The following is a 60,948-nucleotide window of genomic DNA, read 5'->3' on the forward strand; positions in this document are numbered from 1 at the left end:
GACAGAGGAGCCTGGTGGGCTACAGTCCATGGGGTCGCAGAGTCGGTCACGACTGAGTGACTAACACTTTCACTTTCTAGGCTGACAGAAATGAGACCTCCTGGAACAGTTCAAATGGGAGAAATTACTTGGTTTAATAAAATAAAAGAAACTTTTGAGTCAGGGGACAGTGTGTGAGAAGCTGAATCAGGGAGAGAAAGCAGGCCACGGAGGAACTGCACTGGCGTCAGAATCCCCATCAGCCCACGAGGAAGCCCCGAGACAGGAGCGGCTGGTCTGCTCTGGGAAGCGATGCTGACGCCCAACGGCAGGGGCGTCTCTCTGGGCCTGCTCGCCCGCCTGGTCCTGTGCCGGCTGCAGGCAGAGCCGGTCAGAGATGCAGCCGAGGCCTCTGCGCTACCTCGTCCCAGCGCCCCTTAGACAGGCAGGCAGGGCCGCCACTGAGGCCGCCCTCAATCTGCGGAAGGGCTGGGGGGCTGGCTGTGAGCAGACAGGCAGCAGAGCGCCCCGACCCTCCTGTGGCCCCGGCCCCAGCTCAGACCTGGGCCTCGTCGTGAAGGACGGTGGGTCACCCGGCCCTCAGCCGTGGCGGGAAGGGCAGAGTAGAAGCAGGCAGAATGAACTCTCCCCACGACCCTGAAGCCGGTAGCGCGCTGAGAGCCTCCGGGGGTCACGCAGCCCACAGCCTGTGGCCTGCGGAGCAGAGGGGTCGCTGCAGGGAAGTGCGGATGGGGGCTCACGTAATCAGACGCGACCCCGACCGCGACGCCGCCGCGGGACAGATCGCCACAGCCCCGGCCTCCGGTCAGCACCCGCGGGCGGGCACCCCACCCCACGCCCGTGGCCGAGCCCACAGCAGCATTCTGGTTCCATCTCCACAGCCTCGTGAGGGCTCTGCCAAGTCTCCAGGGGTCAGCAGAGCCTGGAACCCGCGGCCCCATTGATGGCGTGACACGGGCAGCAAACACGGCGGCCGAGACGGCCTGACGGAGTGTGGACGGCCACAGGCTGCAGCGTAAACCCAGCACCAAGCAGGACGGGATGCACTTCAGGGGACGGACAGGCAGGCACCTCACCTGCCACCAAGGCAGCAGAGACGCCCAGGGGCCTCTGAGTCCTGGGAGCAACGTCTACAGGACTGGCGCCTGCTGAGTGGCCGCTAACAGGTTCCCCAGCCAAATGGCTGCTTTCACAGCAGACCCAGAGTAAGACCTGCAGGTGGACGTGAAGGCAGCTCTCACCCTGTAGTCTGGGCCACCAGGCCTGGTGGACACGCATCCAGGTTGACACGGAAGCCACACACAGGCCCACAGCACAGACCGAGGCTCCCGGACAAAGCCTGGCAGTTCCTCTCCTTGTGAGAGCCAGCTCCCTGCTGCTCTTGGACCCCGCAGAGACCAGGACCCCCAGGACCTGGGGACCCCACACAGACCAGGAGCCCCCCACCCCAGGACCTGGGGACCCTGCACAGACCAGGACCCCCCAGGACCTGGGGACCCCACACAGACCAGGAGCCCCCCACCCCAGGACCTGGGGACCCTGCACAGACCAGGACCCCCCAGGACCTGGGGACCCCACACAGACCAGGAGCCCCCCACCCCAGGACCTGGGGACCCTGCACAGACCAGGACCCTGCCTCTGCCCAGGGCTCCAAGTTTCCTCCTGATGGAACCAGTTGCAGACGCGTCTGAGCCTTTGAGCATCAGGCAGCCCCCCTCGAGTACCCCCCTCTCCACCTGCTGACACCCCCACCGTGCAGCAGCCGGCTCCGCTCGCTCCACGGTGGGGGTAACAGTCACAAGCTCACTCCTCCTCGCGTGTACCTACCTGTGTACCTACCGTGATGGCTGCCCAAAGCGTGAAGAGTTCTGTGATTTCTGCAGTCTGTGGATATCACCTGCAGGGCAAAGCGGCAGTGCCCAGCCACACGGCAGCCCCGGAACCGCTGCGGGTCCAGTCCCAGGAGGGACCACGCAGTGAGGGACACCCACGGGAGGAGCGCGCCGGGTCAGGGAGGTCAGCGGTCAGGGGCCCAGGGGAACGAGCCTAGGGGTCAACATGAGGGGGTCAGAGGGGTGCAGGGGTGTGAGGAGGAAGGGCCCGCCCCTGGCATCTGGTGACGCAGGGAACCCCCCACCCCGTCACATCAGCTACCGGTGCTCAGCAAGGAGGGCAGCAGTCACACCCACCTCAGCCCCGAGCAGCCCCCGGAGGATGCAGCGGGGAGGGCAGTGCCCTCGGCTGTGTCCCTGCTGAGAGTCCACGGTCACGGCGGCAGAGGCGGGGAGCGGCCCCGGCCCCACTGGAACCATGGCTGGGGGCGGTGCACTGGGAGCCGGCTGGCCTGGACACTTCTGTTCTCAAGAAAACGCTGCCACAGACAGGCTCAGGGCAGCCTTGCCAGGGACGCAAAGGACAAAGGGCTGTGACTTGGGGGCCTGCTCCCCACGCCCCTGGGGACAGCTGCGGCCCAGGCGGGGGCCCTGGGAAAGCTCCCAGCATCCCCACCTCCAGGGGTAAAAGGCAATGGACAACGACAGTTACCAGATTTCTAGCGGGAAAGCTCTTTGAGGAGTGACGTTTGGGTCAACCTGCCAGGTGAGGACCGGCGACCAGAGGTGAGCAGCGGAGGAAGGAGGCGGCGATGAGAGAGGAAGGGCTCCTCAGCCCAGGGGCCCGGCCCTCGGGTCCCGTGGTCACCGCACAGCTCGGCCACTTCTTCCCTCCCCGCCAGTCCCGTTCCAGCACCAACACCAGCGGGGTTACGAGCGGTTATCCTCTAAATTATAATTTTGAGTCCAGCCTGGAGGCTGTGACCGACCACAGGACCTCCTCTGAGGGGGGCAATGGCGTGGGGGGTCTTGCGTCACAGTAGACAGAAGCAGGAGGCGTCCCCGTCTTCACCCACGTCTTTACCCCGTCTTTATCCTGTAAGTTCAGTCACAAGGGGGGGCCACTGCTGAACTGGAGAAGCGACAGCTGGACCAGGAAAGTCTGTGGTCACGTGGCCCCTCCCGCCCCACGGCAGCCTCCCCGCCGACCTCTGATGGCAGAGAAGCCAGAGCACGTGGCAGGCTGCCCTTCCTAGGAGGCTGACTCGCCAGCGAGGCCAGGAGGAGGCTGTGCGGCCAGCGGGGGAGGGGCACAGCCGAGGGGACACAGACTCGGGCTTCAGGGCAGCCCTGCAGGGGTTCCTGGAGGCCCTCCCGCCTTGCTGCTGTGGACGAGGAGCTTCCTGGAGTGCTGCCCGGGGCCTCCCGTGAGCCTGACCTGGGGGTCTGCAGCCCGTCTCACTCTGTCCTCCCAGGGGCTGCGCTAAACCTGCCAGACCTGGACCCCCGGGGACATGCTGACCAGCAGGCTTGCTGCCCAGGGCCTTCCAGGAGCTGTTCCTCCCCACCTTTCTCCAGTGAGTTCTGCATCCCATCCACCTCACCCTCTGCTCCAAGGATGGGGTGACTGGCCCAAGGCCTCCTGCCGTGCTCCAATGGCTGGTCCAAGGGTGGATGTCCACCCAGCCTGACCCGTGAGCGCAGGGCAGGGTCCTGGTCACAGCCGTCGTTTCAAGATTAGCACTATGGCCAGTAAGATGTAGCCACCCACACCTGGGTGACGGCTGAGTGAGAAGGCTCTCCTCTGTGTAGGACGCAGTTTGGGAGACGAGGCCCCAAACTGCTGTGGCCACTGCTTCCCAGGGATCCACCTGAGGCTCACACCAGAAGCCGGAAAGCGACTGGAGAACCGCAGGGCAGGAAGCCCGGGGCCCTGCTGGAGTAGCCCCGAAACCACCTGCCCTGGGATGCCATGCCCTGGGAAACACACCCTGCCCTTGGGTCTTCAATTCACAGGCTATGAAGTTCACGCAGTCAGTCGGGTTTCTGATAGAGCCTGAGGCATCCTGACTTATCAGACGACTTTACTGGTGGATTTCTTGGCTAAATGCATTAACATCTGTTTCTTCTCAATAAAAGTCCAAATCTTCAACAAAGCTGTGCGTGTGAGACGGACAGCGTCGTCCCACTTGTTCCTGTCTTGCCTGGTGCAAGCTGCAAGGTTCTCTGTGTACTGCAAGACGCACTTTAAGAACCTGTTTCAAACAAAGAAAGTAATTTATCTATCCCACTGTAAATGCAACAAGGATTCAGTGCATCCCCTTCATTCTGGAATCACAACTGAAGTACTCTAGCTAATTTTCACCTGAAGATTCCAGAAAAGGAAATACATACAACATGGAAATGAGAGAAGGCTAACTGGATGAAGGCGAGAACGCCAGCGCCAGTGTACAGGCTGGACGTCCACGCGCCACGCAGCGCACCCGCTCCCAGGCCCACGCAGGACGCTCTGCTGATGGGGCCTTAGGGGCCGCCTGGACCACACTCACATAACAGACCCTCAAGACACTGGACCCTCGGGGGCTGTGCCTCCTGTTTCCACCCCACTAGCCTCACCCCCCGCTGGAGGGGCCACCCCCTGCCACAGTAGACACATGCTGCTGGGAGCAGCCATGCTGCTGAAAGGCTTCTGCTGGAAGATGACTCACCAGGAAGCCCACAGGGAACTCCCTCTGACTGGCGAGAAGAAGGGCCACATCCACATTTCCCAAGTTCTCCTTAAAGTTTCCCAAGTAGCCCAAAATTGTCCCCAACTATGAATTTTTGAAATTTTTACACTTAGAAGTTAAAAGAATACAATGAACATCCACAGCCCCCTATCTAGCCTGCGGCTTTCAGTTGAGGTGACTGTGCCCCCAAAGGGCACTGGGGGCGTCTGAGCCCTTTGTGGCTGTCACGACTGGGGGCTGCTGGCATCCAGTGGGCGGGGGGCACTGCCCTACAGTGCCTACATGGCCCTGCAGCAGACGGTCTGCAGATTAGAGCCAGACCAGCTGGACCAGCCAGACCAGCTCCCGGTGTCCGCGCAGCTGAGGGTGGTGCAGCCTCCCCACAGCCTCCTCCCAGTATCGCTGTTTGGACAGAGTTCCCATGGCCCTGAGGGAGGGATTCCAAAATCATTCACATGCAGATCACTCAGCTTTCTGAACTGTCAGCTCTAAAGGCTCACTGACTTGCACTGAAACCCACAGAGAAGAGCAGTTCAGGGTCAGATAGGAGGGAGCACAACTCAAAATACTGACACACAGCTTCACCTGCAGTGTGCACACGGACCCAGATGCCGCTGGTGTACTGAAATGTGCACGTGATCTCAGATACTGCTGGTTCTGAAGTGTGCACACGGACCCAGATACCGCTGGTCTGAAGTGTGCACGCTGACCCAGATACCGCTGGTGTTCTAAAGTGTGCACACTGACCTCAGGTACTGCTGGTATTCTGAAGCATTCTTCCCAAGAACCATGTGAATGTTGATCAATTCCAGCGCAATCAGCAATAAAATCAGGTAAAGCATCGGAGACAGAAGCTTCATACTAAAAACATAAGATCAGTTAAAATTTAGTAAGTGTTAAATATTTATCACCTTTATAAGGTGCCCTCGTGAGGATGCAGCACATTCTACACACACAATGCCGGCACCGCCGGGTAAATCTGCGGTTACCTTTAAAATCCAAAAATTCGCTAGGTCTGTAGAACCCATATTCTAAACTTACAGGTGGTATTTACAGTGACACTTATTGCAATTTTTCTCGAAAATAAGCCTTCTCTGAAGTGGGAGCAGAAGCCCATCAGCTGAGAGCCGCCCAGGAGAGCTCCGCCCACGATAGCTCCACTCAGCAGACCCCGCACCTGCGCACCAGGGCTCCGCGCACCAGGGCTGCGCCCACCAGCTCACGCAGCACGCACCTGCGCACCAGACGCAGGTAGTTCCGCCTCTGCCGCGAGCGCAGGCTTCGGTCCTCCCATTGCCGGCGCCTCAGCTCCACGCACACGGCTACCTGGCCACAGACGCGGCGGCAGTGGGCGCTGACCCTCCGGAGCACAGCCAGCACCTCCAGGACAGCTCGGGGGCAGAAGAGGGTCCGCACGGGGATGCTGCAGAGCACGTGGAGCAGCCGGGGCCACCTGCGGGGTGGAGAGCCGGTCCTGAGGGCCTGTCTGTCCCTGGCCGGCGGCCTGCACACCTGCCGCGGCCATGTCACAGGCGTCAGACTCGGCAGATCCCGCGTGAGAATGTCTGTCGCCACACGCACCGTCAGGGCTTATCTAACAGCTCCTCCGCTTAGTCTGCAACCCAACACACCTCCCCCTGGCCCAAGCACCCATGGCGCCCTGGACTCACTCCTCAGGAGGAAGGGGCCCTGGGAGGTCGGCAGCGCGGTGTGTCTCAGGCACATGGCAACACAGCTCAGCCACGATTTCTGTGATTAAAGAGCTGCAGGCATCTGTTTCAGAATCACCTTCTGATCTGAAGACAGGAAACATTTAAAGACATGTGACAAGGAGCAGTTGCCCAATTAGGGCCAGTGCAAACTGATGTTTGTTTCAGTGGTTCCCTGGGCAAAGCACTTCATCTGCAACTTGCTTTCCCCAAAATGAAATGAAAAAGCCACGTAGGAGGCCAAGGTAAAGGTAAATGACAGAGGCACCACCAACTGACTATTCTGCCGGATGCCACCCACCTGCCCAGGAGGCCTGCCTTCATGCTTGAGCCCTAGGTCTCTGCAAACGCTTCCCCCACGACTGGGCCCTGAGACCCCCAGTCTCGGCCCTCCAGCACCTAGCCCTAGTAATTCCTCCTTGGGACCTGTCTCCTGACAGTCTTGCCAGAGAAGACACTGTTTGGAGCTGAGGTTCACAGAGCTTTGTGAGGCTTCTGTGAGGACTCACCGCACAGGCTCCCTTTCAGCTTCTTCGGGCAAAGGCAGCAGAGGCCAAGCTCCAATGCTCCCCTCACAGCTCAGCACCTAACATGCCGTATTTGTAAAATTGTTACAGAGGCTACATATGAAAACTTGGTGGGCATCTGTTATTTGGTCAACGTAGGTAAAGGAAGGCAGGTGAAAACATGAGATCCTTAGGAAGTGTCGACAGCCCCTCCCACCTGACGCTCCTGGGGACCGTCCACTCCGGGCTCGGCTTCTCTCCGACACCTCGGCAAATCTCCCCAACCCATCCTGCACTGATCCTACAGCTTCCTTTCAGAATTCCTACTAGCAGCTATTGTGACGATTATATTCTTGGACATGACCCCACCTTCCTGCCTGGTACCTCCTGCCATATGTAAAATAAAGTTTCTGAGCCACTCTCCAATCACAATATCCGGGTAGAGATGCTCACAAGCTTATTGCTTGTTTAATCTACAGGTTAACAAAAGCTGGTCAGACGAAGCTGACGTCCCTCACCACTGCCAAGCACCACCTGTGACAGGTCCTGGGTTAACGGCACGCAGTCACCCACAGAGTACTAAAAACACCGAGGACGCAAACCCACCATCACCTCACCTGCTAGACCCCAGAAAGATGCAGTGGCCAGGCCAAGGCCACACATCTGGGAGGCACACAAGCCACAGAGCCAGGTCTGGGGACCCGAAGCCGGGCTGGAGGAGGCAGCCTGCACCCGTCAAATCTCTACAACTGTGGACCTGCACACCCCTCCCCACATACCTGTTTTTTAAGCTGAGAAGCTGGGTGGCAGCGAGAAACGTAGGTTCCTGCAAGGTGAATCAGTGACCTCACCACTGCTTTTTCCTGGTTTAGAGAAAACAGACCATTGTTACTACAACTTTGGTCAGGCTTCTGCTTCTCTGCTATTGCATCTGAGGTCACATAAGAGTCCTGACTTCCTGTTAACTCCCTACACATAATTCTCTCAGCTAAAAGAAGGAAAACTCTTCATTAAAATGGATTTGATAAAGTAGTCAAGCCATAACCCAACAAAATTATCTTAAATAAGGCTGATTAATAGTGATCAATTACAAATGCCACTCTGTCCACAATGCAGCAAAACCAGAAATAAATGAGAAAAAGAGTCCAAACAATTGGACTCTCTAAGAGATTCTCCTGAAAAACTAGGACACAACAAGAATTTAAACATTAAAAATGAATATAACTAGAAGAGGATTACATACTATAAACACTCAACTGCCAGACATAAGTATTTTTAAAAGAGTACAAAAATTACATTATTTACAGCTGACACACCTGTATAACTGGCAAACCCGAGTCTGTGGACTATTATACAATGTGGTCCACTGATGAAGGGAGTGGCAAACGACTCCAGTGTTCTTGCCGTGAGAGCCCCACGAACAGGATGAAACGGCAAAAGATACGACACCGGAAGATGAACCCAAAGGTCAGTAGGTGTCCAGTTTGCTACTGAGGAAGAGCAGATAAACAGCTCCAGAAATAATGAAGAGACTGATCCAAAGCAGAAAAGATACCCAACTGTGGATGTGTCTGGTGGTGAAAGTAAAGTCCAGTGCTGTAAAGAACAACACTGCATACGAACCTGGAATGTTAGGTCCATGAATCAAGGTAAATTGGAAGTGGTCAAACTGGAGATGGCCAGAGTGAACATCAGCATTTTAGCAACTGGTGAACTAAAATGGACAGGGATGGGTGAATTTAATTCCGATGACCATTATACCTACTACTGTGGGCTAGATCCCTTGGCAGAAACGGGTAGTCCTCAGAGTCAACAAAGGAGTCTGAAATGCAGTGCTTGGGTACAATCTCAAAAACGACAGAATGATCTCAATTTGATTCCAAAGCAAACCACTCAGCATCACAGCGATCCAAATCTAGGCCTCAACCACTAGTGCCGAGGAAGCTGAAGCGGAACGGTTCTATGAAGGGCTGGAAAACCTTCTAGAAACAACACCGAAAAAAGATGTCCTTTCATCCTAGGGGACTAGAATGCAAAAGTAAGAAGTCAAGAGATACCTGGAGTAACAGGCAAGTTTGGTCTTGGAGTACATAATGAAGCAGGGCAAAGGCTAACAGAGTTGTGCCAAGAGAACACACTGGTCATAGCAAACACCTTCCAACAACACAAGAGAAGACTCTACACATGGACATCACCAGATGGTCAATACTGAAATAAGATTGACTATATCCTTGCAGCCAAAGATAGAGAAGCTCTATCAGATCAGATCAGATCAGATCAGTCACTCAGTCGTGTCCGACTCTTTGCGACCCCATGAATCGCAGCACGCCAGGCCTCCCTGTCCATCACCAACTCCCAGAGTTCACTCAGACTCATGTCCATCGAGTCAGTGATGCCATCCAGCCATCTCATCCTCTGTCGTCCCCTTCTCCTCCTGCCCCCAATCCCTCCCAGCATCAGTCTTTTCCAATGAGTCAACTCTTCGCATGAGGTGGCCAAAGGACTGGAGTTTCAGCTTTAGCATCATTCCTTCCAAAGAAATCCCAGGGCTGATCTCCTTCAGAATGGACTGGTTGGATCTCCTTGCAGTCCCAGGGACTCTCAAGAGTCTTCTCCAACACCACAGTTCAAAAGCATCAACTCTTCAGCACCCAGCCTTCTTCACAGTCTTGAGAAGCTCTATACAGTCAGCAAAAACAAGACCTGGAGCTGACTGTGGCTCAGATCATAATCTCCTTATTGCCAAATTCAGACTTATACTGAAGAAAGTAGGAAAAGCCACTAGGCCATTCGCAATTGACCTAATCAAATCCCTTATGATTATACGGTGGAGGTGACAAACAGATTCAAGGGATGAGATCTGGTAGACAGAGTGCCTGAACAACTATGGAAGGAAGTTCATAATACTGTACAGAGGCAGTGACCAAAACCATCCCCAAGAAAAAGAAATGGAATAAGGCAAACTGATTGTCTGAGGAGGCTTTACAAATAGCTGAGAAAAGAAGAGAGGCGAAAGACAAAGGAGAAAAGGTAATATACATCCATCTGAATGCAGCATTCCAAAGAACAGCAAGGAGAGATAAGAAAGCCTTCAGTGAACAATGCAAAGAAACAGAGGAAACAACAGAATGGGAAAGACTAGAGATCTCTTCAAGAAAACAGAGATACCAAGGGAACGTTTCATGCAAAGATGGGCACAAAAGGACAGAAATGGTATGGACCTAACAGAAGCAGAAGAGATTAAGAAGAGGTGGCAAGAATACACAGAAGAACTATACAAAAAAAGGTCTTAATGACCAAGATAACCACGATGGTGTGATCACTAACCTAGAGCCAGACATTCTGGAGTGTGAAGTCAAGCAGGCCTTAGGAAGCATTACTACAAATAAAATTAGTCGAGGTGATGGAATCCCAGCTGAGCTATTTCAAATTCTAAAAGATGATGCTGTGAAAATGCTGCACTCAATATGCCAGCAAATTTGGAAAACTCAGCAGTGGCCACAGGACTGAAAAATGTCAGTCTTCATTCCAATCACAAAGGGCAGTGCCAAAGAATGTTCAAATTACCGCATAATGGCACGCATTTTCACATGCCAGTAAGGTAATGCCCAAAGTCATTCAAGCTAGCCTTAAATAGCACGTGAACTGAGAACTTCTAGATGTTCAAGCTGGATTTAGAAAAACCAGAGATCAAATTGCCAAAATCCTTTGGATCATAGAAAAAGCAAGAGAATTCCAGAAACATATCTGCTTCATTGACTACGATAAAGCCTCTGACTGTGTGGATCACAACAAACTGTGGAAAATTCTTCAAGAGATGGGAATATCAGACCACTTGACCTGCCTCCTGAGAAACCTGTATGCAGGTCAAGAAGCAACAGTTAGAACCAGACATAGGACAATGGACTGGTTCAAAATTAGGAAAGGAGTAAGTGAAGGCTGTGTATTGTCACCCTGCTTATTTAATTACTATGCAGAGTACATCATGTGAAATGCTGGGCTGGATGAAGCACAAGCTGGAATCAAGACTGCCGGGAGAAATAGCAGCAACCTCAGATATGCAGATGATACCACTCTAATGAAACGAAGTGAAGAGGAACTAAAGAGCCTCTCGATGAAAGTGAAAGTGGAGAGTGAAAAAGCTGGCTTAAAACTCAACATTTGAAAAACTAAGATCATGGCATCTGGTCCCATCACTTCATGGCAAATAGATGGGGAAACAATGGAAACAGTGAGACTTTCTTTTTGTGGGCTCCAAAATCACTGCAAATGGTGACTACAGCCATGAAATTAAAAGACGCTTGCTTCTCAGAAGAAAAACTATGACCAACCTAGACAGCATATTAAAAAGCACACGCATCACTTTGCTGACAAAGGTCCATCTAGTCAAAACTATAGTTTTTCTAGTAATCATGTACAGATGTGAGAGCTGGACCATAAAGAAGGCTGATGCCAAAGAATTGATGTTTTCAAACTGTGCTGGGGAAGACTCTTGAGAGTCCCTTGAACAGCAAGGATATCAAACCAATCAACCCTAAAGGAAATCAGTCCTGAATATTCATTGGAAGGACTGATGCAGAAGCTGAAGCTGAAGCTCCAATCCTTTGGCCACCTCACGCAAAGAGCCGACTCACTGGTAAAGAGCCTATGCTGGGCAAGACTGAGGGTAGGAGGAGAAGGGAGTGACAGAGAATGAGATAGTTGGAAGGTATCACTGAATCAATGGACATGAGTTTGAGCAAATTCCCGGAGGTAGTGAAGAACAGGGAAGCCTGGCATGCTGCAGTGAGGTTGCAGAGTCGAACATGATTTGCCACTGAAGAACAGCAAAGTCAGTGAGTTGATAGCTGAGAAATTTAATACATGGAAGTCAAAAGCTTCCCTATGTATAAGCAGTGACTACCTAGAGCTCTCAACAGCTCAGAACCACTCAAATGGCCAGCTGTTACTTGGAGAAGAAATGCAGTCAACTTCCATTTACTCTGACACCTACACAGATGAGAGAGCGATCAGACTCGCGGGGTGGTTGGGACCTGGTAGGGTGGCCAGGACTCACACCTGAAGCGATGAGCCTGTGGCCACCACAGCACACGTGGCTTCCCTGGCGACAGGAGCCGTGGGAGGGCCTCTGAGCACTGGGGGCGCATGGGGGTCGGTGCGGGGGCGGCAGGGGAGGGGGACGCAGCTCTGGGGCTCAGTCCTGAGGGAGGGTGGGGAAGCTGGGGCATGAAGCGGGCACTGGCCTCGGGGCCTGAGGGAGGGCGAGGAGGCGGGGGCGTGAAGCGGGCACTGGCCTCGGGCCTGAGGGAGGGCGGGGAGGCTGGGGCGTGAAGCGGGCACTGGCCTCGGGGCCTGAGCAGCCACTTGTGTCGGGGAACAGCGCTCAGTCTTGCAAAAGTATCGATTATCCCCACATTGATCCATCAGGAGCGCATCCCTGTGGGCTTCCTGTTTAACTGCACAGGTTCACTGGAATAATAACAATTAGAGAAGAGGCAGCACATTCTGAAGAAGAAGATAAACAGGACCATAATGTCAGACACTAATGTTAGTATTAATGTCAACACCAACTAATCTGTTGTAAGACCTAGTAAAGACAGGAAAAGGGAGTCCAGGTCTGGAGTCCAGGGCACCCTGCAGAGAGATGTTTATTCTCTAAATGGGGTTGGCCAACTTGCAAGCAATTTGTTAAAGAAAAAAATAAGCTAGATTCCCAGATGAAATAAATTCCTGCTGGATCAAAAGATGTAAATGGAAAAAAAGCTATGGAACTATAATGGAAAGATATGAATACTTCTATAATTTTGGAAAACAAAAGGTCTTTTAAGAAGAACTCCAAATGCATAAGCCAGAGAGGAAAAACCTAAAGATACGTAACAGCAATACAGATAGAGAGACCATCATACTGAGAGAAGGACAAATATCATATGATATCGCTCATATGTGGAATATAAAAAAGTGGTACAAATAACTTATTTACAAAACAGAGACAGAGTCACAGCAGCAGAAACCAATCTCATGGCTACCAGGGGATAAGGGGGACCGGGGGATGAACTGGGGACTGGACCGACACACACACACCGCTACACACAGAACGGGCGACTCAAGGGCCTACTGCACAGCGGGGGAACCCTGCTCAGTGATCACACACTCCACTACAGTGGCCTGTACAGGAAAGGAGTCTCAAACAGTGGATATATATATGTGTGTGTAACTGATTCACTTTACTGTACACCTGAAGCTAACACACTGTAAATCAACTATACTCCATTAAAACTTTATAAGTAAATAAATACAGATTTAGAGTAAAAAAAAAAATGATTTATTTTAGGTGAGATCAAGTAATCTTAATTTGTTATAGAGAATACATGTCCACAAGTAATCTGTTCAGATGGAGGCACGCCGTAACTCAAATAAATTAAAACAAAAGATAATTAAAATATAACTAATTACATTTGGAAACAATTCCATTCCCTCTCAACTGAAAGAAGTGAACCTAATGAAACGTCTTCTTCCCTACACATTACCTTAAACACTGCTAACAGATCTTCATCAATAAATCTGAGTAAAAGGACAAAGCAAAACGCAAGCAGCTGACTGGCTGCTTCTTTCGGAAATTCAGGTAAACTGACTTCCCCATGGCTTAACCGATCTCTTAGACGGGGACCCTCCTGATGGTTTAGGAAATCCCAGAGAAATTCCTACCAAAAAAAGGACACAAAAAATATGTGGTTAGTATTCTCAGCAGAAAGAAGGAAGCCTGAAGGCCCAGAAAGGGCAAGCCGAAGCAGCAGTGTTCATTACAGAAAAGTGAGCCTGGAAGAGAGAGTCAGTCAAGGTCACAGAGCAGACAAGCACCAAGTCACCTGGGATCCCTTGGCTTCTCACTACGACCCGCTGCCTCTGCTGCGTTCTCCTGTGGGACCTCCCTTCTGTGTATCGGCACCCTGCTACCCGAGGCAGGATGCTCCTGGGAAGCCCTGTCCTCTGCAACTGCACCCCACAACCTCAGGCAGGAGCCCCGCTGCTCAGGCTGGATCTCCCGGAGAGCCGCATTTCTGCACCCGTCCCTTGGCAGACTGACAAGAACCTGGCAAGTCCAGAGGACTGTGCACCAGGGCTGCAGAGCTGCCTGCGCGGCTCCAGTGCTTGGCAGCAGCACCATTCCCAGCCTCACCCCCCTGAAGGAGGAGGACTGTGTTGACCACACCTGGAACCACAGCTGGGCTCATGACAACACCGGTTTTCTTTCCCCTCGTCCCTCTTTCTCACGTCCTTTCTCAGATCACCCTTTTATTTCTGAAGCCCTGTGAAGACACGGCTGTTTTCTTAATGGCAAATGTTCAAGGACTCTTCCACAGGCAGAGGACAAAGTCAGAAAACCAAATTTTCTGATTCAGGCAAACTGCCGCTGGACAGAGGAGTCACAGAGATTCAAGATGACAAAGAGCTTTAGATAAACTAGTTCAATCATGCTAACTTCCTGGTAGCAGAAAGGAGTGACTGATGTCACACAGCTGACTCCCAGTTAAAAAATATAAAAATTCTATTTACGGTCCAAAGAAGTCACTGCAATATCCTCATAAAATACAAAAATTTGACAAATAGAAAACAGTTCTAAAAAAGTATCTTCTCACCCAACACTCTATCTTACTAGTCACATCTGACTTTGCTGTTGTTAATAAAGCAAATAGAGTCCCTGCTACCAGCGCATATGGGCTTCCCTGGCGGCTCCGATGGTAAAGAATCTGCCTGCAACGCAGGAGACCTGGGTTCTGTCTTTGAGTCAGGAAGATCCTCTGGAGAAGGGAATGGCTACCCACTCCAGTATTCGTGCCTGGAGAATCCCATGGACAGAGGAGCCTGGTGGGCTACATACATACAGTCCATGGCTCACAAAGAGACGGACATGACTGAACGACTAACACTTTGACACGTTTCATCAATAAATTCACATAACCCACAAATTCAAACACTGTTAGGACCAGGCTGACTAAGTCCTCAGGTCCTAGGGAAAGGACGTCTGAATAATCAGCATGAAGCACAGGACCTGAGCTTGCTCAGAGCTCAGCCAACATCGGCTGCAGACAGTGGAGTTCAGACGTGTGAATGCTCCAGAAGCACTTCTGGGCAGGAAACAAGACAAAATTAATGTCATTTTTGAGAAGATCTAATCATATTGGTTAGTAGCAGGGTATTAAATTATAAATGCCTGACACTTTACCATTGCAGGCTCTCCCAGGAAAAGAGGAAGTTGGTTGATTTTACCATCATTCAAGTGTTTTGCCAATATCTAAAACAGCAAAAGGAAGTAAGTTGATTAACTGGTATACACATATATACACACAGAACTTTCAGTATCAAAAGATCCTATACATGTGGCATGACATGTGTTAAGTCCGAAGCAGATTAAATAAGGACAATCTTAAAGCAGCAACCACCTATTTAAGAAAGGTCTTCTTAACCAATATAATGAGTTTAAGAAGATATATATATGTATTCTTAATTGTGTGAATATGTTTTCATGTATTTTCATGGGTTTAGCTGTGTATATGTGCTTATGTATATTCACGTATATGTATGTGCATACATGGGCTTCCCTGGTGGCTCAGATTGTAAAGAATCCACCTGCAATGCAGGAGACCCAGGCTCAATACCTGGGTCAGGAAGATCCCCTGGAGAAGTGAATGGCAGCCCACTCCAGTATTCTTGCCTGGAGAATTCCATGGAGCCTGGGGCCTGGTGGGCTGCAGTCCATGGAGTCACAAAGAGTCGGACACAACTGAGCGACTAACACATACTCACGTGTGCATGTATGTATGTGTATGTTTATGGGTAGTTTGTGTATATGTGTATATATGTGTTTATGTATATCTGCAAACACTGTACATGGTGCGTTTATACATATATACATGTGTGTACATGTATTTTATGGCCTCTCCATAATTAATAATTAGCCTGAAAGCTATACTCAACACTACCAGCAGCTTTTTCTTTTTTCTGCTTATGTGAATAAGCATGAGCATAGTATGTCCTCAATATCTTCCTGCGAGCATATGATTTATGGTTTTTAATTTGATTGATTTAATTTTAATTAATTAAAATTAATAAAATTAATTTGATTTTTAATCTTATATTTTAATTTTTATTTTAAACAAATGCAATGTTCTGTTTGTCTCAAGATATCTTGGAAGTTTACTTACTTCATCGAAGGTAGTATAAAGAGCTGTTGACTTCAGAAAAGGAAAGAAAATAAATAATTAAAGCAAAATACAAGTCATGTGACATTATTCAAAGCAGGAAAAAATTCTAGCACAGGGACACAAGTATGAAGCCTTCATTTGTAAATAAAACGTTATCTAGCCACACTTTGGGAAGGACGTGGCTGACAACATAAACACGATACACAAGGCGTGAAGATACAGCGAACCTGGCGGACAAGCCCCGTGAGACTATCGCCCTCACACGCGCAGCAATTCAGGATCCCACGGCTTCACAAATCACTACTCGCACACACAGAGCACCTCCACTGATGGCTGGTATTTGTGTGCAAGCGAGCACAATCAAGTATTTTCTCCAACAAGCAGCCCGTGCCTTTCACGCTTCTTGAGTAACTGGCGCAGCAGGCTTTACAGATGTGGCTCGGGGCCAGACTGCCTCGACGTTCCAATCCCAACTTCAGCACCTTCTGCACGTGAAACCCCAAGGACCTTCACACACCCCAGTTTCTCTGCTAAACCAGAAGTGAGGAACGCCCATCTCAAAGGCTTCTGAGGAAGTCAGCACGATTTTACACACAGCATGCCAAATCAGTATTGTGAAGAGGTCGAGCACCCAAAAAACATGTTGCACTTATTAATGCTTATTAACAGATTTTCATTTTAATATTATCAAATATTCTTCAACATGTATTACTGTGCAGATGGCTCTAAAGCCCCTATACTCCCAAACCTGTTCTGCTGATGCTAAAATCTCTCCTGAGCTCTATTCTAAGTATTCAACTGCTTATTAAATATCCCTACCACTTCCTCAAAAAGACTGAACTTCTCACTCATCTCCATAAATGATGGAAATTAACTTCTATCTTGTTTTACAGCATTGGTATAAATATCGTCTCTTGCACCCCTAATACACATAAGCTTCTAAAAAGTCACAAAGTCTCACTCATCTTCACAACCTCCATTGACTCTGAAGAGATCTTACGCCATAAAATAATCATAAGAATTTGCATAAGCAATTTATAGTTTTACAAAGTATTTTCATTTGTATATCACCTTATAAGTAAACTGTATGAACATTATTTTTCATACAAAGTTAAAAGCACATTGTATTTCCTTCCTGACCACTTGCCCAGTCCCCATGTCTTTGAGAGAGAAGCTTCATCTAACTTATTTCATCTGTTTGATGACTGTCATTTATAACTTTATTGCTACTTCTGTCTCGGTTGTTTGGAAAAGGTATATGGATTCATTACATACTGTAATGTACTGTCTACAGATTATAAAATAAAGTCAAGCATGTATTTGCTGATACTTTTTAAGGTGACCTGTCTTTATACTTAGAAATGTCTCTTTATTTTTTTTAATTTAAATTTATTTATTTTAATTGGAGGCTAATTACTTTACAATACTGTATTGGTTTTGCCATACATCAACATGAAGCTGCCACGGGTATATATGTGTTCCAATCCTGAACCCCCCTCCCACCTCCCTCCCCATACCATCCCTCTGGGAAAAGTAGCTTTCCTTGGTGGCTCAGATGGTTAAGAAATTGCCTGCAATGCAGGAGACTCAGGTTCAATCCCTGGGTCAGGAAGATCCCCTGGAGAAGGAAATGGCAACCCACTCCAGTATTCTTGCCTGGAGAATTCCATGGACAGAGGAGCCAGGTACAGCCCATGGGGTCGTGAACAGTCAGTTAGGACTGAGTGACTATCACTCACTCATCAGTACTGATGTTAGGTTTATTCTGGATAAAAGTCTGGGCTAAAATTTAAGATATTACTTGATAAACTGTATCCTCTGTGGAAACAGCACAGTGTCTACTTGTGTGGTGAAATGACAACTACATGACCATGTTCACGAGCCACAGAGCCAGGCCCTGAGCGGCCAGGACACGTGCCAGGCCCTGAGCGGCCAGGACACGTGAAGTCCATTCTAAGCACACTCGAATGAGAGCTGACGCTGGGGCTCCAGCTCTTTCCACTGAAGGCCAGGCTTCACTCCATGACACTGGACTGGGCAAAGCCCAGTGAGAGGCACTGGGTGTGGGCACCAGCAGACCCAAGCATGGACATCCCAGGCCCAAGGGCGACACCAGAGGCCTCTACAAAAATGCAGTGCAGAGCCACCTCCAGACGAGACAGAAACAGAGCACAGAGGAAAGCGGCATTAGCGCCGAGTGGACAAGGCTCTGGGAGGTCACCCCTGTGGCCGCAAGTGGCCACGCAGGGAACAGCGGGCAAGGAAGAGGAAAGGTGTGCATGTCCAGGAACTGGCAAGGAGTCTACATGATGCTGGTGAAATCAAGTAGAGAACAAAGTGCAGAAAGGCTGGGGCCAGACTCTGAGATCCTTTAAACCATGCAGAAACGTGAGCGGTGTAATCAGGCGCTGGAAGTCATGAAAGGCTTTTAAGCAGATGGGTTCATAGAAGACACAGGAATACTCATAAACTTAGCAAATAATCAGTGGCAGTGTGAGAACCGATTAGAGGAGGAGGAGAAGCACGAAGACCTGTGAGACACAAGTTCAGGTGAGCAAGATACGAGCCAGCGAGGCCTAGCACTGATGGACCACGGGATAAATCAGGGGAGGACCGACCAGCAGGGTGACGCACAGGAGGGTGGAGGACAGGCGGAGCACAGTCGGCGCCGAGGCTGGATGCAGAGCCATGAAGAGGACAGACGCATGTCTGACTCTTTGCAACCCCATGAATCGCAGCACGCCAGGCCTCCCTGTCCTTCACCAACTCCCAGAGCCTTCTCAAACTCATGTCCATCGAGTCAGTGATGCCATCCAACCATCTCATCCTCTGTCGTCCCCTTCTCCTCCCGCCTTCAATCTTTCCCAGCATCGGGGTCTTTTCCAGTGAGTCAACTCTTTACATCAGGTGGCCAAAGTATTGGAGTTTCAGCTTCAACATCAGTCCTTCCAATGAATATTCAGGACTGATCTCCTTTAGGATGGACTGGTTGGATCTCCTTGCAGTCCAAGGGACTCTCAAGAGTCTTCTCCAACCCCACAGTTCAAAAGCATCAATTCTTCGGGGCTCAGCCTTCTTTATGGTCCAACTCTGACATCCATACATGACTACTGGAAAAACCATAACTTTGACCAGACGGACCTTTGTCAGCAAAGTAATGTCTCTGCTTTTTAATATGCTGTCTAGGTTGGTCATAGCTTTTGACCCAAGGAGCAAGCGTCTTTTAATTTCATGGCTGCAGTCACCATCTGCAGTGATTTGGAGCCCAATAAAGTCTGTCACTGTTTCCATTGTTTCCCCATCTATTTGCCATGAAGTGATGGGACCAGATGCCAAGATCTTAGTTTTTTGCACTTCAGCAGATGGCGGAAAAGAAAGACGTGCGCTCATCTTCTCCTGCGAGAACTCCAAAACTGCGGCTCACCGCTGAACCACTGCCAACAGGAGGATGCTGGAGCCCACCGAAAAAAGACACCCATGTCCAGGGACGAAGGAGAAGCCCCGACAAGACGGGAGGAGGGGCAAGATCATGTTTACAATAAGGATAATAAGGAATATCAGAGAACAAACTTGTGGAAGAAGAAAAATGCCTCTTTTGAAATAAAGTAAATCTGGGAGCTGGGGAAGCTCCTATGAGCATATTCAACAAACAGGTGCAAACATACTACAGGAGATCAAAGAACTGTGAGTGAGAAAGAATGCCTTGAAGACGGCTGGATTTAACGCTCTGAACCCCCCCTCTCAGCACTGCTTTAGCAGCATCAACAACTTGTGCCATGTGGGGCTCTCATTTCCATTAGTTTCAGAGTATTTTCTGACTGGTGCTGCCTCCCACACAGGTCACAGCTCAGACACTGGATTATGTGAGCTCTCCCAGGGGATGCATATAAAGAGGAGTAGAGGGCTGAGAGCAGGGTTTTTTGAGGAATGCCTATTTACCAGGAAAAAAGAGGAAGATGAACTAGGGAAAGAAACAAGAACACCAGGTACAGCAGATGCTTGTGCTCATCCCATAATAGATATTCTCCCTTTCCCCTAGCTAATGGATTCTCCCACAGCCCACTAGGGCACGGCCACTCAAAGGCATCTCTAAGCCCCACCGGCGGCTCTGGCCAAAAGGAAGCAGTCTCTTTAGAGAAGGCAAGCTGCAGACCACCCATGTCCACCAGTAACCATGGCTACAGAGAAGGCATGAGCACCAACCGCTTTTATGACATCATTAAGTTTAAAAAATGACTTGGAATTTTTTTTTTCCCATTTTTATCCTGCCCAGTTGTGTCTGACTCTTTGCAACCTCATGGACTATACAGTCCACGGAATTCTCCAGGCCAGAATACTGGAGTGAGTAGCCTTTCCCTTCTCCAGGGATCTTCCCAACCCAGGCCTCCCACACCGCAGTCAGATTCTTTGTGAGCTGAGCCACAAGGGAAGACCCACAGATAAATATAAGTTATACAAAATCAAAATAGGAAACCACAAAAAATGACAGTCAAGCCTTCCAAAAAAAGTTCTTGCGAGAAAATTCATTTAACGATAAACAAAAACAAGATGGTAAAAGCTTTAATTAGGGACAGAACCCGCCGGCACAGCAGCAGCCAGCAGCACCCACCACTCGGCAGGCGTACCTCAGCAGTGAGAAGTCTCTTTGGACATTCGTTAACTTCAGCAAACACCCTCCTAAGTCCAGTCTCCAGCTGCATCAACAACAATATGGCACAGTCAGCAAACCTGTGAAATTGAAGGAAATCAGTGAAACTTCATGTTTTAAAGGTAAACACCATAATAAAAAGGGTGCTGCTTTCCAGGGGTTACCCACGTGTGTCCAAAGCAGTGAGGGGTGATATTACTTACTAACATGGGAAACAGAAGCAGAATCAAGGTCTCACGGATGAGTGACAATAAAACTGTTTTCTGGTGTTTTAATGTATGATGAGACATTTTTAGTAGCTGCAGCAGAATAAAATGTCACCAAATACCTGCCAAACTTGTTTCATCTAGAAAGTACTCAGACACCAGGGTGCCGGTGGGCTCTCACGGTTTCCAATCAAGTGTCTGCATCAGGACAGAGTAACGGGGAGGGAAGTGGAGCCCGCTGACCTCCCAGACCAACACCCGGGGCCTGCTCCCCGGGGAACAGAGGCAACTGACAACCTCTGTCCTGATTCTCTAACACTGCACATCGTGTTTCAGTCACAGTAAGAGCTTGAAAAATATTAGTAAGTCCATTCAAAAAAGTAACTATTGGGGCGCTCCTTGGTGGCCGAGTGGTTAGGACCCTGGGTTTCTACAGCCACGGCCCAGGCTCAATCCCTGATCAGGGAACTGGGGTCCTGCAAGGTGTGCAGAGCAGCCAAAATGATTTCTTAATTTCTAAAATAAAAATTAAATTAAAATAATTATCATTATTAACTATATAAAACTGTACCAAAAAACAAAAAAATGTTTAAAACACAATTACAAGATGCCTTTCAATTAATTACAGGAAGATAATTTATGCTCGGGTCAACTCCTGTTCGCTTTTACTCCAACAGCAACACAGTACGGGAGGCAGAGGCTTCTAGGAAGGCCTGGCCTCCAGGCCACCAGTGACCACTCTGTAAAGCCACACTGCAGGTACCTGTGAGACTTTAACTTGGTTAATGCAACTTCCCAATATGGCAACATGATTTTCAGTATAAACGTGGACTTCTTCATCACTTCTTCTAATACTGAAAGCACCTCAGATGTAACATCTGTAAAATAGCCAATATTTTTAAGCACAATCACACTGATCAGTGGAAAAAAGGTGTGAACACACTTAGGGAGTGATGCCACTGGGCCGACCTCTTTAAGAAGACGGACCGTGGGCAATGTGTGCCGTCTAAGAGAGAGGCTACCTGAATGAGGCCAGGGCGGCAGGTGACCATGTGGGGGCCCAGGGCGACCCCTGGGCCCCCACACAGAGGCTGCAACTGTGTGAGCAGAAGAGTTCAGGGGCAACTGGTTGACCACACTGACCAAGAAAATACATCTTCCAAAGATACAGGAAGCAAGAGTGAACCCAAAGGTAAACTCTGGACTTAAGGTGACCATGCCGTGTCCATGTAGGCTCATCTATCTGTGGCAACCGATGTCCCACCTGGTGAGAGACGCTGACAAGGGAGACCGGTGGGGGAACCTCCGCACCTCCTTCCCGAGTCTGTTGTACACTTAAAACTGCTCTACACAAGTAAAGTCTTAAAAAATATATGCTGTTGGCAGTCACCAGACGACCAAAGATTCCATGATACCAAAAGGCTAAGACCACTGGGGCCAAGACGCTGTGCACTCTTCCCACCAGGGTTTACATCAACCAGTACAGACACGGGATGTCTACCGCCAGACAGGAAAAGGAATGGGCCTGGAGCAGACACAGCGTTTATCTGTTCTCTTGAAGTCCTGTGTCGTCAACCTCACTAACCTGGTAAGACTGCAACGTGAAAAAAAAAAAAGGTGATATTTGTTGCTGTTCAGTTGCTAGGTTGTGCCTAGCTCTTGGTGACCCTGTGGACTGCAGCCCCAGGCTTCTCTGACCATGGGATTTCCCAGGCAAGAATACTGGAGTGGGCTGCCATTTCCTTTTCCAGGGGATCTTCCCAACCCAGAGACTGAACCCTCGTCTCCTGGGCTGGCAGATGGGTTCTTCGCACTGAGCCAGCAGGGAAGTCCCAGTGGCACAGGCGAGCACTTAACGCCAGCGGCACTTCTGGCTTCGCCATTGAGAGAGCAGAGCAAGACAGCCGAGAGGGCGCGCCGCAGATGGCCATTGAGAGAGCAGAGCAAGACAGCCGAGAGGGCGCGCCGCAGATGGCCCAAGCCACGCGTCTGCACCAGACGCCGGTTTTATCAATACTGGTTCATGCTGATTAGTATTATTGATATTGATCAACATTATTAATATTATTCACCAATACTATTAACACTGATTCACATAGCCGTGATTGTCAGACTCCTGGTGCCAAACCTGGGGGCACCATGTGAAGAGGTGAGGATTTATGTGGCAAAGTTTAAGAGGTTCTTCATGCAACTTTCAAAGACATGTTGCCCCTGGAGAGTAACTATTCCTCTCACAGAGCTTGAGTCTCAGTGCTGCTTAATAACGCTATAAACACCTTTACAAAGACAGAGTCAAAGAAAAACGTGAAGTTGGTACTTGCCAGGAAAAACGATCAAATCCTCTAGGCTCCTAAGAGTCACGAAAGGTCGGCGGGCCAACGTGAAGCCCGTCTGCTGAAGGAAGCCGGCCAGGAGCTGGCCCAGGCCTGCTGCTAACAGCACCATCATCGAGCAGTATCTAGCGGGAAACAGCAGACACCTATCAGAGACACGAATCCAGCACACATGTGAAAAGCTCTACGTAAAAAAAGGTTTAAAATTAAAAAAGCAAAGCAGTACCAAATTTCAGAAAATCCCACTGGCTGTGGGGATGAAGCTGTGCAGTGGTGCAGAGGACCAGTGACCTCTCAGGAGCCGGTGAGCTGAAACCCAGGACCCCACCCACTGGAAGCCGTGCAGGTCCCCACCTCCGCTGCTGAGCGTCAGTCAGTGAAATCTAACCCGATCGCCACAGCAGCCATTCGGCCACTAACATCCAGTTTTGTCTTCAACATCCTGAACCCAAACTCTCTTATTTATCTCAAAACACATCTTTCCTTGATATGAAATTCAAAACAAAACAAACGTCTCAGCATATGAAGAAAGCGCGCGCACGCCTCCCCAGACACCTACTTGGGCGGAACCTCCTGAGGGGCCGCGAAGCCGTGCCACAGGACGTTGCGGAGGTTGAGCCCGCGCGGAGAGCCCACGAAGACCTTGAGCACGTCCATCTGCGGCGGGCAGGGCACGGGGTTACTCAGGAGCCAACCCAGCTGGGACCACGTGAGCTTTCCTCCCCGGAACCGAGGGGACCACGAGTGCAGAGCACGGAGGACACGGGAACGAACCCGTGCGTGCCGAGCACTCGTGTCAGACGCTCTCTGCTCGTATTCCTTACTCGCTCGCCCTGGGGACGACCTCTGAGGGAGATGCTGCACTCGCGCCACGCAGGTGAGAGGCATACAGCAGGGAGGGGCGAGACCAAGGGTGCAGAGGCCCCAGGGCCACAAGTGGATGGGACCCCGCCCCCCCCCCCCCCCCCCCCGGACACACCGCTTCCAGGCCACACGTTGAGAGGCCCCGTCTGTAGATAAAACAACTCCATGGCAAACGATGGACGAGACTGCACGGCAGGCAGCCGAGCAACGAGGCTCAGCCTCCTGTCTGACGTGAAGCTCTCCATTCACCTGCTCCATCCTCCTACCCATCAACACAAAGTGAAGACCCTCCAGTACAAGGATCCTGCTTGTCCAGATCCAACACTAACACCTTCCCTGAGCATTCTCTGGGTGTGCAGCACCACGCGTTACAGGAGATTCAGAACACACGGAAGCTGCTCAGAGACTAAGAGGACTCAGACCCGTGTCGCAGGAAAGAGGAGTTGAGCCTCCCAGAGACTCACAAAAGGACTGAAGCTGCTTCATTCACCTGCAGACTTGGGGGGAAGGGGAGACAGGTGTTCTGGATGCCCCCAGGGGCAGGAACTCACACAAGGGGTTTTAACTCAGCACCAGAACGTCTGACAGCCAGTCCTTCTGTGCTACTCCAAGTAGTCCTGGCTCTCACACTAACTTAAAATACTTTAACATGAACTTAATTAAATATCAATAACTATAACAACATTAATAATTAAATATTACTTCCTTCAAATTTACTATTATTTTAAATTAATTGTTCATACCATCTGGGAAATTACAAGTATATATGCCAAGGATCTAGGAAAATTACCTGGGAGCTGCAAGGGCTGTGGGTGGACAGAAGGCTCACTGCACAACACAGGCAGAAAACAGAGGACAGAGCAAAACAAGGGATTTAAGAGTTCAGTGTGACGACAAGCAGTCTGTACTTCACTCCACACGCTCCACCAAAGGAAATGACCCTAAGCTGGCAGGGCGTAACGAACCACCAGGAAGCACAGGAAAGCTTCACTGACAGCAATTTCTCAGTGAGTCCCGTCTGTAAACGTCCTCCTGGTGGGCACCACCCTGGCTTGCTTCTTCACCTTGACCTGACTTATTCAGTTGCCTGAAGGTTACTCACTGGTCTTAAAAAATCATGATCATGTGGCCTCGAGAAGACTTTAAAAAAGTACCCATTTTTAAACTGGCATCTAAATTTTTTTTCAACTTAACTTTCAGTAGCTGCAAAAGGTATACTTTCTCACGTGTTAAAAATACTGATTGTTTAAATGATAAAATTGTAATAAAAGATGCTTACTCCTTGGAAGGAAAGTTATGACCAACCTAGATAGAATATTCAAAAGCAGAGACATTACTTTGCCAACAAAGGTCCGTCTAGTTAGGGCTATGGTTTTTCCAGTGGTCACGTATGGATGTGAGAGTTGGACTGTGAAGAGAGCTGAGTGCCGAAGAATTGATGCTTTTGAACTGTGGGGTTGGAGAAGACTCTTGAGAGTCCCTTGGACTGCAAGGAGATCCAACCAGTCTATTCTAAAGGGGATGAGTCCTGGGTGTTCATTGGAAGGACTGATGCTGAGGCTGAAACTCCAATACTTTGGCCACCTGATGTGAAGAGTTGACTCACTGGAAAAGACCCTGAGGCTGGGAGGGATTGGGGGCAGGAGGAGAAGGGGACGACAGAGGATGAGATGGCTGGATGGCATCACCGACTCAATGGACATGAGTTTGGGTAAACTCCGGCAGTTGGTCATGGACAGGGAGGCCTGGCGTGCTGCAGTTCATGGGGTTGCAGAAAGTCAGACATGACTGAGCGACTGAACTGAACTCTTTAAAGGGTTAAAATTTTACTCTTGAATAAGTTAGTATTATATCTTCTAGAATTACTATTATAATACACAATCAATGAGATCAATAGACTTCAAATTACTCATTTGCCTGGCCCCCAGAGGTTACTATATCAGAGGCTATTCCTCCAGCGTCATCACACCAGAGGCTCCACACATGAGGTCATCAAATGTGTTCATCACACCAGAGGCTCCTGCACCTGAGGTCATCACACCTGCTCATCACACCACAGGCTCCACACCTGAGGCTATCACACCTGCTCATCACACCAGAGGCTCCACACATGAGGTCATCAAATGGGTTCGTCACACCAGAGGCACCACACCTGCTCGTCACACCAGAAGCTCTTACACCAGAGGCTCCTACACCTGAGGTCATCACATCAGGGGTATCATCAAAGCACATTAGCACCAGGACAAGAGAGAGGTGTGTCTTTTGGCTGGAAGTATGGCAATTTTGGCGGAAAGGGTCTGTGGGAAAGGAAAGTAAGCTTGAATCCCTGAGATAATTAATTTTTTCCTAATATAGTATCAATTTTTGAGGAACAAAAATAGAGTTAACATTGATTGTTTTGGGCCCTTTTTCCTCCATCGGTTTTAACTGGACAGGCTTACCACAGGCTGCCCAAAGACTTGAGCAAGTTCCTCAGATGCGAGCAGATCTCTTAAAAGAAAGGGGCAGTCCTTCCCAATCAGTAAATATACCTGAAATTCAAACAAACTCGTGTAACAACTGTATTACAATGAGCCAAATCACATTAACCAAAATATCACCCACAAAGCAGGTGTCTGTACAGATGAGGGGAGGAAAGAACTGGAGACACTGATGTTTCTGATCTCACTATCATTCAAAAAGAAAAATATTTCAAAAATCTGTGCCAGGTGATTATACAGGAAAATAATAATTAAAATCTAGAAATCTCAGTGAAACTGCAAAACAGTTTACTGTTCATTCAGACACTTTACGCGGCCAGCAGTGAAAGAGTCCTCACACTCACATCACCCAGGGCTCGCTCCAGACACGACGAGAGCTTCATGAGGCTGAGGGAAACACTGGGAGATTCAGGACTCCTCAAGGCGCCAAGTATTTCAGGAAATAACTGTTTAGAATAAGACACGTCAGAATTCATGTTCAATAAGCATTATTTCTCAAAGTCACAATTTTATTAATGAAATTCAAACCTCTAAAGATTTAATTAGCATATTTTAATGACTGTGTTGGTGTAGGCAAACATTTTTTATATAAATATAACAAAATACAAAGAATCAAGAAAAACATCTGAATACCTAAGGAGGTTTTGGGAAGTTCTTTATGTAAATGTTATTAAAAGCAATAAATTTGGCATAACTGTAAACTGGAAAGTCAAATACTTTGACATAAATCTTATATCTCATTTTGATTACGTCTTAAAAACATAAATAAGGCAGCTCACCCTGCCACTTAAGCGAGCTACTACACAGGGAGAGGGAAGGCCCTGCCACTCTGTATGAGGAAAGCCAAGTATTTTAGAGTTAGATTTTTATAGTTACTGCTCTACTGTAATAATTTAATGTGCCAAGGGAAACGGCTAGTTTGAACCTTGAACTACCCCACCTCCCTTCTGCCACCCTCAACAAGCCAAGCGTCCCCGCCTCAAGTCCCCTCGTCCCAATGCCTCAAGAACATCTTTTGATCAGTCTGGAAGGTCTTTCTTTTTTTTTGGAGCTGTCCAATTTTTCTGTCCTGGGACCAGCAGCACCCATGCACCAAACCACTTCCCCGAACCCTGATCCTGACACTGCATCCAGAAACCTCCTTTGGGCAAAGGATGTCTCTCAGCTCAGGCTTTGCAAACAGCTCCAACTTTCCCTCGCAACACTCAAGCCTTCTCACAGCCCAGGGCCCAGAGGACAGAGGATACCCCTTTAAAATCAGCAAGGAGCAAAGGCCTCCAAGTGGAATCTGCAGTCTTTCATTTCTAAGACTTTGTTGCTATTCAAAAGCCAAACCTCTGGAACACCTGTCCACTGGAGCGCCGGTGCGTATCGCATTTCAAACTGCCCCTCGGGCAGAGACGACAGATGCAGGTGGACAGCCTGGCACAAAGGGCCCAGCAGCCGCACGCTTTCCCGGTGGTCCAGACCCTGGGCTGCAAGGGCGAGAAAGCAAGTGAGCTCTGCATTGTGTGACGAAAACGCCTACATTGCCAAAGTGCTTCAATGATGAAATTTCCACAAAATTGAGAACCAGTTTAAACTGAACTTAAAACAAAGATACTCATGTTGTGGAAAATAAGTCACATATGTGTTTACCTGATAATAAAAGAAAAACTGTCAGAGAGTTTGAAAAATACAGAAAGGTGCAAATAAGACAAAAAATATTTTTTTAATTTCTTTACCTGTATGTAAGTTTGTATATATAATACTTTAACCTGACTTTTTAATGTAACATTATTAGACTAGATTTCCAATGACATTAATTTATAATAATTATTATTATTTTGGAACATATTTATAATATGAATTTTCGGTTTGAGGGTTTTTTCCGTAAGTTTTGGCTGAACATTTACATGGTTCACAATCCAAAAATATAAAAGGGTGAAAGTCTCTCTCATGGCACCAGTTCTCCTTCCTATAGCAGCTTTCATATTTCAAGAAATGTTATACATTTCTTGAGTGTATTTAGAAATATTCATACATACACAAGCAAATATTACATGTTCCCCCTATTGTTTTGCTCTGCCATATAGCTCAGAGAGATTTCTGGGCCAGAAAGATGGGCCCCCTTACTCTCTTCCACCCCGCATAATGTTCCCTTGTGCACACACTTCATAATTTGTTTGAGCAATCCCATAGTGCTTGACATCTGGCTATTTCCAGCGCTCTTCCCTTCTTTCTTTGTCACAGAATGCTGCAAGGAGCCACTTGCCACAGGCACACACTCACACCCGTGACTGGACCTGTCCTGTATGCTCCTGGATGGAACTGCTGGGCCAGAGTATGTTTGCTTATAATTTTTACAACTATTTTAAAATATTCCAGTCCACATCCCTACTTGAAAAAAGGTACAAGAATGCCCAGAAGACATGTAAAATAACTGTATATACCACTGGTCACCCCATACCCTTAACTCATGACTTCTGTCTGCTTCCCTTTTCCACCGGGACTGCAGGCCGAGAGCCCTCAGCCCACACAGCCTCCAACCCCCCTCCTCACCTGCAGCTTTCCCCTCACTCCCCTGCACTTCTCTGGTCTCACTCCCTCTCTTTCCACACTGATTCTTTTTCTCTTTGAGCTAAGCTTGTACTATTAATATAACATCTTCTAACCCAAAAAGCAGTGGTCAGAAAGGGAAAGTTTACAGGTTAAGCCATTTTAAAGAGAACAGTACTGACGGGCATTTGGGCTGCAGGCAAAATACAAACCTGATTCTGTATAAACCACGCAGTCTGTAATTTTCTTCCAGCATACTTCACCGTTTTGAGTTACAATACTGCTGATGTCGCAACTTTCTCTGACTTCAAACCCAAGTTTACAGATCATGTCATACACTGAAGGAGAAAGACAGGTGGCAATCGGCTCCCCAACTAATATCTGAAACATAAAACATAAAACACACTCTTTTAACAGAAAATATTAACTTTATAATATATTTAAGTCACAGGAAAACTCTGTTATGTCTTATAGAATATACTCAGGAATAGTTACTGTGTTAACACACTTTCTGGATGTCAGAAGAATTATATGATTAAAACACTGAGATTAAATATTAACTAAAGATTACTTATGCAAATATTTTCAAGTAAATGTTTAAAGATATTATTTTATTAAACATAGTATTTTTAACCTAAGAATTTACAGAAGCTCAGAATATTTTATGGATAGTGCATTTCCTTTCAGCATTCACAAATTATCCCAAAGTTATCAAAAGAAGCATTTTTAAATGAGGGCTGAGAAAAATAGAAAATCAAGCTACTAAATGAATTAAACATTAAATAATGCTAAAACGGAGCAAAATGCATAATTCCGACTCCCTACATAGTGTAAAAAGCAGCAAACCATGCTGCTTTTTCATAAAACGTTAAATAAAACCAATTCTTCATAATTCTCCTGACATTACGCTAAGATCGCCCAATAACTGCAGAGAGATCATATTCTAGATCTGAAAAGGACCTGGTGTCTTTATGAGATGTGTTAAGGGGTGTGCATCTTCCAACATCAGTAAGTCTCGGCAGCGCCCTCATTTGGAAGCCAGTTGGCTTCAGTTCCCCCACCCCCGTCAGTGTCACCCACTATCCTGTCCACTCTTCCTGTCCCCAGAAGCTTCATTCCCGCTCTCAGCCTTGAAGTCAACCAATGCTTTCAGGTCCCAGCAATTGAGGTACTCCCTGAGAGATCTGTGTGGAATATTCGGCAATCCTCTGTGGCTGACACCCGCTCAGCCAGTCAGCACACTTTCCTTGGAACACTGCAAGACAGCATGGAGGGGGCACTCACTTCTCCTGCCTGCAGCCTGGCAACTTCCTGCGCCTTTCTGGGAAATTTCCACTCCTTTGAGCACTGCCCTGCGGTTGCAGTGCCTCCCGCTGCAGCAGCTGATCCCAGTCTGCAATCTTTCCAACACCTGCAGGACCAGCTTCACCCGAGAAGGCCTACCAGAAACACACACCATGCATCCGGTGACTTCCCTTCAGAACTCTGCATCCTACTTGCCAGGCTCTTCCATGCAGCTCTGTAGCACAATTTCCTCCTCAGAGACCTGAGTTTCAGCCATGCAGGGACTCTCCTCTAAGTGTCGAAGCTTTAAAATGCCAACCACTTCCCTCAGCTCCTTCAGTCCTCTGGAGTGACTGCTTCCTGCAGCTGTCGTCTCCACCACACTTTCATAGATCTCACTTTATCCCTCATATAACTAGTTAACAATTTTATTCCTAGTTAACACTTGATCATAGTGTGAAAACTCTTGTGGTCTGTCTTGGGACAAAAACAAAAATACAACTCAAAAAGGTTACATTCACATCAAAAGGGACTCCTTGCATTTTAAAAAAGCATTTGAATTCTAAAGGAATGAGCTGAAGTTCTGGAGTGACAGGAGACAGGCAGAAATGATATTTCTGCACAAAAACTCATCTATTCCACTAGTAAAGTGGGCCCTGAATTTCACATCTGAGGTTGTAAGTCTCTTTTGGTTGTAGACACCGGATCAACACAGTCGTCCCTCAGACTCAACCAAACAGTAAGATCCTGGAGCAGAGAGACCAGGTCTTACACAACACTGTATGCCCAGGACACAGCAGATGCTGGAACACGATAAATGAAAAACAAAAGTTAAATGAATTATTGGCTCCTCCTACCCCCAGTTGGTGGCTCAGAGGGTAAAGAATCAGGTTCAATCCCTGGGTTGGGAAGATCCCCTGAAGAAAAGAATGGCAACCCACTCCAGTACTCTTGCCTGGAGAATCCCATGGACAGAGCATCCTGGTGGGCTACAGTCCATGGGGTCGCAGAGAGTCCTATACGACTGGGCAATTAACACTTTCACCCTGAGTTGAAATGGACCTCTCTAAGGCTCCAAGACCTTCAGATTTGGGGAATGGCTACATTCTACTCCTACAGACAGACATGCAATTCTAGAAGTTGGCTTATAGGTTAACTTTTTAAGTTCATACTCTCTTAGACAAGAAGAGACCCTGCTGTTAATCAAGAAATAAAATCCAACCTCAAATCAACAAATAATAGATGCTGCAACGCTTTAACTGCCACTCAAGACAATATCTCTTCTGCGTGTTACACTCAGGGACATGCCTGTCCTCCCACTAGAAGCCCCAAAGCCTGCATTTGTGTGTGTGCATCCCTCCCTGTCTTCCTTGGCACTTCAGTGTCTTGCCAGAGCAGCATGGGATAATGCAAATGAGTTTTGTTTGAGAGCTAGAATGATCTGAATTTGAATTCTTCCTCAGACTCTTTTCCACTTCTTGCCTAGGAAATGTTAACATACCTGAAACTTTCCAGTGTAAAAGGGGGCAAAACATGACCACCTTCTATGGTTGCAGTAATCAGAGATAATACTTGAAAAGTACTCGAGACACAGTACTCAGCACTCAACAAGTAGTAGCTAGTGCTAAAAACTGCTCACAGATAATCGATTGACACTGAAATCCTTGAGAGAGGAAAGTAAAATCTTTATTGTGAGACAACCCCACTGAGGCAGCCAGTTAATGAGACCCTTTGATTTAGTTTTACGTTATCAAAGTGGCCTAAAGATGTCAACTACAATTCTAATTTTCAAGTGTGAACCAGAGGCCAGATCACCACACATACTTCCCACATCGCCAAGGAACCACCTAGAGGACACTTCCTTTAGGGGCGAAGGCCAGTCAGAACCAAGCCTAAAAGCCACGGCGCGCTGCGCGTGCCCGCCCGCGGTCCTGGGAACAGCTCCTGGGCTTCGCGGTGGCGGCTGCAGAGCTTCCCCTCGCGCGCAGGGCGCAGGCTCGGTCCCCACGGCACGTCCTCGCAGACTTCAGCCAGGACCTGAGCCACCGAACGCGGGGTCGGCGACACCAGGGAGCACGAGAGCGGAAGTGAGGTCCAGCAGGCGCCCACTCGGGCGGACACGACCCGCCCTCCTCCGCCGCGACACCGGCTGCACTCAAGACGGTGCCTCCCGCGTCGCAGCCTGATGGACGAACTCAGGTGCGCTCTGGGAATGCCGCTACCCGGACGCTACCTCCATGACTTCCGGCTTCCCGCCGCGACGCCGAGGGATGACGCGCGCACGCCACGCCCCCTCCCTGAGGCGCATTTCCGGCCGGCGCGACGCATTTCCGACCGGCGAGTGCCGGTCTCGCGCGGAAAGCGGCGGAGGCGTTGGGGCGGAGGTGAAGGCGGCCCGGCGTGCCGGCGCGATGGAGAAGCGCGGTCGGGGCGCGAAGGCGCCCTCAATGCCGGCCCCTCAGCAGCCGCCGGTGACGCCTCGCAAAGAGAGGAGGCCTAGCATGTTCGAGAAGGAGGCAGTGAGTGCGAAGACGGGGCACGGGCCGCCCTCTGGGCTGCAGGACTCGCCGGCCTTTGTGATGTAGACCGTGGAGCACTGCGTGGACCAAAACAGCTGTTTCAGTTCTCTTCAGATTTACTCAGCTCAGGTTTCCCGAGAGAAACTTTTTCCAGAAATGCGTAATTTTAGTGTGTTTAATGTCATTACTCAAACCAGAGGGCAGATTTACTAACCAGAAGCCAGTATATGTGTGCCTTAAAACAATATTTGAATATACCAAGCAGAACAATGAGATGTTTTGAGTTTTTGTTAACAGCAGCAGTCTCAGTATTTGAAGAACATGAAAAAGAGAGTGTTAAATTGAAAATAATTCTGCCCATTAACTTACTATCTGAAATGAATGGATAATGTCATTCAGTTTTATTGGTGATACAGCACCAGATTTCTATGTGACCATAATCTGGAAACCATTAGTGATCAATACTCCATATTTTATTGAGACTTTTAAGAGAAAATAATTTATCCAAGGGTACAGAATTGTAGTAATAGAGCTGGGACTCCTGGTCCACTTGTCTGTAACTCTTTTCATGCCTACTTAATGGGACCCATAATCAACAGGATGGAGGAGAGAGAATTTTTGAAGATCTTGATTCCCTCCACACCCCCACCCCCCCAAAAAGTCTTGGTAACGTTTCAGGTTCTAATGACTGCTCTTTGCTGTCTCCGTTTTAGAGGAAAGAGAAACAAAAGGAGAAAAAGTAAGGGCACGTTCACACAACTGAGAGCACAGCAAGGCTGACTGCTTAATGTGTTGGACTTAAAACTCATGCTCCCAGAAACCATATTGTATGTAAGTCTGAGTAACCATAGGTCACCTACAGTAGTGAAAAGTATTTCTATTTTGAACTGCCCTTTATAAACTTACTGTCTACTAAAGATCTGAAGTCTTGAAAAGTAAGTTTGAATCCAAAAGGAGGGGACGACAGACGGGTACATTTGGTGTACAAGCCAGAATCTGGGGAAAGGGGGATATGGACAAGGCAGTTATTCCTTATTTGATAATGAATGTGATTAATTATAGTTGTTTCTAAAGTCTGAGCTTTTACAGGTCAGAAATTTGAAATGAGGAATAAATGGAAAGAGACTCAGACTTCACAAATACTCATTAAGTGTGCCTGAGGACAATGAGTTACTAATTGTCATTCCTAACTTTTAGGTAGCTGATGACTCTCATGATCCTGAGCACAAAAATTAGGACACACAATTTAATCATTATAAGTATCTTTTGATATTCTCTCTCCTGTGCCCATTTATTTTCTTTCATAGTAGCACCTCAGTTTTCCTTTGGAGAATGAACTCATTCCCCATTAAATAGAGTTTTGGTGGGACTGTCAATCACCCTCCTTAACTTTATCCTTACGATGAGACCAAAACTAGGCTGATTAGATGAACTCTCCCTGGAATAATTCAGGAAAATGATCGAGATTAAATTGAAGTGGCATAGTGAAGTGCCTTAAGTGCCTGGTTCTTCAGCCTCTTCTTCCATTCTCTGAGCTACATCATGTCTTTCCAATTAGTTATGTATGTGGTCAACAAGAATCAGTTCCTGTTGCTTGCAACCAACAATTCCAAAACCTTAAATTACTGATAATTGAAAACTTGATTAGTCTCACGTGTCTACATACATTTGAAAATCTAATGTAAAATAAACTGAGTGGAATCAACAGCAGATTTGACACTGTAGAACAGTATTAGTGAATTAGAGTTGGCAGTAGGAAACCAAAAAAAAAAATTAGGCATCAGTGATCTATGGGAAAATTTGAGGCAAAACTTTTACTATCTTTGGAGTCCTTGGTGAGGAGAGGGGACTAATTGGCCAAGACTTCAGAGAAAACTCAAGTAAATAAAATTAGAAATTAAAAGAGAACAAATTAAAATTGATATAACAAATATAAAAGATCGTAAGAAATCACTGTGCCAATTATTCGGGCAACCTAGAAGAAGTGGATAAATTCCTAGTAACATACAGCCTTCCAAGACTGAATCATGAAGAAAGAGAAAACCTGAATTCACAGATCGATTACTAGTGAGGAGATGGAATCAGTAATCAAAACCCTCCCTAAAACAAAACACTAGGACCAGATGGCCTCACTGGTGGGGTCTGCGGAATAGTAAAAGAATTAATGCCAGTCCTTATCAGACTCTTCCAAAAAATAGAGAAAGGAATACTTGCAAACTAATTTTCAAGGCCAGCATTACCCTAATACACAACCAGCCAAGTTTATAATAAGAAAATTACAGGCCAGTGTTCCTGATGAACATAGATAGAAAAATCCCCAATAAAATATTTGCAAACTGAATTCAACACTACTTAAAAAAAATAATATATGAGTATCTTTATGAGTTTGCTGTTAGCTATGGGCCTTTGATGTAGAGATAGAGCCTTTATTATGCTGAGATACATTCCCTACATAACCACTGTTGAAAGTTTTTTTCTTTAATCATAAATGGGCATTAATTTTTGTCAAAGCTTTTTCTGTATCACATTGCTTGCTTTGCAGATGTTGAGCCATCCTTCAGTCAGTTCAGTCGCTCAGTCCTGTCCAACTCATACAACTCCATGGACTGCAGCACTCCAGGCTTCTTGTCCATCACCAACTCCTGGAGCTTGCTCACATGTCCATCAAGTTGGACAACCAACCATCTCATCCTCTGTCATCCCCTTTTCCTGCCTTTGATCTTTCCCAGCATCATGTTCTTTCCCAGTGAGTCAGTTCTTTGCCTCAGGTGGCCAAAGTATTAGAGCTTTCAGTTCAGTTCAGTCGCTCAGTTGTGTCCGATTCTGCGACACCATGAACTGCAGCACGCCAGGCCGCCCTATCCATCACCAACTCCCGGAATCCACCCAAACCCATGTCCACTGAGTCAGTGATGTCTCCAACCATTTCATCCTCTGTTGTCCCCTTCTCCTGCCCTCAGTATTTCCCAGCATCAGGGTCTTTTCAAATGAGTCAGCTCTTCGCTTCAGGTGGCCAAAGCATTGTAATTTCAGCTTCAACATCAGTTCTTCCAATGAACACCCAAAACTGATCTTCTTTAGGATGGACTGGTTTGATCTCCTTGCAGTCCAAGGGATTCTCAAGAGTCTTCTCCAACACCACAGTTCAAAAGCATCAATTCTTCAGGGCTCAGCTCTCTCTATAGTCCAACTTTCACATCCATACATGACCACTGGAAAAACCATAGCCTTGATTAGACAGACCTTTGTTGACAAAGTAATGTCTCTGCTTTTTAATATGCTATCAAGGGAGGGAGGGGGGTTCAGGATTGGGAACACGTGTACACCCGTGGCAGATTCATGTTGATGTATGGCAAAACCAATACAATATTGTAATTAGCCTCCAATTAAATAAGTTTTAAAAAAATATGCAATCTAGGTTGGTCATAACTTTCCTTCAAAGGAGTAAGTGTCTTTTAATTAGACCTTTAGCTTCAGCATCAGTTCTAAAGAATATTCAGGACTGATTTTCTTTAGGATTGACTGGTTTGAACTCCTTGCAGTCCAAGGGACTCGAGTCTTCTTCAACACCACAGTTTAAAAGCATCAGTTCTTCACTGCTCAGCTTTCTTTATGGTCCAGTTCTCACATCCATACATGACTACTGGGAAAACCATAGCTTTGACTAGATGGACCTTTGTTGGCAAAGTAATGTCTTTGCTTTTTATACGATATCTAGGTTTGTTTTCTTGCAAGGAGCAAGCATCTTTTAATTTCATGGCTGCAGTCACCATCTGCAGTGATTTTGGAGCCCACGAAAATAAAGTCTGTCACTGTTTCCATTGTTTCCCTATCTATTTGCTGTGAAAAGCATCACTACAAACAAAGCTAGTGGAGGGGATAGAATTCCAGTTGAGCTATTCCAAATCCTGAAAGATGATGCTGTGAAAGTGCTGCACTCAATATGCCAGCACATTTGGAAAACTCAGCAGTGGCCACAGGACTGGAAAAGGTCAGTTTTCATTCCAATCCCAAAGAAAGGCAATGCCAAAGAATGCTCAAACTACCACACAATTGCACTCATCTCACATGCTAGTAAAGTAATGCTCAAAATTCTCCAAGCCAGGCTTTAGCAATACATGAACCGTGAACTTCCAGATGTTCAAGCTGGTTTTAGAAAAGGCAGAGGAACCAGAGATCAAATTGCCAACATCGACTGGGTCATGGAAAAAGCAAGAGAGTTCCAGAAAAAACATATATTTCTGCTTTGTTGATTATGCCAAAGCCTTTGACTGTGTGGATCACAAGAAACTGTGGAAAATCCTGAAAGAGATGGGAATACCAGACCACCTCTTGAGAAATTTGTATGCAGGTCAGGAAGCAACAGTTAGAACTGGACATGGAACAACAGACTGGTTCCAAATAGGAAAAGGAGTACGTCAAGGCTGTATATTGTCACCCTGTTTATTTAACTTATATGCAGAGTACTTCATGAGAAACGCTGGACTGGAAGAAACACAAGCTGGAATCAAGATTGCTGGGAGAAATCTCAATAACCTCAGATATGCAGATGACACCACCATTATGGCAGAAAGTGAAGAGGAACTCAAAAGCCTCTTGATGAAAGTGAAAGTGGAGAGTGAAAAAGTTGGCTTAAAGCTCAACATTCAGAAAATGAAGATCATGGCATCTGGTCCCATCACTTCATGGGAAATAGATGGGGAAACAGTGGAAACAGTGTTAGACTTTATTTTTTGGGGCTCCAAAATCACTGTAGATGGTGACTGCAGCCATGAAATTAAAAGACGCTTACTCCTTGGAAGGAAAGTTATGACCAACCTAGATAGCATATTCAAAAGCAGAGACATGACTTTGCCAGCAAAGGTTCGTCTAGTCAAGGCTATGGTTTTTCCTGTGGTCATGTATGGATGTGAGAGTTGGACTGTGAAGAAGACTGAGCACCAAAGAATTGATGCTTTTGAACTGTGTTGTTGGAGAAGACTTGAGAGTCCCTTGGACTGCAAGGAGATCCAACCAGTCCATTCTGAAGGAGATCAGCCCTGGGATTTCTTTGGAAGGAATGATGCTAAAGCTGAAACTCCAGTACTTTGGCCACCTCATTGTTGAGGATTTTCTCCCCGGGACTTGGAAGCGATGAACCTGAAAGAAGGACACTTGGACAGTCTCTGGCAAGGACTGACAAGTTTATTTCTGCAGTCAATCTTTTTTATAGAAGCAGGAACAAAGAGCTTAAAGTACACGGTCAGCAGAGTGCATACAGAGTTAACACATAATCAGTAAAAACATTTCAAGGACAGCGCGCTCTAAATGACTCATGGGCTTATCCCACAATCCGCTTTCACAAGTAACATCCCTATTAACTCTTGGCACCGAGCATAACCAAAGGCAGGAGATGTTTTTCTGTCCGCAGTGCAAAGCCGGGTATTTCTGGCCCTTTGCCATTTTCCCAAGGACTTTCTCCTTTTTCGGCTATTTTGCACTATGCTTCCCAACATATCCTCCTTTTGTTTTTAAATTAAGCATGGCGGCTGCTAGTTGGACTCCATTGTGGGAGGCATGGAGTCTTGAGTAGACACTTCTGTATCCCATAATCAAGGACAAAAAGAGCAGGGTGATTAATACATATATAAAAATATTGCTTCCTGAAAGCCAAGCTCTAGGGTCTAGAGATGATAGGGTTTTGGTTAAAGTATCATAGAATTGAGTGCTATACAATTCCCTAGGTACCCTAACTTGAAAATTAGCAACTTGTTGTTTCAACAAATTGATGTCTAAACTTGAGTTATTTGTGAGATCCTGCAAATGCACCTTAACCTTATTCCAAGGATATTCAGTGCTATTATAGGGCATGTTAGTCAGACAAAAAGAAGTAAAATTCCAGTGACAACGTATACATGTTTGGAAAGTCAGTTGCTGCACTTGATCTCCTAAGTGGATAACCACAGTTTGTAACTCATTAATTCGTGTTTGTAATTGCTGATCTATTTGAGCTTGTCAAGTCCAAAGATCATGAGAGTCTTTGTGCCAAGCAGTGATAAAATCATGATTTTGTATAGAATTAATGTAAAGCCATACTGGACAAAGTTCCTACAGTCACAATGGAGCTAAGGCTTAAGATGTCTGCAATAATCCACCCAATGATGCGCTTAGATCACCTAAGTCCAGTTTTCAACAATACAGGAAGAAATACAGAATCCGTCCAAGGCTCAATTAAGTTTACGGGAAGCCATAACTCAGATCTTTGTTTAGCGCAATGCTAGCATTGTGATATGAAATGGTGTGATTAAGGCAGGTATACAATGCACATGCAGTACAATTGACAATCTTGGCTGATAAGTCAATATCAAAATGCCCTACAATAAACAAGTACGGAAGGTGAACACACGATTGACTATAGCCAGTACTATTGTATAGGAAGGGATAATTAGAAGGACGAAACACACCCATAGTCCCATAAACACTAGCAAAGTCTCTAAGGCTGCTGGAATTTTCCAAATGTGCCATTGCTCTGGCCCCACAATGGGGACAACAATCCTGGGTCGTGGTGGTGATAAGCCCCCATTATAGCAATTCAGCAATATGTCCTTATCAGTCCAGAAACTTGTCTTAGATTTATGAAAGCCTCCAATGCTTGATCTATTAAACCAGGAGCAATTATGATGTTCCTTTTGCTCTTCAGTGTCTGCTCAGCCTGACGAGTCATGTTTTTTCACTTGAGCCCATGTCGGGTAAGGATTCAGATGATGGCGTTTCCTCATTGGCTCCTCCAGGGTCATTGATGAGACCCTTCACATCAACTTCATCACTTCCCAAGGGAGTCCGGTCTTGGGGTCCTTCTCGGTAGTGGACATGGTAAAGGGGAACCCAGATTTCCTCTCCATCTGCAATGACAAGACCATAACCCTTGCCTAGGAGTCGTAAGATTCCTGGCAGCCACTGATTAAATTGCTTATACCATATTGGTGTATTGATTTCTAATTTGCTGTTTTTGTCTTCTGTAAAATGTCTATCTGCACGAGTGTCAGAATTATTTTTTGTTAAGTTTAGTTAAAGATAATAGTAATTGAGGGTTCATGGGATAAGAAGTGTATCTCCTCTTCCCTATTTCCCCTTTCTGTTTTAACAAATGAGTTTTAGAGTGCGGTGGGCTCTTTTCAATAATGGCTTGACCCTGAGGATTATAGGGTATTCCTGTAATGTGTGTTATGTTCCATTCTGATAAAAATGAACAAAATGAATGCGAGGTGAATACAGGTCCATTGTTTGTTTTCAAGATAGAAGGAATCCCCATAATGGGGAAGGTGAGTAAGTGTGGAAATGGTGTGTTTGTTGGATTCTGAAGAGACAGGTACTGCCCAGATAAAGCCTGAAAATGTATCAAGTGAGACAAAAAGCAATGAAAATTTTCTTAAGGAACAGTGAGTGAAATCAGATTGCTAAAGGGAATTAGGTTGTTGCCCCCAAGGATTAACTCCTGAAATCGTAGTTTGTAAGTGCAGAGGGGCGCAGACATCACAGGTTTTAATAATATGTCGTGTTTCAGTGAGAGGAATATGGTATTTAGAGTGCAATCTGTTAGCATTGGTATGAAGATTAGCATGTTCATCATTGGCAGATGTAAAAAGGGGAGCTATGAGCCTGTCAACAGCATCATTTTTTGCGACCAGAGGGCCAGGTAAACCTGAATGAGCACGTATATGTGCAATAAAGAAAGGTTCTGTACGTGAACGAATTAAAGCTTGAGTCTGTGAAAAGAGAGTATATAATTCTTCATCTAGGTTGTACAAAAAGGCGGTAACAAAATCAGGAAAAAGGGAAGCAAGGTATTTGGAATCAGTATATATGTTGAAGGATAATGGTTGAAGCGACAAAAGAGCATATAAAGCATACAGTTCAACTCTTTGTATTGAAGAATAGGTAGTGGGTCATTTCTCTTTGATATCAGGGCCGACAATCCCTGCTATGCCTTTCTTGTTGCCATCAATGAAATAGGTGGGTGCATCAGAAATAGGCTGGGATGCAATGATATTAGTTATAATGAATTTAGTACATTGTAGAAAGTCCCGTAATTTTCTTCTTGGCAAATGAAATGAGATAACATTTTGAAAATCACTTAATTCCATTTGCATGGTCAGGTTATACTGTAAGGCAATTTGCAATTCCTTTTTTGTAAGGGGAACGTGTATTGCATATGGATCAAATCCAGTCAAAGTTTGTACGTGGCTTCTTCCTGACACAATTAAGTGCCCTATTTTCTCAATATATGACACAATTTTTTTAGACTGTTTAGTGTGTAAATATACCCATTCTATTGGGCTATGCTGAGCTATAATTGCAGTGGATGAATGTTCAGTAGGGAATATATATAAAGAAACTGGTTGATCATAATCTAGCCGAGTTGAAAAAGATTGTTGAATGTGTTTCTCCATTAAGGCCAGTTCTTCTTTGGCCTCTTTTGTTAGTTGCCTAGGGCTATTAGGGTCAGGGGATCCCTCTAAAATTTTAAATAGATTTTGTAAGGCCTAGGTGGGGATGCCAACAGATGGCCGTAGCCAATTAATATCTCCTAGCGATTTTTGAAAATCATTCAGCGTGCGTAGAGACCGCACAGAAATTTGAGTTTTTTGAGGTTTGATTTTAGATTCTTCCATAACATGTCCTAAAATAATTAAAGGGTGCCCTCCATTGAATTTTATCTGGTACTACAAGCAGGCCATGATTTTGAAAAGTAATAGTAACTTCATTATATAACTGTTGTAAACAGAGTTCAGATTCCATAGAGAGAAGTATATCATCCATATAACGAATTATAAACTCAGTAGGATACTTGTCTCTAATGGGTTGTAATAAAACAGATATGAGATATTGGCAAATGATAGGGGAGTTCATCATTCCTTGAGGTAGCACCTTCCATTGGAATCTTTTAACAGGAGCCATGTGATTTATAGAAGGAACTGAAAAGGCAAAGCGTTTTCTATCTTTAGGGTGCAAAGGTATAGTAAAAAAAAGTCTTGTAAGTCAATAATAACTACAGACCATCCTTTTGGTACCATAGAAGGGGAGAGCAATCTGGGTTGTAAGGGCCACATAGGTGACATGGTATGACTAACATTTCTTAAATCTATCAACATTCGCCATTTTCCTGATTTCTTTTTTATTACAAAAACGGAAATTCCATGGGGAAAACGAAGGTTCTATATGAGCTTTTTGTAATTGTTCATTTACTAATTGTGTAAGAGTTGCCAATTTTTCTTTAGTTAGGGGCCATTGAGGTGTCCATATTGGGGTATCAGATTCCCAGTTGAGAGGCAGCGGTGTTAATTCAATGGCCCCCATTAAAAAGGTTCATTTAAAGAAACTGTGGCTTTCGTTTGTTCAAGAAAATCCCGTCCCCATAAATTGATAGGGATATTAGTAATATATGGTTTAAGATAAGCTACAATTTGATCAGGGCCATACACTTGTAAATAGGATGCACTGACACAAGTTTGTGTGGCATCAGCTTCACCCACTCCTAATAGTCTAGAAGGAGCCACAACCTTACCCCAATCGAGGGGCCACTCTGCAGCTCTAATGATTGAAATGTCAGCTCCGGTATCTAACATGCCTGTGAAATTCTTTCCCCGTATGTGTAAAGTAAGCATGGGTTTCTGATGTTCCTTTAATAAAGTGGATAGTGTAGCAGTAAGGTTGGTACTGCCAAAGCTTCCCTGCCGAACTTTATCAGATGCCTTCATTGGTTTAACATATGGCAAAAGTAATAATTGTGCAAAATGTTCCCCTTTTTGTAAGTATGCGTTTCCCGTTTTCACAACATTTACCATAACATGTATTTCCCCTTCATAATCTTCATCCACAACACCGGTCAAAACCATTAAACCTCTCATCGTGCAGCTACTACGTCCCAAAATCAGTCCCACTGTCCCGGGTGGAATCGGGCCATAATGTCCAGTGGGCATTTTGTGGGGGTGTATAATTCTATTAGTTCCCCATCATAAGGACTAGGTATATCAGTGCGAGCACTCTTGGATGTAGCTGCTTGTAGCGTCATAACGCTAGGTCCTCCTTTCGTAGCGGGGCTAGAGGACGGCCCCTTTATCAGTTTCCCTGTTGTTTTTGCTGTGCACCGGGGTTCAAGGTGTTTCCATCCTTATCAAATTTAGGGTGACATTCATTCAGCCAGTGGAACCCCCTTTTACATCTTGGACATACTCCTGGGGTCTCTTCTTATTAGAAGTAAAATTATTTTTTCTGGCCTGTGTTGGCATGCAACATTGTTTTTTCATATGGCCGGGCTTCCCACAGTTAAAACATTTGGCATTAGCAGCTTTCTGTACATTAAAGGTTTCCAATGTTGCAAATTTTGCTCTGTGGGACATAGATCCGATGTCCCTACATGCTTTCAAATATTCCATAAGAGAGCCAGTCTCTTGAATTGGTCTGAGCATGGATCGACATTCCTCATTAGCATTTTCAAAAGCGAGTTGTTTTAAAATAATATTTTGTAAAGTCACATCCTTAATAGATTTCTCAATTGCATCATTTAATTTTCCTATAAATTGAGAATATTCCTCCTCATGTCCTTGAATAATCTTAACAAGTGAACCATCAGAGTTAGTGCTATCAACCTTTGCTTATGCCCTGCAGGCAGTTTCTTTAATGAAATGTAACATCTGAGGGGTAATATTAGCTAATTGTGCAATATATTGGCCATGGCTCTTGTTCCAGTGAGCATATCATAGGTTAAATTGGCAGGGTTACCATGAGATTGCTGGTCAGTCATCAGCTGTTGGGCCTCATCATTAATCCATATTTGCCATTGCAGTAATTGTTGAGGATTTAAAATCATCTTTGCTATTTGAAAAAAAATCATATGGCATCCAATGGCCAGCCCATCCTCCAAGAAATTCTATACAGTAAGGAGAAGTAGGTCCATACAGAGTTCATGCTTTCCTAAAGCTAGACAACAGGCCAAAATCTAGATTAGCCCAAGTATTTTGGCCTTGGGCAGGTTGATTAAACTGTATTCGGAAAGCAAAAGTGCAAGCAGGCATCTCCCGAGGAGGAGTGAAATGATTACTATGAGCAAAGTTAGCAATTGCTGTTACAGGTGGAGCAGAAAGAAAAACCTCAGATTTGGGCTGTCCGTTGAATGAAATGACTTCCATTCTAAGTGGCTTCAGTTTTGACATATCCTGTATATATATGTCTCTAAGTTGTTTTTCTAAGGATTGTGTCTGATTGAGCATAACATCCTTATATTTCAAAGCATCTTGCATATCTTGTTCCTTAAGCTCATATTCATGTAAAGATCGAATAGTTTTTACTTCCAAATCAACGTTATGCCCTTCAATTTGTTCTATGATAGCCCATATGAGTGACCATGTAACCCTTGCCGATATGCTTGCAAAATATTATTTTTAACCCTTTTCTATATGTCTAGATTGAGTGTCCCCTCTTCTGGGAACCATGAACTGTTCCAGTAAAATATGATAGCAGTCATTCAACTGATCTCTTGAAACATTAACACCGTTTTGTTTCAAAAAATGATGCATTATAGAAATGAAAGGAATTTTACTGCTATGTTGCCCCATCCTGCTTACCTTTTCTGCAGGGGCTCGTCACTTTGTTCAGCCTTCCTCTCAAGTCCCTGTTCGGGTGCCACTTGTTCGGGATTTTTCTCCCCGGGACTTGGAAGTGATGAACCTGAAAGAAGGACACTTGGACAGTCTCTGGCAAGGACTGACAAGTTTATTTCTGCAGTCAAGCTTTTTTATAGAAGCAGGAACAAAGAGCTTAAAGTATACGGTCAGCAGAGTGCATATGGAGTTAACACATAATCAGTAAAAACATTTCAAGGACAGCGCACTCTAAATGACTCATGGGCTTATCCCACAATCCGCTTTCACAAGTAACATCCCTATTAACTCTTGGCGCCGAGCATAACCAAAAGCAGGAGATGTTTTTCTGTCCGCAGTGCAAAGCTGGGTATTTCTGGCCCTTTGCCATTTTCCCAAGGACTTTCTCCTTTTTCGGCTATTTTGCACTACGCTTCCCAACACTCATGCAAAGAGTTGACTCATTGGAAAAGACTCTGATGCTGGGAGGGTCTGGGGGCAGGAGGAGAAGGGGACGACAGAGGATGAGATGGCTGGATGGCATCACTGACTCGATGGATATGAGTCTCAGTGAACTCCAGGAGTTGGTGATGGACAGGGAGGCCTGGCGTGCTGCAATTCATGGGGTCGCAAAGAGTCGGACATGACTGAGCGACTGATCTGAGCTGATGAGACTGGGTGCCATGATCTTAGTTATTTCAATGTTGAGTTTTAAGCCAGCTTTTCACTCTCCTCTTTCACTTTAATCAAGAGGCTCTTTAGTTCCTCTTAGCTTTCTGCCATAAGGGTGGTGTCTGCATATCTGAGGTTATTGCTGTTTCTCCCAGCAGTGTTGATTCCAGCCTGTATTTCATGCAGCCCAGTATTTTGCATGATGTGCTCTGCATGTAAGTTAAATAAGCAGAGTGATGATGTGCAGCCTTAACATACTCCTTTCCTAGTTTTGAGCCAGTCTGTTGTTCTGTGTCCAGTTCTAACTGTTGCTTCTTGACCTGCATACAAATTTCTTAGGAGGCAGGTAAGGTGGTCTGGTATTCCCATCGAAAAATTTTCTAGTTTGTTGTGATTCACACATTCGAAGGCTTTAGCATAGTCAGTGAAGAAGATGTTTTCTGGAATTCTCTTGCTTTCTCGATGATCCAGAGGATGTTGGCAATTTGATCTCTGGTTCCTCTGCCTTTTCTAAATCCAGCTTGAACATCTGGAAGTTCTTGGTTCACATACTGTTGAAGCCTAGCTTGGAGAATTTTGAGTGTTACTTTGCTAGTGTGTGAGATGAGTGCAGTTGTGCAGTAGTTTGAACATTCTTTGGCATTGCCTTTTTGACCTTTTCCAGTTCTGTGGCCACTGCTGAGTTTTCCAAATGTGCTGGTATTTTGAATGCAGCATTTGAACAGCATCATCGTTTAGGTTTTGAAATAGTTCAGCTGGAATTCCATCACCTCCACTAGCTTTGTTCATAGTCATGCATCCTAAGGCCCACTTTGCACTCCAGGATGTCTGGCTCCAGGTGAGTTATCACATCATCGAGGTTATCTGAGCCATCCTTGCATTCCTGGAATAAACAGGCATCCCTGGAATAAATTCCATTTGCCTGTTCAAATCCTTCAGTGGTTCCTCATTGTTCTGGGAGTAAGTTTCAACTTCCCTTTCAAATTCTACTTAGTCCTACATGATGCCTTTTAAACCTTATTCTATTACTACTATTTTCCCCACTCTAAATAATTCATACATGCCAAACACATGTTTATTCTCAGAAAATGTTAAGTACTTTGTCCTGCCTATTTCCCGTTCCTATTAGACATCAGCCCAAACTTTATTTCAGAAGAGACTTCTCCAATTATTCAGTCCAAATTAAACCCTCATGGTGAGTTTCTATCAAGTCATATGATTTTATTTGTGTAGCAATTACCACTATTTTGGAGAAGGAAATAGCAACCCAGTCCAGTATTCTTTCCTGGAAAATCTCAAGGACAGAGGACCCTGGCAGGCTACAGTCCATGGTGTCGCAAAGAGTCAGACATGACTGAATGACTTCACTTCCTTTTCCACTAGAAGGATAACTCCATGGATGCAGCCTCTTTTATTATGAGTTAATACAAGTAAAACAATTCTGGTTGTTATAATGAAGTTCACCACTGTAACTTCAGAGCAGAGAGTGCTTAACTGTGTGTGCATGCTAAGTCACTTCAGTTGTGTCTGACTCTTCCCAACCCAGGGATTGAACCCACATCTCATGTTTCCTGCATCTGCAGGTAGGTTCTTTACCACTAGCGCCACCTGGGAAGCTCCCATTCGTAACTGAAGTAAAAGTGTTAATTGCTCAGTTGTGTCCAATTCTTTGTGACCCCATGGACTGGAGCCCACCACACTCCTCTGTCCATGGGATTTCCCAGGCAAGAATATTGGAGTTGGTAGCCATTCCAGTAGATCTTCTCCAGGAGATCTTCCCATCCCAGGGATGGAACCCGTGTTTCTTACATCTCCTGCATTGGCAGGCAGGTTCTTTACCACTAGTGCCGCCTGGGAACCCCATACTTCACCATGCTGCTGCTGCTGCTAAGTCGCTTCAGTTGTGTCCGACTCTGTGCGACCCCTGAGACGGCAGCCCACCAGGCTCCCCCGTCCCTGGGACTCTCCAGGCAAGAATACTGGAGTGGGTTGCCATTTCCTTCTCCAATGCGTGAAAGTGAAAAGTGAAAGTGAAGTCACTCCGTCGAGTCCGACTCTGCGACCCCATGGACTGCAGCCCACCAGGATCCCCCGTCCATGGGATTCTCCAGGCAAGAGTACTGGAGTGGGGTGCCATTGCCTTCTCCGTACTTAACCATAAGAGCCACTAAATAAATAGTTCTTTAAGGCAGGTCGAATGTTATCAAATAAATGTTGAATATCAAAAGCATGGAATGACATATATACCAAATATACCACTTTTGTTATCTTTTCAATTAAAACTTAAGAGTTAACAAATGTACTATTTATTCAAAGATAAAATAATTAAAATTATAAGAAGGCAATAAAGGATAATATTTTCATAATGTCAGAGAGAAAAGTGAAAGTGAAGTTGCTCAGTTGTGTCCGACTCTTTGGTACCCCATGGACTGTAGCCTACCAGGCTTCTCTGTCCATGGGATTTTCCCAGCAAGGATATTGGAGTGGGTTGCCATTTCCTTCTCCAGGGGATCTTCCCAGCCCAGGAATTGAACCCGGGTCTCCCACATTGTAGGCAGATGCTTTACCCGCTGAGCCACCAGGGAAGCCCCAGTGTCAGAGTAGGGAACCTGAAAGGTTTTCCTTACATAACTGTCTTTCAGCCACTCAGTTGCCCTCTCAAAGGCCACTCTTGTTTCTAGTTCTTCTGCATCTTCCATGGATGTTCTAAACCTATGCATTCAAATTTGTGTTTCCGTGTTTTTGTGTTTATAGATAGATAGATGACACCTGTATATTTTTTCTCCTTGTCCAAGTTGATAGCCAGGATTGACTCTAGGATTTCGCAACCACATAATCATAGATGTCTGTTGTAATGGATTTCCAAGCTTTGTGTCAGCCCTGTCCCACTGCCCCAGGGTCCTTAAAACTGAAATTTCATTATGGAATTTAAAAAGTCATCTTTCTCTGTCTCTCTCCTTCTCCTTTCAGTATGCACAAATTTTAAGAGAAAGACTGAGAGAATCAATTCATGATGTTCAGTATGTAGAGCCTCCATTTGATGACTCAATTGCTGATCTAGGTAAAGAATGGAAGAGTGCCCTGGCAAAACTAAAGTTTGCTAATTCATATAGAATGGAGCCATTGAAAAAATTCCAGGCTCATTCAGTACAAACAAAAGTCCAGCAGATACTAAAGGTAGGTTGATAGGTATATATGATAGCAATATCTTAATTTTGGGGATGTGACAAACCATGTTAAGATTTATGGCAGTATAGTTACTCTGACTGACTTTTTTTTGTAGCATTTGTCTCTGAAAGTACTTTGTAGTCATACTGAATAATCTTCATGTTGATGCTATGATTAAAGCTAAATCAAAAAGAATTTCTTTTGGTATTTCATTTAACAGTTCAGTTGCTCAGTCGTGTCCGACTCTTTGTGACCCCATGAATCATGATGTACTCTGAATAGAAGTTAAATAAGCAGGGTGACAATATACAGCCTTGACTTACTCTTTTCCCAATTTGGAACCAGTCTGTTGTTCCATGTCCAATTCTAACTGTTGCTTCTTGACCTGCATACAGATTTCTCAGGAGGCGGGTTGGGTGGTCTGGTATTCCCATATCTCGAAGAATTTTCTGCAGTTTGTTGTGATCCACACAGTCAAAGGCTTTAGGATAATCAATGAAGCAGAAGCAGATGTTTTTCTGGAATTCTCTTGTGTTTTCAATGATCCAACAGTTCAGTTCAGTTCAGTCACTCAGTTGTCTCTGACTCTTGGTGACCCCATGAATCGCAGCACTCCAGGCCTCCCTGTCCATCACCAGCTCCCAGAGTTCACCCAAACTTAGGTCCATTGAGTTGGTGATGCCATCAAGCCATCTCATCCTCTGTCGTCCCCTTCTCCTCCTGCCCCCAATCCCTGCCAGCATCAGAGTCTTTTCCAATGAGTCAACTCTTCGCATAGGGGGCCAAAGTATTGGAGTTTCAGCTTTAGCATCAGTCCTTCTAAAGAACACCCAGGACTGATCTCCTTTAGAATAGACTGGTTGGATCTCCTTGCAGTCCAAGGGACTCTCAAGAGTCTTCTCCAACACCACAGTTCAAAAGCATCAATTCTTCGGTGCTCAGCTTTCTTCACAGTCCAACTTTCACATCCATACATGACCACTGGAAAAACCATAGCCTTGACTAGATAGACCTTTGCTGGCAAAGTAATGTCTCTGCTTTTGAATATGCTATCTAGGTTGGTCATAACTTTCCTTCCAAGGAGTAAGCATCTTTTAATTTCATGGCTGTAATCACCATCTGCAGTGATTTTGGAGCCCCCCAAAATAAAGTCTGGCACTGTTTCCACTGTTTCCCCATCTATTTCCCATGAAGTGATGGGACCAGATGCCATGATCTTCATTTTCTGAATGTTGAGCTTTAAGCCAACTTTTTCACTCTCCACTTTCACTTTCATCAAGAGGCTTTTGAGTTCTTCTTCACTTTCTGCCATAAGGGTGGTGTCATCTGCATATCTGAGGCTATTGATATTTCTTGATTCCAGCTTGTGCTTCTTCCAGCCCAGCATTTCTCATGATGTACTCTGCATATAAGTTAAATAAGCAGGGTGACAATATACACCCTTGACGTACTCCTTTTCCTATTTGGAACCAGTCTGTTGTTCCATGTCCAGTTCTAACTGTTGCTTCTTGACCTGTATACAGGTTTCTCAAGAGGCAGGTCAGGTGGTCTGGTATTCCCATCTCTTTCAGAATTTTCCACAGTTTATTGTGATCCACACAGTCAAAGGCTTTGGCATAATCAACAAAGCAGAAATATATGTTTTTTCTGGAACTCGCTTGCTTTTTCCATGATCCATCAGATGTTGGCAATTTGATCTCTGGTTCCTCTGCCTTTTCTAAAACCAGCTTGAACATCTGGAAGTTCATGGTTCACATATTGCTGAAGCCTGGTTTGGAGAATTTTGAGCATTACTTTACTAGGTGTGAGATGAGTGCAACTGTGCGGTAGTTTGAGCATTCTTTGGCATTGCCCTTCTTTGGGATTGGAATGAAAACTGACCTTTTCCAGTCCTGTGGCCACTGCTGAGTTTCCCAGATTTGCTGGCATATTGAGTGCAGCACTTTCACAGCATCATCTTCCAGGATTTGAAATAGCTCAACTGGAATTCCATCACCTCCACTAGCTTTGTTCATAGTGATGCTTCCTAGGGCCCACTTGACTTCACACTCCAGGATGTCTGGCTCTAGGTGAGTGAGTACACCATCGTGATTATCCATAAATTATTTATCTTGCAGGTTCCGTGTTTCTCCCATATTTGAAGGAATGAGTAAAAAATAAAACCCATATTGAATATGTGCGAAAAACTGATTCATGACTACACTAAACATCCTAAGAATAGGCAATCCCCAATATTTGTGTTGGGGATTTTCTTCTTCATTAAACAAGGTGGAATCTGAAGTTCATTTAAGACAGTTGTTTGAAACTCAGACACATGTTTTCAGGCTAGTCCAACAAAGCTTCTTCAGTTTTACAGTTAATACTGTAATACCAATAGTAATTATACTAGCATTTGTGTCTGAAGGCTACATTGTTCAGATGGAAAGAATCCCCTTCACCATCTTTCCTAATAAAGGGCCAAATTAAAAACTTTCAAATTTCAGAATGTTTGTTTAAGGGGCCACCTTTTTGAATCCCCTTTTCACCTTTGGGCATCAGGTACCCAGGAGATTTCTGACGACCAGGTTCCCGCTGTGGGATTCTACCCTGCCTAACCCCCCTCCAAGGGTACTCCTTGTTTAACATTACCTCCCCCGCCTCAAATGTGCAAATGCATTCCCTTAGTAACAACTGATGTAAGCTAGCTGTTGGGAAGAAGGCATGCATTTAACTTCTTTTGTGTATATAATATAATGTGTGCTCATGTGCTTAGTTGCTTAGTCATGTCCAGCTGTTTGCAGCCCCATGGACTATAGCTCTCCAGGCTCCTCTGTGGGATTCTCCAGGCAAGAATACTGCAGTGGGTTGCCATTTCCTTGATTTACATCCCCTTAACTGTGTCAGAATTAATTCTTAAATGAATATGTTAATACAGAAGAATATTTGGGAAACCCATTTCCCCCACCTCCGTCTACCACCATAGACATAGATACATTTCTAAACTGAAGTAATAATAACCAGATAATATTCAGAAACTATATTATGGCTCATAACTTGGAAATAAATTCAACTCAATACAATAAAATAATTATTAACCCTGTGGCCTAACAGCAGGCATTTTGGTGTGTCTCTCACTTGGCCCAACAACATCGACTGAGTCCAAGTTTATTTGGTATTATAGCAGAATTTCATGTTGTGTTTACATGTGATCATTTATAGAACTGCATTGAGCATAAGGGGCTTGGAACAGCTTATTGAATATGTAGGGGGAAGGCTGGGGTCACAAAGAGGCTAGGGATTTTCTTTTGTGTTTAGGGAACATTATCACCATTCTAGACACAGAAATAATATATACTGCTGGAGCTTGTAGGTATCTTCCTATAGCAACTATTCATTAATTGTTAAAATGGAACATGTATGTATTAATAGATAAAGCCTGGGACCTCTTAGGCAAACTGAGAAGAGAATGGATGTTGCTAAGTGTCCAAAAGATTGAGCTAAATGCCTGAAGGAACTAAATGCTTCTAGACCCAGTTCAGATCCAAAAGCCTTCTAGAAGGAAAGCACAACCAAAAAATGGGTAATTTATTTGGTTTTATTTGCCTGCAAAATTAGCAGGTAGGCATCCATTTATTGTTAGAACCTAGAACATTGGTTAGTTTGTCATTGGTCTCAGTCAGTTAATCAAAGGCAGGTGCCACCTGCTCACCAGCTTGTGGTTTGTAGAAAAATGCAGTGCTTCATGGCCCGCATCTGTCTCCCCACAGCTATATATTAATTTACTGACAAACACGATGAGCAGTCTTTGACTTCCATGTTACTCATCTGGAGGTCACAGAAAAAAGCAGTAGAGTGAGCAGCCATAGGGACAGGATTAGAAAGAAGTGGCCTTTAACTGAGGGAGACAAGAAGACAGGGATAGGGACTTCCATGGAGGTCCAGTGGTTAAGACTCCATGCTCCCAGTGGAGGGGGTGTGAGTTCAGTGCCTGGTAAGGGAGCTAAGATTCCACAGGCCGAGTGGCAAAAAAACACCTTGTGTCTCCCTAATAAATGTTTGGCAGAGTAACCTAGTAAAGGAAAACTTAAGGATTGCTGCTGCTGCTGCTGCTAAGTCGCGTCAGTCGTGTCCGACTCTGTGAGACCCCACAGACAGCAGCCCACCAGGCTCCCCAGTCCCTGGGATTCTCCAGGCAAGAACACTGGAGTGGGTTGCCATTTCCTTCTCCAATGCATGAAAGTGAAAGTGAAGTCTCTCAGTCGTGTCCGACTCTTAGCGACCCCATGGACTGCAGCCCACCAGGCTCCTCCATCCATGGGATTTTCCAGGCAAGAGTACTGGAGTGGGGTGCCATTGCCTTCTCCTAAGGATGGCTAATGAAGAGCAATTGAACATAATTTTAAAACCAAATCAAATTTTTTTCAAAATTGTTATTGAAATAAATTGTTAAGCATATCAACCATTTAATATCATTTGGTTAGAGATATGTGTATGTTTCCAAAAGCTGCATATATTAATGACACATTTTCTACTTCAATTTTTATTTAAAATTTGAAAATTAAAATATCTTTCTTAATTTTTTTAAAGGAAAGTCTTCAAGATGTCAAATATGACGACAAAGTCTTTTCTCATTTGTCACTTGAATTAGCAGACCGCATATTGTCATCAGTCAAAGAATTTGGATACCACCGTTATAAGTTCATTATAAAAGTATTATTTATTCAAAAGACAGGTCAGGCAATCAATGTAAGTACCTCCACGTGGGAGCATGGTGGGAGGACTTGGCCCAGGGAAGGCTGCTGCCCACAGGACAGTCACCAGGCTCCCAGGGAGGAGAGAATTCTACCGCATCCACCTGCACACTTAGGGAATGGGAGCTTTCAGGTGGACAGGTGGCCCCTCGGGGTGGTCTGGAGAAGGGGCGGTCATCCTCTGATGCCTGAACAACAAGAAGGAACCAGCCATGCTAAAGATCAGGCAGAAAGTCCCAGCAGAGAAAACATGGAGTGCAAAGACAACACGGGCTTGACTTGATAACCAGAGAGACTGGGGTGTATTTAGGCAGCACCACCCCAGAAGTGAGCAGCTTGCGACACCAGTCACGTGCTTGCTTATTGTCCTGTGGGTCAGCTCAGTCTGGATGGGCTGGGTGGACTTTCTTCTCACCAGAAGAAAGGGGTGCAGTTTCAGCCATCTGGTGATGCAGCTGGCCCAGAGGTCCCAGACAGCCTTGCTCACAGTCGTGACCATTGGTTCCCCTGCACAGAAGCCATCGTCCTCCAGAGGAGGAATGGTGTCCTTACACAGGGCTCCCTGCAGCATTCCAGAGGTGACAGCAGAAGACTTCCTGAGGCCTCTCTTGGAAGCTGCTGCAGTGTCGCATTATTTTGCTCAGGGCAAGTCCCAAGGTCAGTTCATATTCATGGGGTGGAAAAGCAGACTCAACCTCCTGAGGGGAGAAGCTCACCACAGAAAAATCAGATTTTGTGTGGCTTCGTACATGAAGCAAAGGAGTTAGGATTTCTCTAACAGCCTGCTTATAGGATCAGTACCATTTCTTCATTTCAAGACAAGACCCTAACAAACTTTTGGTTGAAGATCTGCGGTAGGAAGGATAATGCCTGACTATGGAGTGTGACAGCATGGTGCTGCACGCAGAACCCCTAGACTTGAGTCACAGAGCGCCTCCTCTTCTGCCCCGGGACACACGCTGCTAAGGTGGTCTCTCTGTGTTAGACAACTTACCCTCTCCAGTAAAGAGAAGGTGGGCCCAGGAAGCATCACTATTAAGTCTTATCAGCAAAGGGAAAATTGGACAAATTACTTTTAAAATAAAACTTCCTAAGATGGTGAGTGATGCAACTTCTGAAGAAACCAAACTTGTATAGATTAAAGAATTACTTTTTAACATGTTTGATCTGAAGTGGGCCTTCTGAACATTTCTGTCCTAGATTGCCAGCAGATGGATCTGGGATGTGGCGTGGGACAGCTGGGTTTCCGCGAAGCATGAGACAGAAACTTACGTGGCGTTGGTCTTAGTATTCGCTCTCTACTGTGAATAGCTTGTTCCATGGACCAAAGAGTGCTTACTTCTAAACTTTCCTAAAATACATGAAAATTTATAGACTTGTGAACTTCATGGTAGTTTTGATGAACTATATTCTTGTATCTCCAATTGAAGCTTCTTAATTGTATTCTTTTAACAACAAACAAGTAAAAGCTGGATTTTTACCTTTATACTTACTAGTTGTCATATTTATTAACATTGTATTACCTCAAAGTGGAGAAGGCAATGGCACCCCACTCCAGTACTCTTGCCTGGAAAATCCCATGTACGGAGGAGCCTGGTGGGCTGCAGTCCATGGGGTTGCTAAGAGTCAGACACGACTGAGTGACTTCACTTTCACTTTTCACTTTCATGCATTGGAGAAGGAAATGGCAACCCGCTCCAGTGTTCTTGCCTGGAGAATCCCAGGGACAGGGGAGCCTGGTGGGCTGCTGTCTATGGGGTCACACAGAGTCAGACACGACTGAAGTGACTTAGCAGCAGCAGCAGCAACCCCAAAGTATAAGAAGTATATGCATATGCCTTTTTCATATATATGAATGTTTATAGTGGATTATGGAGAAATTATCACTCTTGTTTTGTTGTTGTTCAGTCACTCAATCGTGTCTGACTCTTTGCGACCCCATGGGCTGCATACGCCAGGCCTCCTGTCTCTTCACCGTCTCCTGGAGTTTGCTCAGACTCGTATCCAGTGAGTCGGTCATGCCACCCACTATCACATCCTCTACTGTCCCCTTCTCCTCCTGCCTTCATTCTAGTTAGATTTGAGAAAATTGGAATTTGCTGTGGGAAATTAGGACACAACCTCGTACAATGTCAAAGTAAGTGATGTTATAATAGATTTCGGAGAACTTCCAGAGGAAGATGTATTTTGTATGCTCTCTTAATATATTGCATGCATTGTTTTGAAAGAACTTACCCAGTTTGAAAGAAAGACGTTGAGATGTTTAATACTTCCCTAACTACTACCTCTCCCTCCAATCAAAACACTCGCACATGTGCAGTCTATTTGTTAGTCTATTCATCAGGCTCTTTTTAGTTGCAAGAACCAAAAAATGTAACACAATCATCTTTAAAAAGAGCAAAATTGTATTTCCCAGGCCTTTGATCAAGGATCCAGGTTCTTTTTGTCTTCCTACTCTCCCCTTGGACATCTACGTACAGTTTACCTTGATAGAATTTAATCGTGTTCCCACGGCTCAGTTATGACTCGCTCCCTGGGGTGCAGCTGGAGCTCACTTCCCTGAAGCACATGGCCATGTGGAGAGTGGACACAACTATCGGTGGGAGCTCCTCTGGAAAGAAGCAGGGGGTGGGCTTGGGGGAGGCAGCCAATAATGTCTGTGATAATTCATTCTATTTCCACAGTTATAACCAGAACTTGAAAATCCATGTCAAATTTAATGGACAGTAAAAGTGTCAGACTTTATTTTTTGGGGCTCCAAAATCACTGCAGATGGTGATTGCAGCCATGAAATTAAAAGATGCTTACTCCTTGGAAGGAAAGTTATGACCAACCTAGACAGCATATTCAAAAGCAGAGATATTACTTTGCCAACAAAGGTCTGTCTAGTCAAGGCTATGGCTTTTCCTGTGGTCACATATGGATGTGGGAGTTGGACTGTGAAGAAGGCTGAGTGCCGAAGAATTGATGTTTTTGAACTGTGGTGTTGGAGGAGACTCTTGAGAGTCCCTTGGACTGCAAGGAGATCCAACCAGTCCATTCTGAAGCAGATCAGCCCTGGGATTTCTTTGGAAGGAATGATGCTAAAGCTGAAACTCCAGTACTTTGGCCACCTCATGCGAAGAGTTGACTCATTGGAAAAGACTCTGATGCTGGGAGGGATTGGGGGCAGGAGGAGATGGGGATGACAGAGGATGAGATGGCTGGATGGCATCACTGACTCGATAGACGTGAGTCTGAGTGAACTCCGGGAGTTGGTGAGGGACAGGGAGGCCTGGTGTGCTGCAATTCATGGGGTCGCAAAGAGTCGGACACGACTGAGCGAGTGAACTGAACTGAACTGAACTGAAAAGTACAGATTAGTTGAATAATCTATAAACAGGAAAACAGAAAGATGAGAGTTTTCTTTTCACTTGTGTGTTATAATCTGTTGGATAATCCAGTACTGGCAGTTCCACACCACACAGCAGAGACGTGATAGTTGTAGCCCAAAGAATCTTTAAAACAGGGTCATTGTTCACGAACTTTGGCCACAGAGAATCAGTAATAACAAACCTAAAAAGGAGCTCATGTTAATCAGTGTTCTTTCCTGGTGACTTTATCAGGGAACACACGCTTCCTGGTATTGAGCGGACTGCTTATAAATGTGATTTTGTAAAGTGAGAATTATACCTTCCTCCGAGGGTTAGTTTGTGAATTGAGTGAGGTAATATACAGTCAGACTCTTACGCCCAGCATGTAGCGTGACCCTGGAGGCTGCCAATCTTGAGGTGCTCCCTGTCACCATTTGGTATGACAGTTCAGATGGCCTTCAACTGCTTCTTCTCACCCTTCTCCCAACCCCATTCGTGCTTAGTTGTGAACTTCTATGGGCTCTGTTTCTCTGAAGTGACTCACATCATCCCTCTTTCCCCTACCGTGACATCTCTTGTCTGGGTCTTCACTTCTCTCACATTCCCGTGGTCCCTTTCTGTTATTCATTCACGTGGCCATTGTTTAGTTCAACATGCCACTCGTCTGCCATGTGCCAGGCGCTGGGTGAAATGCAAAGTGTGAGCAGTGAACAAAATGGACAGGGCCCTTGCCTCCCCTGAGTGTTTATTGTACCGGGATGCTAGCATTAAATAAGTATAGCTCTGTAAATTATGGCAAATGCTTCTAAGGGTGAACCAGGGAGAAGATCCAATGACCTTTCCTTGCCACCAGTCTCATCTTCACCTGTAAGACTGAAGATGTAACCATGTTGGAAGCATAACTTTGGTTATGTCACTCCCTGCCTCAGAAGCCCTCAGTCATTCTTGGAGTAAATACAAACTCTTAGGTTCTAGATTCTCCAGAATGTAAAATTCTCCATTTCTCAAGCTTTAGTGGATTCCAGGTTCATTATAAACACCTCTAATCCTAGCAACACTGCTGACCGCCGTCTCACTCCTAACCCACCTGTGTTAGACACGCTTCTTTGTGTGCTGCTGAGAGCGCGCATATATTCCTGCTCCCTCGCACCAGACTCCTTCCCTTGCCTCCTCCTCGGAGCTGTGTCTGTACCAAGAAAACCTCTGCCCTGCGGTCATCAAGCTCCTTCCTCACTCCAGCCATGGAAGTGTGAAGTAACCGAAGCCACCAGAGCAGCATGCCAAACATCCAAAACCGTAACTTCTGGCCGCTTTCCCTCTGCATTAGGAACCGTAAGGATGAACCACGTCAAACGTCACGTACCTGTTTCCTTTAGTCACCGCGGGAGTCTGGACACCCACTCATCTGAGTCCCTGCTTCTCAAAACTTTATAGCCGGTTATTGACCTTCATTTACATGGTTCCTCTATTGTCCCAGCCTCTGCTCCAGATGCATTGAGTTTCTTTCCTTAAAACAGCGACCTGACTTCTCCCTGAGGAGGAGTCTCACTCAACCCTCTCAAGTAAAAGCTGGTGTTTCTCTCATCCCTAACGCCTCATGCCTCAGAGCCAGGAGGTAGGACAGGCAACCCCCGACCGTGAAAAGCTCTAGCTCTTGCACATCTACGCCATCTGGATACACAGTTTATTACCTCTGTGTGTGATTGTTGCCTGCGAGTCCCCTGGGCTGTGCCTTCTCATTACTTGAAAACCTGAGCTGCTGGATCACAAGCTTCCTCTCCATTCAACTCCTGCCATCGCTCTTTGCGACTTCAATATCCACAGAGATAATCACCCAGTGTGGCAGTTCTCACTTTGCACAAGTTTTTTACTACACTGTAGTTACACCAGTCTCCGAACAGCATGCTTCGTATCTCAGTGACCACAGTGGATTACCCGTGAGGAGCTGCATGAAGTGCAAATTCCTCATCCAGCTCTGCAGTCCCCAAGTCGTTATGTAAACAGCAGATGAGCGTCACGAGCTTTCGGTCGAGCTCTCTCAGTCACTGATCCCTGCACTGCTCTTCTTCAGTGCTTCAGGTCACAAGGCAGCAAAACGTGGAGTCATGTTACCTGCTTGCCTCCCAGTGATGAACCCGTGTGATGTTTCACAAAAATGGACAGCCGAAAGAGGAAATTGGCCAAAAAAGGTGAAAGTGCAGCAAAGAAGTGATGATGCTAGAAATGAAATTGGTTAGGAAACCTGAAAATCAAGTTTTGCTGTTAGGAAACAGCAATGTCAAGACAGGATGAGACCTAAGCCTGCCTGGAAGGAGGAACCGTGGGGAGAAAGTCCAGGAAGCAGGAAAAATGAGGTAAAGTTGTGTGGACATCTTTCAGTTTGAGTTGCTTTTGGAACAGAAAGCCACTTTTGGTTGAGAAAGACTGTCTTCTACTTTGGATACAGTACCTTCTGTTTCACAAGGGCTGCTGCTGCTGCTGCTGCTAAGTCGCTTCAGTCATGTCCGACTCTGTGTGACCCCATAGACGGCAGATTCAGCCAACCGCAGGAGGCATGGAGTGTAGGACGTATTTAATGAGAAAATCTGTGTGAGTGGATCTGTACAAGGCAAGTATCAACTGTAATAATAATAATAAAAATCTCAGTCAGTTTGACTAGCATTCAGGCGAAAATGTCAAAATTAGTTACTATGTTAAAAGTGAAAGTGAGTGAAGTCGCTCAGTCGTGTCCAACTCTGCCACCCCATGGACTGTAGCCTACCAGTCTCCTCCGTCCGTGGGATCTTCCAGGCAAGAGTGCTGGAGTGGGTTGCCATTTCCTTCTCCAGAGGATCTTCCCAACCCAGGGATGGAACGTGGAAAGGCAAACTGTAGTTACAAAGGGACAGAAAAGCAAACTTTTCTGCCAATAAAGACTGGTTCCATCATTTTAGACAACCACAAGAACTGATTCACACTGAGCTAGCTGGTGGCTCAGTGCTGTGAAATATGCATCCAGATTTCATAGATCAGTTACAGCCACTGATCATGACAAAAGGATGAAGATGTTGAGAGGAAGTGAGACTGATTTAAAACTTCACGTTGAAGAAACTCTTGGAAATAATTTACAACACTGAAAATGCAAAAGATAAAATGTTGGAAGCCAATCCAAACTTCAAAATAAGTATGACAATTTATCAAGGCATAGAAAAAGGTAAGTTGTAGGGTGAGAAAAAGGCAAGCACAATTTAAATTACTCTCGGCAAAGTTATTAGAAAGAAAATAGTAATTCTGATGTTGAAGCTGAAACTCCAATACTTTGGCCACCTGATGCGAAGAGCTGACTCATTTGAAAAGACCCTGACGCTGGGAAAGATTGAGGGCAAGAGGAGAAGGGGACGACAGAGGATGAGATGGTTGGATGGCATCAACAACTCAATGGACATGGGTTTGGGTGACTCCGGGAGTTGGTGGACAGGGAGGCCTGGAGTGCTGGGGTTCATGGGGTCGCAAAGAGTCGGACATGACTGAGCGACTGAACTGAACTGAATGTCTCTCATGTTTCAAATTATAGTGTACTAAATAAATACTACTTTTGCAATGAAAATTCTGTATACATGTATAATTGGCAATAAGGGAGTTTTCAGTGTTTTAAGAAAAAGTTTTTACAGTCATAGAAGAACTGTACTTTTTAATAAGATCGCTTTGCATGATTTCTGCTTCATGGTCACTTTTTTTTTTATCTCCCTGTGCTATTGTGCAACTAGGGCTTCTGTACTCTAGGTTCCCAGTTCCTTGATCAACTCAAACTCAAGGACCTTTTCATTGAGCACATGTTGGTCATCTGCTCCTTGGTTCATCCTTGTTATCGTCAAAATCAGTTCAGTTGCTAAGTTGCTGACTCTTTGCAACCCTATGGATTGTAGGGGACCAGGCTCACCTGTCCTCCACTATCTCCTGGAGTTTGCTCAGTCATGTCCATTGAGTCAGTGATGCTATGTAACTATCTCATCCTCTGTTGCCCACTTGTTCTCCTGTCCTCAGTCTTTCCCAGCATCAGGGTCTCTTCCAGTGAGCTGGCTCTTCAAATCAGGTGACCAAAGTGTTGGAGCTTCAGCTTCAGTCAGTTCAGTTCAGTCACTCAGTCATGTTCGACTCTTTGTGACCCCATGGACTACAGCACTCCAGGCTTCCCTGTCCATCACCAACTCCTAGAGCTTGCCCAAACTCATGTCCATTGAGTCCGTGATGCCATCCAACCATCTCATCCTCTGTCATCCCCTTCTCCTCCTGTCTTAAATCTTTTCCAGCATCAAGGTTTTTTCCAATGAGTCAGTTCTTTGCATCAGGTGGCCAAAGTATTGGAGCTTCAGCTTCAGCATCAGTCCTTCCAATGAACACCCAGGACTGATCTACTTTAGGATGGACTGGTTGGATCTCTTTGCAGTCCAAGGGACTCTCAAGAGTCTTCTCCAGCACCACAGTTCAGAAGCATCAATTCTTCAGCACTCAGCTTTCTTTATAGTCCAATTCTCACACCCATACATGACCACTGGAAAAACCATAGCCTTGACTAG

At 45.8% G+C, this 60,948-nt stretch overlaps 2 protein-coding genes across 11 annotated transcripts; one reads left to right on the forward strand and one right to left on the reverse strand.

Moving 5' to 3' along the window:
• Positions 1-3,899: 3,899 nt before the first annotated feature.
• ERMARD (ER membrane associated RNA degradation) lies at positions 3,900-44,585 on the reverse strand. 10 transcript variants are annotated; one of them, XM_025294250.3, is made up of 19 exons: positions 32,157-32,599; positions 30,333-30,487; positions 29,261-29,429; positions 27,846-27,985; positions 26,855-26,956; positions 26,472-26,561; positions 23,726-23,823; positions 23,155-23,312; positions 21,597-21,711; positions 20,605-20,707; positions 15,980-16,009; positions 15,001-15,069; positions 13,304-13,477; positions 7,556-7,639; positions 6,780-6,856; positions 6,232-6,357; positions 5,796-6,014; positions 5,309-5,422; positions 3,900-4,087 (listed from the first exon to the last, which is right to left on the reverse strand). In XM_025294250.3, exons 3-19 carry the CDS (start codon positions 29,376-29,378, stop codon positions 3,907-3,909), a joined length of 1,998 nt encoding a protein of 665 aa, XP_025150035.3. In that variant the 5' UTR covers positions 29,379-29,429; positions 30,333-30,487; positions 32,157-32,599; the 3' UTR covers positions 3,900-3,906. The 10 variants fall into 10 exon arrangements, with proteins under 10 accessions (XP_025150035.3, XP_044779901.2, XP_006076080.4 ...); XM_044923966.2 differs by lacking the exons at positions 30,333-30,487; positions 32,157-32,599 and adding an exon at positions 44,455-44,585; XM_006076018.4 differs by lacking the exon at positions 30,333-30,487 and having other exon boundaries at positions 23,155-23,291; positions 32,566-32,732.
• On the forward strand, positions 32,806-54,525 carry DYNLT2 (dynein light chain Tctex-type 2). The gene is made up of 4 exons (XM_044923967.2): positions 32,806-33,682; positions 48,112-48,318; positions 52,876-53,034; positions 54,240-54,525. The coding sequence occupies exons 1-4, from the start codon at positions 33,659-33,661 to the stop codon at positions 54,348-54,350; spliced, it is 501 nt and encodes a 166-aa protein (XP_044779902.1). The 5' UTR covers positions 32,806-33,658; the 3' UTR covers positions 54,351-54,525.
• Positions 54,526-60,948: the final 6,423 nt, after the last annotated feature.

Source organism: Bubalus bubalis, chromosome 10 (genome assembly GCF_019923935.1).
Source record: "Bubalus bubalis isolate 160015118507 breed Murrah chromosome 10, NDDB_SH_1, whole genome shotgun sequence".
NCBI classification, from domain to species: Eukaryota; Metazoa; Chordata; class Mammalia; order Artiodactyla; family Bovidae; genus Bubalus; species Bubalus bubalis.

What these genes read in the sequence shown, in the direction of transcription:
- DYNLT2 (XM_044923967.2), top strand. Translation starts at nt 33,659, where the DNA reads ATGCTCCCAGAAACCATATTGTAT. An exon ending in AAGTCCAGCAGATACTAAAG is followed by an intron (nt 48,319 to 52,875) that starts GTAGGTTGATAG and finishes ATTTTTTTAAAG; the next exon opens with GAAAGTCTTCAAGATGTCAA. An exon ending in AGACAGGTCAGGCAATCAAT is followed by an intron (nt 53,035 to 54,239) that starts GTAAGTACCTCC and finishes TTTCTGTCCTAG; the next exon opens with ATTGCCAGCAGATGGATCTG.
- ERMARD (XM_044923965.2), bottom strand. Translation starts at nt 32,640, where the DNA reads ATGCGCCTCAGGGAGGGGGCGTGGCGTGCGCGCGTCATCCCTCGGCGT. An exon ending in AGAGACTTCTCACTGCTGAG is followed by an intron (nt 16,010 to 20,604) that starts GTACGCCTGCCG and finishes CCTTTTCTGAAG; the next exon opens with TCAACAGCTCTTTATACTAC. An exon ending in GAATACCAGCAGTACCTGAG is followed by an intron (nt 4,088 to 5,308) that starts GTCAGTGTGCAC and finishes TGTTTGAAACAG; the next exon opens with GTTCTTAAAGTGCGTCTTGC.